The 69710-nt window shown below is 41.0% G+C and overlaps 1 protein-coding gene across 1 annotated transcript; it reads right to left on the bottom strand.

Annotated features, from left to right (window-relative positions):
- Positions 1-13657: 13657 nt before the first annotated feature.
- On the bottom strand, positions 13658-16955 carry LOC147424270 (COBRA-like protein 7). Its single transcript, XM_086501641.1, has 2 exons — positions 15894-16955; positions 13658-15089 (listed from the first exon to the last, which is right to left on the bottom strand). The coding sequence occupies exons 1-2, from the start codon at positions 16405-16407 to the stop codon at positions 13702-13704; spliced, it is 1902 nt and encodes a 633-aa protein (XP_086357767.1). The 5' UTR covers positions 16408-16955; the 3' UTR covers positions 13658-13701.
- Positions 16956-69710: the final 52755 nt, after the last annotated feature.

Raw genomic sequence — 69710 nt, 5'->3', positions numbered from 1 at the left:
GTTTCTACATACAAGAGCAGGACAATTGGAGCTTTTATCCAGCCCTACTATAAACCAGTCCTTTGAAAGCTTTTGAAAATTGGTAGCCAGTTGTGGTGTGATCCAAGAACTTTCCGTAGAAAACCATTTACATGGTATGAGTGAGATTTTATGGAAAAAACATTATTCATCCAATTTTGCTAAGTCCATTAAGACTATCTTCTCCGGTCGGAGAGTACTAACAAGGTCAGTTAAACAATTAAGTAAAGATTATAAAGCAAGATATGGGTTTTTAGGAAAAATTGGTATGTGATTAAGTCCTTTAGCAAGGACTTTCCGGATTGTGGTATTTTTAATTACATCAAGATTACAAGTGCAGACATGCATTCCATAGGTATCAAAATCTTTACAAAACGGGACAAATTTGTCACATGCACAATCAAGAACGGTGTTGTGTCGTAAAAAATCATTACTATAGACCAAATTCTTAATAGGTTGTTGATACTTCCAACCAATAAGTACTTTATCAAGTATTTCATGGTTTTCAAACAATAAGTCAAAACACTCACAAAAAAGTGTCTTTGGGTGTATCCAATCCAAGACTTTATTCTGAAAATGACAATGTTCGTAAAAATAATCTTTGCAAGAAATATTTTGGCGAGATGCATCCTTCCACATGGGCCCACAGCAACCTGTATATTCATAAGTTATCATAAGTCAAGAAGGTGATGGATGGGGGTGTCTCTTCCTCTTCCTCTAGTGAAGCTACAAGATTTTCCTTTATTAAAATTAGAGGAAGAGCTAGGTGTCAGAAATGAAGTGAATGAATTGGGGGTTGCAAGAGAGTTAGGTCTTTTTAGTGAGGGGGAGTCATCATCCTCAATACATGGCTTGAGTAAACCGGTGATAATCTTAACACCTTTGTAGTTTGCATAAGTAGTCAAATATGTCCTACGTTCATCAGATTTCAGTTCTTTGAGGATATCCAGCATAAGCTCACAAAAAATGTTGAAAGCATTTTGAGCAATTACTATTTGTTTAGCTTGGCCACCTAACCAAGAATAGATAAGGGATAGATGGAAGTCCACAGGCTTTTCGGGGAAGAGTTGGTCCAGATCGTTGAGGATAAACGAGATAGCATGGTCAAACCACATAATGCTGGATTCGCACGATGCTTTAGGGTCAAGAAATTTACAAGCATATTTAACATATGGTCAAAAAACATTCCAAATGGACTCTAAGTAGAAATCCGCATTTCTTTTAGCAAACTCCATGTTCCCTTTTGTTCGAATGTATAGTTCCGTAATGGAAGAGCATTTGGAGTGGTCAATAAGGTTAAGGTTGAAGGGGGCTTTAATGAGTTCCCCTTTGTCTAAGAATTGTCCTCCTTTTAGAATCGAGAGTCTACAGTCCTCAACTGTGGAGGTAGGAAGATTAGCGAGATATACCCAGGTTTCACTAAGAATTGGGGCCAGAAAGGCTTTGTTAGGTAGAACCCATACAAGATGGTCCACACCAAAGGATTCAATTTCAATTTGTCTAACTAGTAGGAAAGCAAAAACCTTGGATACTTTGGGTACCATTCCTAAGAGATTAGAGTCACTAAGGGAGCAAAGATTACTCTGAAATTCCTTGACATCTTCGAGTGTCTCACTATCTCTACAAAAGATACCACTAGTTTGAGGGACAGTTGGAGCAGCAGGGATATTGATAAAAGATGGATTGAGGCCACATAATTTTTTCAAAAAGTTAGATAATTCAATCCCAGAAGAAGAAAATAGGGCTAGCTCTTGCTGATATTGTACAGAAAGTATAGGTAACTGGGCTATGTAATGGGAAATCATATTAACCCCATCTTTGGAGTCCTTGTCCAGGGTAGCTAGAATCTTGACCCAATCATTAAAAGACAACATGTGTAAGATAGATAGCTTTTTATCTACGGTAAGAGCCGAATCATATATTAATTGAGAAGCATCCAAACTGCCAATACATTTGAGGACAAGAGAGGTTGCCATAGAGAGGGGCTCAGACGATAGTTCTAGGCCTTACCAAAGAGCAAGGGTCTGCAATAGACAAGATTGTTTGTAAGCCATGGATTACGTATGGTAGTATGTAACACAACATTTGGCCCATCTAACAACTTAGGATTTTTTTGGAGGATGGTCCTTTAGGTAAAACCTAATCTGTTCTAAAATGCTTGTATGCTTCTCTGGGTCGTAGTTTACTCTCATGCGAGCTGTCATTTTAAAATGTTTTTGATCTTGACAGAAAATATATATAATTAGTCTGAAGGATCACCTAACACTAGCCAACCAATCAAGGAATTATAGACTGTGGGTCCAGCTTAGAACTAAGATTCAATCTTGTTTCTAAAGGCAGCATCCTACTTTATCCAAAAAGTATGGAAACCCCTTATCTATAGGACATGTGTGTAGCTGTTTTTACTTAAATAATAAGACAAAATTTGAACTTTAACATTCAAAAGATAGCTAACTTTAGAGAAAAGGCAATGAATAGTACCAAAACAACTTAGTCTTAGAATTATCTTTGTACATGGCTTATGAGAATGAAGCCTCATTCTAGTATAAACTGATAATAGAGTACTTCCCAAGAAGTAGGAGCAAGTGTAATCATGGACAGACATTTGCTTTAAGCCAAAAAAATTCCAAGAAAGGATACAGTCCTCACCTGCATCCATCCAAACAAGATAACAAATACGTTAGCCTTGGATGTGTTTTACAAGTATCAATGGACTATATCATCCATGTCCAACATACAGATTCTTTCACTTTAAAAAAACCCCTGTCCATAGTGTTCATGTAATCCAGTTCCTTGGGGTTTTTTATAAACACGGTTTATTTTCCCAAAGTTTTATAAAAGTATTTATATGTATGGTTTATATCTATCCCCCTCTTTTTTTTTTAACCTTAAATAGATAATAGCATACATATCACTCTGATCACAAGGCCACCACCCCTTCTGATCCAAGTGTACTAATTCCCCAATTTTTAGCATTTTTGTAACTTACAAACAATCCTTTAGATCTGAGTAAAATCTTCCGATGTAGTAGCCAAAGTAAGAGAATTTTTTTTATTAAGACCAGGTGCATGTGGTTATTCCAAAAAAAACCCTTCCTTCTGTTTGAAACTTTGCCAACCAAAGGCATAGGTATCAGACACAGACATGAAAATCAAACGATTTAATATGGTTGATCAAAGGAAGCGTTTTCAAACAAAACCCCTCTTTTTAAAAAAACCTACAAAAATATGAGCCTTAGCAGGCTAAAAACCCACTATTTGTATAGATACCATATATCTTTGGTAAGATGTAAATATTAAGTTCACGGTTCACTCAGTCAAAGAAAATAAATCTAAAACACCCTGGTATGCACAAAACGGCGACGCCATGCGTTTTCTGCATGAACTCATTTAGTTTTCTAGGAAATTTATGCAAGTGATGTGAGAACATACACTAAGTGCAAAACCTGATCAACCACAAAATCAAATACCATAGTGCACAGTACTGTAAAACAGCAGGGTAATCAATCCCTCCAAGTGTCATCATACATACACAGAGCCAAAGAAAGCCATCAAAAGATGGTGGTATTTACCTTTATACCATCATTAACACCGTCCAAAATTACTGTCAACAGCCTTATTAAGGTGATGTTATGAACATTCTCATGCTATTCTAACTAGTATATGGGCCTTATCAAGCCTACTTTACCAGACCGCCAGGCAGTTACCACGAATCATCCTTCAGTGTGTCTTACTGAAGTTCAAGGAAAAACAGAGGTGCTTACATCACTACAGAACAACCCTTCCGATAGAGGACCATAGAGAGATTAACGTATTACAGTACAAGAATGAATTTAAGCCAGGTACAAACCTGCATGGGTTGCAATGTAAGCTCCATATCACCCCAGCAAGGAGGAATGCACACAACCCTCTCTTTCAAAATCACACACTATCAAACACATTCCAGGCTAAGTGAGAGGCAAAAAGCACCCTCACCTATTTAAATAGAAGCAGGTCAAGCTTGAACAATCATGGTGTATTATGAGCAGTAACTCCCATTATGCTATGCCCGATTTGGCAGGATTCCATTCTCATCAAGGTTACAAATGTAGCCGCCTCCGAGTGGGCTAGGTCACGATGTGCATAGCTGCCTATGAGCCAGTATTACAGTAGGGGAGAGAGACAGAGGCCAATAGTCAGGGCGTGAAGCCGGCATCATTAGACAAGAGAAGTTATTTCCCATGTTTTTTACAATTATTAGGTTTTCTCCTCAATGCATCCTCTATAAGGATAGCCTCACACGGTGGGAGTATCTAAGGGTATCCAAGAGGGAAACATGCAAGAAATCCCTCCATCTTGAGTGGCTAGTTTTCCACATGTAAGATGCATGAATGTCACTTTCTTCGGGCTTAGTATAATCGGTGGGTTCCCATAGGGGGAAGAAAAAAAGGATTTTTTTTGTTTTTTTTATTAATGCCAAGCTATATGATTATGAACATTGATAGGTATCTCAAAGAAAAATGCTAGCTATATAAGTACTCGTGTGTGTGTGTGTGTGTGTGTGTGTGTGTGTGCGTGCGTGCGTGCGTGCGTGCGTGTGTGTGTGTGTGTGTGTGTGTGTGTGTGTGTGTGTGTACCCGCCCTGTCACAGGCACCAAACACAATGGGTCGATAGTAGGCCTATTGTGAATGGGCCTACTACCTAATTAAAGAAATAAGGTTAGTGTGGTTGAAATGTAAGCCAAGCCAGTCATTTTGAGAAAGAGACTGTGTGATTTTGTTAATTATGTCACTTCTCATTAAGGCAAAATTTGTGTATAAGTATCTTGATATCTTCTCATGCTAAGAAGCAGTTAGAAGAGTAGTATACTATCAAGTAAAGGAGACTGATGCAAGCACTAAGAGCAGCGTTATGTGGTCGATTATTGCTCTTTTTTATGAATTCAATAGGTGGATATCTAATAGGTCTCTCTTCCAAGAAAACCTTTGCTCATAGTCTCGTACACATGGTTTATGAAGTGTAATTGTAAAGTTAGGAATTGTACCGAAGTGGTAAAGAAGCCTTTTGATGTAGTAAACCTTTGTCCATAGGTTGGTTCAATTTTTAGGCACTCAGGATAGATATGATTGGTTTCTTCCAAGAATGTTCTATTGTTGAGGCTTAATATGTCATCCATATATCTATTATTATGTTTGAATAGTGAAAGTTTATGATAGTTACTTTTGTCACCCATGGTTTTGAGAAACCATTTGTATTCAAAGAAGGCTAAGTATAAATTACACATAAGAGGCGAGCAGCAAAAGCCCATGGGAATGCCCAGGCTTTGGTTAAAGCACTATCCTTCGAAGAGAATAGTGTAATTATCAAGGACCCACGATATATTTATACATAATTTCTCCTCATTGAAGTGTAAGGGATGAGAGGATTGTGTTTTTTTAATCCATCTAGGTTTTTTAGAAAGAGAAATGTATAAGAAACCCTTCTTCTTAGCATGTTTAAAGGCAAGCTTAATCATCCGAGACAAAACATCTTTCAGTCTTAATTCTCCTTCTAGGGGTATATTCTCATAGCATTGAGTAATATCTGTTGTGAAGAGATGGAAAATCTGTTTACGGAGGTTAAGAGTAACTTATGTGGAGTTTTTTACTAACCAAAAAGAGTTATAGTGTACTTGAAGAAAGTTATAGCATATCTTTTGCTTGGAAGCACAAAAAATTTCAAATTTTGAAATTACAAGGTCAAGGCAAAGGGTGATATCTTTGGTAATTTTAGTAAAAATACCATTCGAGGCATTAGATATCCATGTGAATTTATGCTTATGAAGTTTATAGGTGGCGAAAATTACTAGAAATTTAGTATCTTGAAGAAAATAGCCCATTTTTCCTAGATGTTTTGAGATAATATTAGTGACCTCACACAGAGAGGTGTTAAGTGGTGTGAATTCCTTCCCAGAAACCCGAGAGTGAGTTGCTTTCCAAGCCAAGTTTTTATATAAAAGAGTGGGACAATTGGAGCTTTTATCCAGCCCTACTATAAACCAGTCCTTAGCTTTTCAAAATTAATAGCCACTTGTGATCCAAGAACTTTCCGTAGACAACCATTTATATGGTATGAATGAGATTTTATGGAAAAAACATTGTTCATCCAATTTTGCTAAGTCTAGTAAGACTGTCTTCTCGAGTTGGACAGTACTGACAAGGTCAATTAATAAGCTAAGTAAAGTTGGTAAACCAAGATATGGGTTTTTAGGACAAATGGGTATGTGGTTAGTCCTTTAGCAAGGACTTTCCGGACTGTGGTATTTTCAATTAGATCAAGATCACAAGTGCAGACATGCATGCCATAGGTATCAAAATCTTTACAAAACGGGACAAATTTGTCTCAACCAGAATCAAGAACGGTGTAGCTAAAAGATTTTCCTCTATTAAAATTAGAGGAAGAGCTAGGTGTCAGAATTGAAGTGAATGAATCAAGAACGGTGTAGCTACAAGATTTTCCTCTATTAAAATTAGAGGAAGAGCTAGGTGTCAGAACTGAAGTGAATGAATTGGGGGTGGCAAGAGAGTTAGGTCTTTTTAGTGAGGGGGAGTCATCATCCTCAATACTTGGCTCGAGTAAATCGGTGATAATCTTAACACCTTTGTAGTTTGCATAAGTAGTCAAATATGTCCCAGGTTCATCAGATTTCAGTTCTTTGAGGATAAGCTCACCAAAGATGTTGACAGCAATTTGAGCAATTACTATTTTTTTAACTTTGCCACCTAACCAAGAATAGATAAGGGATAAATGAAAGTCCAACGGCTTTTTGGGGAAGAGCTGGTCTAGATGGTTGAGGATAAACTAGATAGCATGGTCAAACCACATAATGTTGGATTTGCACGATGCTTTAGGGTCAATAAATTTACGAGCACATTCAATATATGGTCGAAAACCATTTCAACAAATGGATTCTGTGTAGAAATTCGCATTTCTTTTAGCAAACTCCATGTTCCCTTTTGTTCAAATGTATAGACATGTATTGGAAGAGCATTTGGAGTGGTCAATAAGCTTAAGGTTGAAGGGGGCTTTAATGAGTTTCCCGTTGTCTAAGAACTGTCCTCCTTTCAGAATCTTGAGTCTACAATCTTCAACAGTGGAGGCAGGAAGATTAGCCAGATATACCCAGGTTTCACTAAGAATTGGTGCCAAAAAGGCTTTGTTAGGTAGAACCCAGACAACATGGTCCACACCAAAGGATTCAATTTCAATTTGTATAACTGGTAGGAAAGGAAAAACCTTGGATACTTTGGGTACCATTTCTAAGAGGTTAGAGTCAGTAAGGGAGCAAAGATTACTCTGAAATTCCTTGATAGCTTCGAGTGTCGCACTATATCTACAAAAGATACCACCAATTTGAGAGATAGTTGGAGCAGTAGGGATACTAATGAAAGATGGATTGAGGCCACATAAGGTTTTCAAAAAGTTAGATAGTTCAGTCCCAGAAGAAGAAAATAGGGCTAGCTCTTGCTGATATTGTACAGGAAGTATAGGTAGCTAGGCTATGTAATGGGACATCATACTAACCCCATCTTTGGAGTCCTTGTCCAGGGTAGCTAGAATCTTGACCCAATCATTAAAAGACAACATGTGTAAGATAGATAGCTTTTTATGTGTGGTAAGATCTAAATCATATATTAATTGAGAAGCATCCAAACTGCCAATACATCTAAGGACAAGAGAGGTTGCCACAGAGAGGGGCTCAGAAGATAGTTCTAGGCCTTGCGAGAGAACAAGGGTCTACAATAGACAAAGTTTTTAGTAAGCCATGGATTACTTATGGTAGTATGTAACACAACATTTGGCCTGTCTAGCTAGAAAAGGTCTATTTCTAACAGCTAAGGCTTTTTTTGGAGAATGGTCCTTTAGGTAAAACCTTATCTGTCTTAAAATCCTTGTATGCTTCTTTGGGTCGTAGTTTACTCTCATGCGAGCTGTTATTTTAAAATGTTTGTGATCGTGAAAGAAAATATATATAATTAGTCTTGTAGGTTGGGCCTGCAATCCTTAAACCTGCAAAGTGAGAGACTATAACAGCCATGAACAGGTATCCAAAACATTAGCCTATGAAGGACCAGCGAACACCAGCCAACCAATCAAGGAATTATAGAGGGTCCAACTTAGAACTAAGATTCAATTTAGTTTCTAAAGATAGCGTCCTAGTTTATCCAAAAAGTATGGAAAAACCTTATGTATAGGACATGTGTGTAGTTGTTTTTACTTAAATAATAAGACATAATTGAACTTTAACATTCAAAAGATAGTTGGCTTTAGAGAAAAGGCAATGAATAGTACAAAAACAACTGAGTCTTAGAATTATCTTTGTACTTGGCTTATAAGAATGAAGCCTCATTCTAGTATAAATTGATAATAAAAGTACTTCCCAAGTAGTAGAAGCAAGTGTAATCATGGCAGACATTTGCTTTAAGCCAAAAAAATTCCAAGAAAGGATAGAGTCCTCACGTGCATCCATCCAAAAAAGATAACAAATAGTTAGCATTGGATGTGTTTTACAGGTGTCAATGGACTATTTCAATTGTTATCCATGTTCAACTTACAAATTTTTTCACTTTAGAAAAACCCCTGTCCATAATGTTTATGTAATCCAGTTCTTTGGGTTTTTTATAAAAAAAGGTTTATTTTTCCAATGTTTTATAAAAAAAATTTAAGTATGGTTTCTATCTAGAGCCCCCTTTTAAAAAAAAACCTTAAAAAGATAATAGCATACATATCATTCTGATCGAAAGGCCACCACCCCTTCTAATCCAAGTGTACTAATTCCCCAATTTTTAGCGTTTTTGTAACTTACCAACAATCCTTTAGATTTGAGTAAAATCTTCCGATGTAGTAGACAAAGGAAGAGTTTTTTTAATTAAGACCAAGTGCATGTGGTTATTTTAAAAAAAAAACCCTTCCATCCGTTTGAAATTTCACCCAAGAAAGGCATAGGTATCAGTCACAAACATGGAAACCGAACGATTTAATATGGTTGATCAGAGGGCGAGGTTTCAAACAAAACCCCTCTTTTTTAAAAACCTACAAAAATATCAACCTTAGTAGCCTAAAAAACCACTATTTGTATAGATGTCGTATATCTTTGGTAAGATGTAAATATTAAGTTCACGGTTCGCTCAATCAGAGAAAATAGATCTAAAACACCCTGGTATGCACAAAACGACGACGCCGGGCGTTTTTTATATGAACTCATTTAGTTTTCTAGAAAATTTAGCAAGTGATGTGAGAACATACACTAAGTGCAAAACCCGATCGACCACAAAATCAAATACCATAGTGCACAGTACTGTAAAAAAGCAGGGTAGGTATAGAACAACCCTACACCCAGTTTGTCATCATACCCAACGCCTTTCTTGGCAGGGAACTACCCGTTGTGGTGTTGTATCCACAAATATTTCCTAACAATCAATCCCTCCAAGTGTCATCATACATACACAGAGCCAAAGAAAGCCATCAAAAGACGGTGCTATTGACCTTTATACCATCATTAACACTGTCCAAAATTACTGTCATCAGTCTTATTGAGGTGATGTCATGAACATTCTCAGACTATTCTAACTAGTATATGGGCCTTATCAAGCCTACTTTACCAAACCGCCAGGCAGTTACCACAAATCATCCTTCAGTGTGTCTTACCGAAGTTCAAAAAAAAGCAGAGGTGCTTACATCACTACAGAACAACCCTTCTGATAGAGGACCATAGAGAGATTAACATATTATAGTACAAGAATGAATTTAAGTCAGGTACAAACCTGCGTGGGCTGCATTGTGAACTCCATATCACCATAGCAAGCAGGAATGCACATAACCCTCTCTTTCAAAATCACACACTATCAAACACATTCAAAGCTAAGTTAGAGGCAAAAAGCGCCCTCACCTGTTTAAATAGAAGCAGATCGAGCTTGAACAATCATGGCGTATTGCGAGTAGTAACTCCCATCATGCTATGCCCGATTTGGCAGGGTGCCATTCTCATCAAGCTTACAAATGTAGCCACCTCCGAGAGGGGGCTAGGTCACGGTGTACAAAGTTGCCTATGAGCCAGTAATACGGCAGGGGGGAGAGAGACAGAGGCCAATAGTCTGGGCGTGAAGCCGGCCTCGTTAAACAAAAGAAGTTATTTCCCATGTTTTTTACAATTATTAGGTTTTCTCCTCAATGCATCCTCTATAAGGATAGCCTCACACGATGGAGTATCTAAGGGTAGCCAAGAGGGAAACATGCAAGAAATCCCTCCATCTTGAGTGGCTAGTTGTCCACATGTAAGATGCATGAATGTCACCTTCTTCGGGCTTAGTATAATGGGTGGGTGCCCATAGGGGGAAGAAAAGAAGGATTTTTTCTGGTTTTTTTTTATAATGCCAAGCTATATGAGAGTGAACCTAGGGTTTTGATCATAATTGATAGGTATCCGAGAGAAAAATGCTAGCTATATAAGTACTTGTGTGTGTGTGTGTGTGTGTGTGTGTGTGTGTGTGTGTGTACATACATACATACATACATACATACATATATATATATATATATATATATATATATATATATATATATACATACATACATATATACATATATATATATATATATATATATATATATATATATATATATATATATACATGTATACATACATGTACATATATGGTGTATACATATATGTACACACACATACTAGTCTAAATTTTACCTAGAATCTTCAACCTTATAAACTTTACAGTGCAAGTTTTTTGTCCCCTTTGTAGTCTGTTTAGAGGTTTATTGGCCTTGACTAGGTGAGCTTTAGGTATCCCATTCTTATCCTAAACTACTAGTTCTTGTCTAAAGATATTTCTAAAAGTAAGTTTACTTCTTTTACAACACATATTAGTGCATGGAACCACTCCTTCCCATAAGCATGTAGAGACTGAGCAAAACCTTTTTCATAGAGGCAATCATGTAAGGGAAGCATATCCACTTTGGTGGGTGTGTGTGTGTGTGTGTGTGTGTGTGTGTGTGTGTTTATTCATATATGTTTGTATATATAGTTGTATCAAGAACCATTGGGATGTTTGTATTTATAGTTGTATCAGGAACCATTGGGATGGTGATGTGTTGTTGCTATTGTTATTGCTGCCACTACAAGCTGACGCGGATACACTATGGGATTCTATTATTGGTCTTCTTTCTCTAAGCCCAAGCCTTGGGTTACCTTACCCTTTAGCCATCTTTGCACTACAAGTTTTGCTCTCAAAAAAGCATATTGTAGAGGCACTAGTTTCATCCCTTCAAGGCACATGTCCAAGGGTTTGATTTGTCCTTTGCAAAACCTGTCATTTGTTGTTAAGTCAAATAACTAGAGTGTATATGTAAATAGTCCATTAGTGACATAGAAAACGTTTGCAACGTAAAGAATTGATTTATCTTGATTGCATGATATGCTAAGGGTGAGTATCTCGTGATTTTGTACAAACACGCACGTTTTTTGTTGCACCTTTGCACAAAACTGATGTGATTTTAAGAACGTATATGGGCAGCCCTTCTATGCCCTTTGAATTAAGTTTTTGTTCTTTCACAAGCCTTACTCGCCCCCCATCTTTGTAGATCTCGAGTCACCTTTCTCATACCCAAGATGCCATGTAAGTATAGCTCTATTTTGCCCGCTTTGCACCTCCAACATTGGCCTTAAGGTTATGTCTAAGGAAGGGAGTTGATTTTGGATGAGACTTTTGCACCCATTATTGTATGACTACCGTCCATAGAATCTATAGAGAAATGGTGTATGTTTGGGTCTTTCAGGCTACGTTGCTATATTGTTAATCTCTGTAGTTGCAAATTGTTCAGTCTTCAAGTAGACTTGGGCTTCATCTAAATTGGAAGGTCATTGTAAATGCTTGGCCTTGTATGGGGTTTTTGAAACTGGTACGTGTGGCTTGGTGTAGGATGATGTTGATTGATGAATCTACATAATTGTTTGATTGGGAGTGATATGTGGTGCTAATGAAAATGTGTTGACTAGAGTATTATATTTATTATTTTCTTTTGGCATTGTTCAAAAATCTTTCTTTTTTTTTTTTGTTTTAAGTGGTGCAAATACCACCAGGGATGCCTAGTTGCAAGGCCTGTGCTTGTGGGAGGGGAACTCCTTGCCTCTAGCTACAAGATAGATGCCTTGGACTTTTCCAAACTTCATGATGATAGAATTTGCTTCCAATGCGACCAAGAACCTCTATTCCAAAAAGAAAAAAAATGCTGCATGGGATGGCACAAGTTTTTAACCATTGGAGTCCTTGATTGTTTTTGTCCATTGAAAAAGTTGCCATGCAAAGTCTCTTTTCTTGTAAGCATGTGTAAAAGAAAAAAATTGAGGCTTTGCCCACCATCATCCCTCTTGGTTCTCATTGATGGTCGGAAGTTTGCATTCTTCCATTGCTTTGGCCACAGTAAAAATGGAAGAAAATCTACTATTAGTTGATTGACCGTTGGCCCAAATGCAGGACATCTTATGCCTTGATTGGGGTTGCCACATTACCCATGGCAGGTGATTCTTTTCTATTTGAAATGCATAAGGCTTTTGCTTTTTCCATTAGCATCGCTTACTAATGGGAATGAGAAGCACAGATCAATCGTCATTCCTTGTTTGCACAGCTTCACTTTATCCTAATGCCATTTCATTAAGAGTGCTTCCAGAGCCTTATAAAAAAAGGTCTGAATGAAAGGATGAGCAAGATTGTCATGGGCTTGCAAATATACCAAGCCAATCTCTCCTGTACAGAGTTTTTTTTGGTTTATGCATTTCAATAAGCTTGGTGCAAGCACGTAACATTAGGTTCCTTGCAAATGCTAATACTCTTTGATTGGTTTGGTGGTTGACCATTAGTGCATTCACCGTAGATGTCAAATATGTCCTATACTTAGCTTTGTCAAAATGCACAAAGTGTGCCTGGATAACGACGCAAAAGACACAAATCTAACATCTCAAAAGATAAAATTAACTCCTAGGTAAGTAACATGTTATTCACATAAGCAGACAAACATGAGAGAGACATCATTTGCATGTTCTCCATACAAAATAAGTCTTGTTAAATTCTATGCGTAGAGTTCGTCAATCTACGTTTGCCCTAAAAACTGGTATATTGCATCCCGACAATTCACTTTCCTTTGATAAACTTCCCATACCAGAGGTTCTGTACAATTGAAGTGACCATAGCAAGCTTCATCTGCATACTTTGTTTGTATAGGTCAGAAAAGGATTTGCTGTCACCAAAGGCACAATCTCAAACCTCTAAAGCACCATGAAAATCAAAACCGACATTGACTCACAAATTTTAGAACAGTACAAGGTGAGATTACAAAGGCAGCATTCCAATGCTGAGCTATTTCATTATCGAATCTCGGTTACAAGCATAATCCTGCACAAATTTGAAGCTCCAGGTTAATTCAAGTGCAAGCACGCTCATGAATAAAACCCATATCTGGGTGGGCATGCTGACCCTTCCTGTATGTTGAAGAAGTAACAGAACTTTGAACTGCAATAAGCTGCAGGCTTAAACAAGATCCACAAAGCAAGGCACATTCGCATCAGCAGCAGATTAGGCAGCTCTAATACTGCTCCAGAGCAGGAAGAAGGATCCAAGTATAATGACCAGAAAAATAACAAATAATTCCACTAATTGTTTACAAAATTCCTGAAGGCCCAAAGCACAGGAGTAGAAGAGGAAGAACAAAGACCATGAGCACTGTAGAAGCAAGTCTACCAACATTACTCGATGGCAAAATGTTGGGCAAAGCACACTCATTCCCATCAAAGAACACCTTCTTGGGATAGAAGTCCTGTAAACTCACATTGTTGGTTTGACTGTCCAAGGTGAAGGATAAAACTGACTGTTGGATGCCTGGGTAGTTGTCGTATATACCATTAAGATAGTTGAGCCCCTCAAGTCCGAACAAGAAAACGGTATTATTCCCTGGCTTGGAGTAGTTGAAACTGTAAGCCTTCTGAAATCCAGAGTAGACCGAGCTACCAAGCTCAACAGCAGCCGACCAATCTGCAAATTGGAGCCCTTGCCAGTTGAAAATGGTCACTCGAGCACTCCATCCATTGGTAAAGTCAGAGACGAGATGCCAGTTGATGCTTACTCCACAGTTATCTGGGCATGGAAGAACCCTAGGGATAGTCCATTTGTTGAGTTGAGCCCACGCGAGAGTCTTTGCGGTACGATTAACTGACGGCACAGTTGCAAGCTCCACCGGTATCAACAAAGCCTCTGCACTGCTATTGCAAGAACCCCCTGATGGACAGCCACACGCACATGTCCTGCAAGGAACAACTGATTGATTGTTGTAAGCAGAGAATGATACGCAGCACTTGGGTGTGACTTTCACTTTGGTCACATTGCATGTGACTTGCCAGCTTAAAACCGCAGCTTCTATGCGTTGAGCAACAGAGTCATCAGTATAGTTGGTTGGCGCCACTAGACGAGGCTGGTCGCATGTAAAATCTGAATTGAAGGTTCCTGACAATTTCCAGTCAATCGGAGGCGATATTAAAGTGCTGTTTTGATTTTGAGGGGGGAGCTTAAAGACTGTCAACTGAAAAACAGACTTTGACTTTGTCGAATCTTGTAGGACTGGAAGTAATGTACCATTGCGACAACAGTTCTCAAGCATGCCAACCACACTATCATTAGCTTTATATTGATCAAGATCTATGATAGTAGGCCGGGCTTGACAGCTTGTGACCTGAGAGAAATCCACACCTGCATAATTTACCCCTGCCTTCCCAAAAATACAAGCATTTTGATCTTGTTCTAAGGTTACAGCACCCCTCATCGAATTTATAAATTCCTCATTCTGCCAAGACCATTGCAGATTCCAGTAGTCCAAGCGTCCTGTCGGGCTGTCATTGGACAGTGTAACTTGTGCCACGTACTGATTCGGGGAAGCCTTCAGCACATCATATGCAATTGTAATGTCACCAGTGTAGCGAGGCAAGTAATTATTGTCAGTTAATACAATAGTTGAGTTTATCTTTGCACAACACGTCCGAATTGTCTTAGCAGTGACTGCACAGAAAATATGCAAAGCAGATTAGATATGGATATGCAGATTACATGTGATTAAGCAGAGAAATGACCAATTTATCAAAGGTTTCTTGAAAAATTTCCTGTAACAGTACTTTAGTTTTAGTTGTAAAGCACAAAACGCAGTTACTTGTGGTCATACGAGCATTTGAAAGGAAATTTTGTGGTAAATGAGCAATGCCAGAATTCAGCATTGCAGGTTTGATAGTCTTGACTTGAATCTTATTCAAGGCTTGCCCTCACAATAAGGAGATGGAGACTAAATGTACTCACTTCAAGAACACCGTAATGCTTATAAAACCCCCTTCATCCACTTTATCTACTTTCCAAAATTAAACACCCATGCAAGGTATTTTAGTCATCTCCTGTTTTTCAAAAAAGCATAAACCAAATTACAGTTTAAGGGGTAAAAGACATTTGCGAACGAAGGCTTTTTAATCAGAATGGGTAGACAAGTTGCTACCCCCAACCTTCGGCAGGAATACTTCCAAACCTCACATCCATCCATTATATTTCTATATGACAATGCAGTGACACCCATGGTTGCTAACTCCAGCACACCACAAATATTCCCCACAGAATTCATCACTTCAAGCTCTAAACCCCTGATATGATAAACAAAAACCTTTTAAGGGCATGTCTGTCGACAAAAGGGATAAAATTGGACACAAAAGTATAGCAACAAAACAAACACCTAAAAAAATCTCACTGCAATATCAAACATCTAAGAAATAATCCTTTCTAGCTTCCTGTCACAAGTTTGAAAGCAAAGTAGGGCATGATTACCATTCGTGATCGGGTTGCTACAGTTGTAATTGGGGTCCAAAAGTGTGATATTGTTGGGCAGCGAGGTCTCATTTTGTCCAAACTCGGTTCCTTTCAGGATAAAAGTTGCACCCATTTGAGCAGTGTCCATTGCTGTTTCAATTCCTGTCTTGAGTATTCCAGAACTTGTCAAAGTGATGCCCTGGCTAGCATTGACAGGAAACGTTGAGCCATCAGCTACGAGAGCTCCCCCTGCATCCACCAGAACCTCCTTGTTCATATAACCAATGAACATGTTCCATCCCTCTAGATCCTCTTCTCCTGCATTGAAGATCTGCAAATTTGCTGTGAATGCATATGCTTGATCTGCACGGGTCTCCACAAAGGGGGTAGATCTCTCAACGTTTTGGAGAGCATAAAGGATTCCAACCCCACTTTCGCATGTCTCCAATACAGAAGCAAACGGATTGCTTTGAGCAGATGCTAACGATGGAAGCAAACGTAGCAGAAGAAACAGGAATGGGAAAGGATTCATAGCAATCAGCGAAGATGCAGATAGGAGTTAGCCACTGTGGGACGGTAAAAACCCTAACTACGTCTGAAGACAATCAAAACAGGACGCTGCCCTTCACAAAACCTTTTCACCAGGCCAGCTGTAAGTGCTAACAGCAGCTATGGAAGAACGCTTACAATGGAAGGTCCGGCAGAGAGGAAGAAGCGAAACTATAACCGGGAGAATAGAATGGAGAAGTTGAGAGAGGAGCTAATCAAGCTGTGATCGCCAGAGCCGGCTTCTGCCGATCATCACCAGGATACGTTTATTAATTGGAGGTAAGTGAGGAAGAATACCTGGAAGAGAAGAAAGCCGTCAAGGCCCCATGGCCGAGGACTGCTTCAAAAAATACAAAGCGCAAACACGCTTTGCAAATGACGACCTCTTCCGCCTTCCTGCCCGCAATCCACTCGCCCTAGGCGCGAACCAGTACGAGGGTTTGTGTGTGTAGAGAGAGAGAGAGAGAGAGAGAGAGAGAGAGAGAGAGAGAGAGAGTGTGTGTGCGCGCGCGTATGTGTAGAGAGAGAGAGGGCATGTGTGCGATGAGAGGGGGTCTAGCTTTCCCGCGTGTGCGTGTGGAAAACCCCATCTTAGCCGGCTTCCATGTTCACACATGGACTGTAGTGCTAGGTCCGCGGCATTTCAAAAAGCGTGTCCGTTTTGGGCTCTTTGGGCTTCCCGCTCACCTTTTCTTTCAAATTTCTCACTATTTGAAGGTCTTATGGGGGCAAGTGCACTCCTATTGTCAATTAGGCCGGGTTCAGAGTAGGCGGCGGCAAGGAAAGCTCACTTTGTGCCAGCGAATCACATTCGTGCACGTCAGATAGGAGGTTCACATAGCACGGCGGCAGTGTTGCAAGAAAGGTGCCAACGCACGGCAATGATTTGCTTTTCAATTCCGACACACCCCCCCGCCCCCCATCTTCTCTTCCACCCTCCACGTGTGCTGGCAATGCCTCGTTGGCATCGCTTTTTTATTTTGTAAGCTTCTTCTCAAATAAAAGAAAAACCATCTTTTGTGTAATGGAATTGGCCTATTAACTTGAGAGTAGCAAAAATTAATGAGAATACTTTTAAGAAATTACTTTGTGAGCATAGCATGTGGACATAGTTGAACATAGAATTAGTTAACTTGGCATGAACAATACTTTTGCAAGAGAGAGAATTTAGAGAACATGATAACAATTGAGGACCGGATTTATGTGGAGGCGGTCCCCCCTCCAATAGACATTTGTATTATGATTTCTCCCATTAAGAGAGACTTGTTACAATACAATCTTTGTGTTCCTTGTGACCTAGGTGATGCAATGAAGAAGGAAACCTTCGTGCATCACAAGCATAACATAAACTTTGAAGAAAGCTTTTAACTATCCCAAGCCTCAGTCCCAAGACCTCAAACACCTTCGAAGGTGGAGAGAGCTAGGAGGGAATGAGGGTAGGGAAGAGGAAGAAGAAACATTACATAGGAGAAAGAATTAGTTCCTCACTTATCATAACTCTTCTTGCTAGCATACATAATAGTATAGTAATGAAGATGGAGAAGATGACAAGCTTAAGCATTGAAGCATGCCTCTTGGTTGGATTTGCACTCCATAGCCAAGAGTGTAGGTGTAGGCTCTGAACTTCTCAAGGAGCTTGGAGAAGGAGATGGAGCTCTTGCACTTTGCATAGCACATAATGATAGTGTGTGTGGGTGAGTATACCCTGCAAGCAAGGCCCCTTCTTGCTTTGGTCGACCCCCTCTTCTAGCTCATGCTTAAAGCTCATTGGCTCATGCCAAGCCTAGCCAATCACAAGCTTGGGTCATTCTAGCAATAGGAGTAGTCTTGGGACAAGTGTCCCCCTTTCCCCTTTGAGAGAGAGGACTTGATAAAATGCAAAAACAATTAGTTAATTCAAGTAATTTATCATTGAACCCCTTTTAAGCCTGGCCAATAGGATTCAAGCACCTCATGAAGGTAACATGGGTAGGAGCTTGTGTTACCATATACATGTGGTAGTGATGTGTGTAAACACACTAGGACCGTCGGGGCATTTTTTCCCTCTTTAGGAGGTTTTTCCCCCGAGCATTGTATATGCGCCCATCACTCTAGGGCTATCTATCTTTCCATTGCATACTAAGTAACACACTCTCTATTGTGTGCCTTGAGCTTCCTTCGTCTTCTCCAAGCTGTGTGCGTTTCTCTGCAACCCTAATTCCAACAATTGGTATCAGAGCAGGTTGCGTCCTCCCGGGCTTAGTCGCCAGCTACTCCAGCATACGCCTGCTCACTTTCTCCGATTCCAGTGAGCTTTGGCAAGCGTTCTCGCAGGTCGACAAATATTTCAAGCAAGCTCGTAGAGCTTAATATGCTCAAATTTTTTATTCAGACTCATTTCGGCCTCCGTTTCCACTACAAGCAGGTCTGCACAGGCAATTTCTTCATTTTGTGCAGAATTTCTATTAGTGCCGTTTTCTGCATAACAGGTGCCTTATAGTCTTCTACGGTTTGTGTTATATAGCACGTGTTGTTCCCGCTCCGTTTCTCCTATTTTCGGGCAGTTTTCACATCAGGTGCAACATTTACCATGGCTGACAACAACAACACAGATGTGTTCAAGATGTTTGTTGCTGAGGACAGGTTGGATGGGGACAATTACCCTATGTGGGCTTATATGATGCAACACGTTCTTGTATCAAAGGGCGTCTGGAATATTGTGCAGGGCATTGATGTACGTCCTGGTTCTGAGGATGTCGGCGATGTTGAGAATGTTGCAGGTATTGTTGCAAGGATTGCTGCTATTAGAGTTGTTTTGCCTATGGCAGAACAAGCTCATTGGGATGTAAAGGATGCGCAGGCTCATGCATTGATTGTGTTGTCTATAAAGCGCACCATTGTTCCTCACATCCGTTTAGCAAAATCATCAAAACAGGCTTGGGATATTTTGGCTAGCCTTTATGCAAGTCGCAATGAGGCTAAAATTGCTTTGCTGCGTAAAGAGCTGGAGTCAAAGATTATGCATGAGGAAGATGATATGGACACTTTCCTTGCTAGTTGTTACGAGCTTGGGCACCCTCATGTCGTAGTGGTTAGCTGCAATTGGGATAGTTGGCGTAATGGTTAATTATGTGTTGTCTATTTATTTTCTAATTGAGTTGATGTTGATTTTGTAGAGTGGAATGCGGGGAGTTGATGAAGAGGCACCGGCAATTACTCTTGGCCATTTTATAATTGCATAGTATTTTAGAATCTCATATCAATAAGCCAATATGGCTCTGTAAATATTTGTAGTGGGAACTCTCCTTATGAGTCATGCAAGAACTAATGAGCTTCACTCATTTACAAAAGTGAAGTGGTTGTAAAAAGAGGGGCCTAAATTTTTGGCACCTTAAACTCAAAAATAATATATTAAATACCAACTCCACAAGAGAGGTGCCGTGGAGTTTGGGGCTAGATTTAGGCCTTTCTCTTGCAGATTCTCCTCTCTACTCTCTTATGCTATGGTTATTTTGCTGTGTACTTTCTAATCTAGTTTCCATCCCTTACACATCTCTTACACTCTCTTACAAGCATGTCTATGTCAATTCTATGTTCACTGTGTGTGTGTGTGTGTGTGTGTCATAGTCTAGGTGTAACATTTAATGGCCTAAATACTTGTGTGTAGCGGAAATTAGCATGAACATAGTGGGCATTTCATTAGAATAGATTCCTAATGAGAATTACAAGATTGCTTGGGTGGAGAGAGCAACAAAAAGCATAACACCTAGTTAGATAGCATGAACAATACTTTCAAAAGAGAGAGAAATTAAGCTATTGACAACAATTCAGGACCGGATTTACATGGAGCCGGTCCCCCCTCCAAAAGGCTTCAAGACTAGCTAGTGCAATGAAGATGAAAGCTTCAAGCACTAAGCAAAACGCTTCTCAAACACAACGTCAATTATCTCCGGTCTCAGACCCAAGACCTCACACGCCTTCGAAGATGGTGAGAGCTAGCGGGGTATGAGAGTAGATTGAGAGGAAGAAGGAGTATTCTTACAAGAAAGATGTACATCTCCTCACATAATCACTCATATTAGCATAGCTTAGCTTAGTAATTAGCATGGTAGAGGAGATGAGCATGCATTGAAGCTTAGCTCTTGGTTGGATTTGCATCACAAAGCCAAGAGTAGTTGGTGTAGGCCTCCCTTCTCACAAGCTTGGAGTAGGTGATAAGCTTTCCATTAAAGCTTGAGAAGGAGAGTGAGTCTTCTTTTCTTCACACATGAGATTGTGTGAGTGTGTGTGTGTCAATAATACCTTGCAAAAATCAGCCCCCTCTCTCTCTCTTGGTCCACCCCTCTTGCTATTTGCTCATGCTACTGTCTCATTGGACCTCCCTAGGGCTAGCCAATGACAATTAAGCAGCATAAGTGATAGCCTTCTGACATGTGTCCCCCTTTCCCCTTTTGTGAGAGCTTTAGGTAATTTAATAATTCAACTAAACTCTCATTGGACCCCTTTGCCTCCTGGCCAATAGGAATCAGGCAAGCCATTGGGCTGCTGAATGCTCATTGGACCCCTTGGGAGACTGTCCAATAGTCTTCTAGAGAGCTTAATTCTCATTGGTTCTTTTATTAAATGTTTTTAAATTAATTAAACTAGATTTACTCTAGCCTAATTCTCATTGGTCCACCTCCAAGGCCATCCAATAGGAATTGGGTACACCTTGTGGGCATCTGGGCTAGGGAGCTGACATGTGTCCCTCATTCCCTTTGTGTAAAGGGAGCTTGTGTGTGTGTGTGTGTGTGAGTTTCTCTCTCATTCCCTACTCCCAAGGCTCCCCCCCTCCTATGTAGGGATTGATAAAGACTTTTGGGTCACACACAAAGCATCCAATTCCCCCCATGGTTGACCTTTGGACACAACCTTTGAATTTTGGAACCTTAGCATTTTGGAAGTTTTAATGGGCTGAACCTTAGGGTCTTTTTAGCCCATTGTTGCACATGGCTCTTTTGCAGATGCCCCCCCCTTTGGATCCCTACTGTGGCCGGTCTGCTAGCTTAACCAATATTCTAGCTTTTTCTCCCCTGGCACTTCCCCATATTAAATGATCAGTTTAACATGAGAAAATCATTTAGGAGAATTAGATATTGATTATTATGACATTACCTCTCTCTTGAAATCATAGTCGTCCTCGACTATGGGGTAGAGAAGATAAAGCATATTCATTAGTCCTTTTCTTAGCGGGTAGAGGATCCCTATGTTACCCTACGACATCATTCCACAATGGATGACTAGTCCATTTGGCGCTTGAGAGCCTGAGGCTGCCGCAAGCATGTCTACACATTAGTCCTATCAATCTTCCATAGTAGAGTGACAAACTCTACTTGGTGTTTGGGAGACTTCGTCTCCGCAAACTTGATCTAAGCATGCATACTACTTCATTTTTGTGCACAATAAAGAAAAAGAGAGTCTTATAAGAAAAAAACTTTGTTCATTTTTAACATTTTGTACATTTTCTTACTCTTGGGAAGCATTGTAAGCATTGACAAGGTTTAGGTTATCCTTTAATTGTATGCCTTGCATCCATCTAGCATCTTCAAAAGGATAATTGTTAAACTTAATAAGATATCGTCGGATAGTCTTACCGCCTCTTAGTACCTTGTCTTCATGTCGGAGAATGGACTCGGGCTGCAGTACCTCTTCTTGGTCCTCGATCTTTGGTGGGTCTTCAATAGTTGGTTCTTGAGGTGGCTCTCCTTTGTAAGGCTTTAATAGGCTCACATGGAAAGCATTGTGTATGAGCCAATGATTGGGCAACTTGAGTTGATAGGCCATCTCATTGATTGGCCTAAGAATCTGGAAGGGACCATAGTACCTTTTTGCTAGTTTAGCATAGTACTTTTGGTGTCCCGTAGGATTCTTTCCCGTCGTGTGCCTTAATCGAGCCTTGGGAAATTTCAATAAGACCCAATCATTTTCTTTAAAGGCTTGGGCTCTTATGTGCTTGTCAACAGCAGCAGCCTTTTGCCTTTGTTGTGAGATAGAGATAGCATCCTTAATCTTTTGAAAAGATTCTTGTAGGTCTCGGCTATACTCATCTGCAGCGAAGATCTTCCCATGTACCTTAAGTAGCAAGGGACTTTTTTATCTTCCCTCAATTACCTCGAAAGGTGCTTTTCCCGTGGAAGTATGTACAGTGTTATTGTAAGCATACTCCACTAAGGGTAAGTACTTCTCCCATTGGGATCTTTGATCTACTTCCGTTACATAGGCTTTTAGTAGATCGAGAATTGTTAGATTAGCTATTTCACTTTGGCCATCCGTTTGTGGATGATAGGCCGAAGAGAAGTTTAGCCTTGTCCCTAAATTCTCAAAGAGACCCTTCCAGAAATTATTGGTCATTCTAGGATCTCTATCCGACACTATGGACATTGGAAAGCCATGGTACTTGAAAATTTGTGAAATGAAGAGGGTTGCCATTTGATGGGCTTTGATAGTCTTTTTGACAAGTATAAAATGAGCTTGTTTACTGAACCTATCAACTATCGTCCATATTCCTGTATTCCCATGGATAGACTTAGGCAATCGAAAGATAAAATCATGGATATGCTCTCCCATGGTGAATTAGGGATTGGCAAGGGTTGAAGCAATCCAGGTTGCTTCCCTCTATCAAATTTTGTCTTTTGGCATACCACACATTTAGAAACATACTCTTGTACATTCACTTTCATGGTAGGCCAATAGAAATATGTTTCAATTCCCTTTAAGGTAGACTGAATCCCTCTATGCCCTGCATAAGGAGGAGCATGAGATTCATACATTACTTTCTCACATAGTGAGTCAGTAATGCATAGTCTATTTCCATAGAGAAGATAACCATCTTGTAAAGTAAATGGTTCTTCTTTCTTCCCTAATGCAAGGGCTGAAATCACATCTCTAAAATCGGGATCAATAGCATACTCATCTATCATTGAAGATAGATCATTGTGAGTTGCTATGGAAACCGCATTTATTCTCGGTCGTCTTGAGAGTGCATCTGCTACTTGATTATGCTTGCCAGCAATGTGAGCAATATGAAAATGAAATTGTGAAAGGAAATTTGCCCACCTCATTTGTTTGTCGGAGAGCTTGGTCTGCGTCATGAAGTACTTAAAAGTTAAGACTTTGGTGATCCGTTCGCAGAATGAAAGGAGTCCCTAATAAATAGTGCTTCCATGAGTCTAAGGCATGTAGAACTGCAAGGAGTTCCTTTTCATATACGCCTAGAGCTTGCTCAACAGGGTCGAGCCTTCGACTTTCATAGCCTATGGCATGCCCTTCTTGAAGCAAAACAGCTCCAAGGCAATCACCACAAGCATCACATTGGACCTCAAATGGTTTTGAGAGATCCGGTAGTGTAAGCACAGGTTGAGAGATAAGCTTTTCTTTAAGATTTTCAAAAGCATTGTTCTCCTTAGCAGACCATGTATACCTAACGCTTTTCTTTGTTAGGTCATGTAATGGTCCCGCAATTTGTGAGAACTTTTCTATGAAGCGTCTATAGTATGCACACATACCTATAAAGCTTCTTAGTTCATGAAGATTCCTTGGTTTTGGCCATCCTTTTATTATCTCTAACGTTGATGGATCCATTTGGATGCCATCTTGAGTGATAATGTGACCTAAATACTGAATCTCTTGCAAGAAAAATTCACTTTTCTTTCGATTTACATAAAGTTTATTCTCTCTTAAAACTTGAAATATTACTTGGAGATGTTGCTTGTGTTCGTCTAATGAATTAGAGTAGATGATAATATCATCAAAGAACACTCTAGTGAAGGTTCGATGAGGCCTGAATAGCTTCTCCATCAAGCGGCTGAATGTGGCTGGTGCATTGGTCAAGCCAAAAGGCATGACAATGTATTCAATGTCTTGATCAACTATCCTTATTTGATGATAGCCACTTTTTAGGTCAATCCTACTGAAGTAGGTTGATCCTTGTAGCTTATCAATAGGTCTTCTACCCGTGGAACGGGAAACCTATTCTTGATAGTGATCCTATTTAGTGCTCTATAGTCGACACACATGCGATATGTGCCGTCTTTCTTTTGCACTAATAGCATAGGTAAGCAAAATGGAGATGAGATAGGCCTAACCATGCCCTTCTCAACTAACTCATGCACTTGCCGCATAAGCTCCTCTTGTTGAGCTTGAGAAACTCTATAAGGAGGTTTGTTAGGCGGTGAACTTCTTGGAAGAAGTTCAATTGCATGGTCATCATTACCTCGTTTAGGAGGTAGCTCACAAGGGATGTCGTCGATAAAGACATCTTGAAACCCCTTGAGAAAATTGGATAACTCTAATTCCTTTTGGTTGCTTTTATTTTCTTTTGCTAAAGCATTAGGTTCATTTTGAGAATCTTTAACAAAAATCATGTACACGAAAATAGATCTCTTTTATTGACTTGTTGAAAGCTGGTGTATGTACAATGGGGATAGTGTTGCCCATTTCCTTAGCATCTATATACATGTCTTTTTCCCTGAGCTTAAAGGAGATTCTCCTTTCAGGGAATTTAACATTGGCAGCCAGGCGGTCAAACCATGGTGCCCCTAGGATTACATCCTCATGCTTGAGAGGAGGGATAAAGAACTCCTCTTTGTCCACATAGCTTTGGACACGAAGCCTCAATTTCCCGATTAAGGGAGTGACTGAAGCTTCTTGCCCCTTGAAAGCACTGTCTGCGGGTAGGACATCTCCCATCTCGTAGGCTTGTATGCCTAGCTTGATGGCCAACTCTATAGATATAAAATTGTGAGTAGAACTAGGGTTAAAGAGAATAAAAGCATCATGTTCTCTTACCTTTCCCCAAGCATGGCGTAGAGGAGATCCTTTGTGGTGAGCTTGGTGATTCTCCTCCTCTTGGATTTCAACCAAGGTAGCTCTAGGAGGATCATGGCGAGTGTTCTTTTGGGGACAAGCACGGTACGCATGCCCTTGTTCGCCGCACTTGAAACACCGGTTCTCCTTGCGATAACGCTCAAGCTCTTCAGGAGAGAGTTTGTTTTTACCTTTGTAAACTCCCTTCTCTTTAGCTTTGTTGGAGTTACCCTTAGAAGACTTTTGGACATTGTCCTTCCCCTTAGGCTCCGTTGGAACCCTTGTTTTCCGTGGGCTTATTATTTCTTTTAGCCCCCGTTTGGAAATTGATTCGAGAGGCCACCATAGTATGGTGTATTACTGCCAATATGGTACGTGGCCTTTGGGAGTTGACATACTCCGCCATTTCTTCGGTTAAGCCCGAACAAAATTGTCGCTTTTGCTCTCCAAAATCCAACTTTTTGAAGACAGTGGCTTTGAGTTGTAGGTCCCAAAACTTGTCTACATATTTGTGGATGGATTTATAGGGAGAGAGCTTTAAGCTTCGCCATTCGGTGAGTACTTTGTCTTTGGCATCGGTGGCCAAAAACTGCTTCATAATGGAAGCTCTTAAAGCTTTCCATGTTCGTGGAGCTTCACTGTTGGCTCGTAGGCTAGACCACCATTGCCTGGCGGACTTTCAAAAGTGCATAGCTACATGGCGTAGCTTAGAGGACTCCGTGAAGCCCTCATCTCCGAACGCCACATCAAATTGTTGGATAAAGGCCAAGACTTTGTCCGTAGCACCAAGGTGCCATCATAGGTAAGGAAAGAGATGCTCTTCCCTCCCTCTTTGAACTTCTTGAGCTTGGACGACCTCTTCCATGCAACATAGGATTTCCTATGGCCTCTTCTTTTTGCTGGTTCAAAGGTTGCACCATCACTTTCTTCAGAAGGTGAAGAATTTGAGGAAGGTGGAGAAGAGGGTGACCTCTTTCTCGCCTTTTTCTTGTCCTGATCTTCGTCGTCTTCACCATCACTTTCATAAGAGGAAGAGGATGAAGAAGATGGAGAAGAGGGTGTCCTCTTTCTCACCTTTTTCTTCTCTGGCTTTTTATCATCCCTCTTTGAATTATGGTGTGGAGAAGGGTGCGATGGTCTTCTCCGTTTTGGAGGTGATGGAGAGCGTTTAGCCCGCCGTCTTCGTGGAGCCATGTCCGCCGAGGTGGTGGGAGACTCACTTCTTTCTCATTCCTTTGGTGGAGGCTCTTGAGTTCTCCTTTGGGAAGGAGATGCATCATCAAGAAGTAAATTCTTGAGTCCTTCGTATGGATTATCTTCTTCTTCCTGAATCGGAGAGAGACCTCTTTTGGAAGTCTCACAAGGAGGCTTCCTAGGTGTTCTCTCGTCATGGTGGTGAGCTTGGAGAATCCCATGAGCACGGAGCTACCGTTGCACTTCACTTTGGAGAGATGGATTGCCCATGGCTTGTTGAAGCCTAGAAACAAGATAGTTAACAAGCATCGGGGCATCATTAGTAGCTTGCTCATTAGCAAAATCAAAGTTATCAACATTAATTTCACTCTCTTTACTATTGTCAACCATTTTAACAACTTTTAGGTGTAAACTTTTTAGGTGTACTTTGGCACTTCAAGCCCTAGTTGCTACTCCTCTTTACCCCTTTAGAAAAAGCACTCAAGCTACTATACCCGTGGCTCGAATACCATTAATTGCAAGGAATAGAAGAGAGGGTCGTTCAACACCAAAACAGCACCGGCTCCTATCAAGCTTCTAATAGCTCAATAGTGGTTAAGCCGTAGGCAAGCCTCATAGGACTCCACTATTAAGACCATAGCTCTCGACGGTGATGTCCCGTTAGCTGCACGAAGGCAGGCGCACTACAAGGCTGAAAAATCACTATTCTACTTACTCACAGGCAATTAATAATACCAACGATTTATAGCTAGCTTGAGGACCTCCCTTCTTGATCAAGAAAAGAGAAACCTTGTGCTCTGATACCAATGTAACATTTAATGGCCTAAATACTTGTGTGTAGCGGAAATTAGCATGAACATAGTGGGCATTTCATTAGAATAGATTCCTAATGAGAATTACAAGAGTGCTTGGGTGGAGAGAGCAACAAAAAGCATAACACCTAGTTAAATAGCATGAATAATACTTTCAAAAGAGAGAGAAATTAAGCTATTGACAACAGTTGAGGACCGGGTTTACATGGAGCCGGTCCCCCCTCCAAAAGGCTTTGTATTATGGTTTCTCCCATCAAGAGAGACATTGTACAATACAATTCTTTGTGTTCCTTCAAGACTAGCTAGTGCAATGAAGATGAAAGCTTCATGCACTAAGCAAAACACTTCTCAAACACAACATCAATTATCTCCGGTTTCAGACCCAAGACCTCACACACCTTCGAAGATGGTGAGAGTTAGCGGGGTATGAGAGTAGATTGAGAGGAAGAAGGAGTATTCTTACAAGAAAGATGTACATCTCCTCACATAATCACTCATATTAGCATAGCTTAGCTTAGTAATTAGCATGGTAGAGGAGATGAGCATGCATTGAAGCTTGGCTCTTGGTTGGATTTGCATCACAAAGCCAAGAGTTGTTGGTGTAGGCCTCCCTTCTCACAAGCTTGGAGTAGGTGATAAGCTTTCCATTAAAGCTTGAGAAGGAGAGTGAGTCTTCTTTTCTTCACACATGAGATTGTGTGAGTGTGTGTGTGTCAATAATACCTTGCAAAAATCAGCCCCCTCTCTCTCTCTTGGTCCACCCCTCTTGCTATTTGCTCATGCTACTGTCTCATTGGACCTCCCTAGGGCTAGCCAATGACAATTAAGCAGCATAAGTGATAGCCTTCTGACATGTGTCCCCCTTTCCCCTTTTGTGAGAGCTTTAGGTAATTTAATAATTCAACTAAACTCTCATTGGACCCCTTTGCCTCCTGGCCAATAGGAATCAGGCAAGCCATTGGGCTGCTGAATGCTCATTGGACCCCTTGGGAGACTGTCCAATAGTCTTCTAGAGAGCTTAATTCTCATTGGTTCTTTTATTAAATGTTTTTAAATTAATTAAACTAGATTTACTCTAGCCTAATTCTCATTGGTCCACCTCCAAGGCCATCCAATAGGAATTGGGTACACCTTGTGGGCATCTGGGCTAGGGAGCTGACATGTGTCCCTCATTCCCTTTGTGTAAAGGGAGCTTGTGTGTGTGTGTGTGTGAGTTTCTCTCTCATTCCCTACTCCCAAGGCTCCCCCCCTCCTATGTAGGGATTGATAAAGACTTTTGGGTCACACACAAAGCATCCAATTCCCCCCATGGTTGACCTTTGGACACAACCTTTGAATTTTGGAACCTTAGCATTTTGGAAGTCTTAATGGGTTGAACCTTAGGGTGTTTTTAGCCCATTGTTGCACATGGCTCTTTTGCAGATGGCCCCCCCTTTGGATCCCTACTGTGTCCGGTCTGCTAGCTTAACCAATATTCTAGCTTTTTCTCCCCTGGCACTTCCCCATATTAAATGATCAGTTTAACATGAGAAAATCATTTAGGAGAATTAGATATTGATTATTATGACACTAGGTGTGTGTGTGTGCTTGGAAATTGGAAGAAGAGGTGGACAGGTTGATGGTGATGCTTGGGAGTTTGTGCTGAATAGTTTAAGCGATCGATCTCCCCCTCTTCTCCCAACAGTGGTATCAGAGCTAACAGGTTCGAGTTAATTGGCAACACATTTCAACTACAAGAAAGGAGATTCTCGAATCGATGATCTCAAAAATTGCAATACAAAGACTCAAGGAATTGTGGAAATTCAAAGCCAAGTCGGTCAAATTTGCAAAACAAATCTGGCTTGGTCACTAATTGGCGGTGAATAGGGGACTAATTGGCAAGCGGCTTTCAATTGCGGTTGAATTGGCGGCTAATCGGCAAGAGGAAAGCAAAGGCTTGGAGGGTCGGAAGGATTCAATCCAGTAACTGGTTGTTATGGAGCACGGTATTGTAAAGCTTAAATAGGGAGGAAAGAAAGAAGGGCAGTTGAGCAAGCGGGCAAGATTAACTTTCCAACAAAATTTCATTGGCTTCTAGTAACTGCCGAGACTGAGCGGGAAGCAGCACTTGTAGTCGAAAAGATATTCTGTCGACCTGCTCGAAAACGGCCGAAGTTAGCATCAACAGGAACGCCTTGCCCGTGGGAGTGATTTTGCCTCCTGGCACGTGCTCAGTGGAGGACCACATCGGCCTGCAGGTCGCCATCATGTCCAGCACGCTGTTGTCCTCGCTGTCTGCAGCACCAAGTGAAGCTTTTCACACCCTTTTTTTCTCTAAAGTAAAGGCCATGCATGCAATCGATTGACCACTGGATATCTAGAGCCGCCCATTATAGTTACCAATTTTTTAAAAAAAACCAAAAAACCTTCAAAGGCTTTTCACTTGCTACCTCGACCGCCCACTATAGACCTTCAATGCCTTGTTAAATCAAGCTCCAATGCATTTTCCTTGCTGCCTTGGCTGCCCATTGCAGGTTTTGGTTTTACAAAAATAGGAAAAAAAAAGAAACAAAGAAAGGGAGGCAAAACACCCATTTATTTAAGCAGTCGATCACCCCTTTCTCCCAACAGAAAACTGATCAATTATTTTCGAAAAGCCATCAGCCCCACTCTTTGCCCTTTCACCTATCACAATTATAATTTCGAAAGGGCGAACTCTTCAATCGACGTACACATACCAAGCAAAATAACGCTTGATGACCTTTGGCTTTTCCTTTCACCGAAGCCGGTTCTACTCATTCAAGCTACGGTAAACCTTACTTTACATTACCAACTGTGACTGCCATTAATTTTGGGAATACGAGAGATCGGGCGCCACAAAATTCAACCGGCTCGCAGATGCACAATCCGACTGTCCATTTTTCTGGCAATTTCCTAGCACATCAGCATTCCTGGCTGGACGCCACCGCTATTTCTCAGCTAAGTACATTACATTTCTGTTATTTATTTTACTCTTTTATTCTGCATATTGCATCTGTGAATATCACCAAATAGCCTTTTTAAGCATTACCATTTAAATATTTATTAAAATATATAATAATTTTTAAAAAAGAGAGAGAGAGAGAGAGAAAAAAAAAATTAAAAAAAAATATATATATATATAAACCACACGATCATGGCACACCTTCCTCAGGCACCACGATTGCGGAACAACTTCAAAATCTGCAACAGTCACTCACATATGAACGCATGCGAAGGCAAGAACTTGAAGATAAATTATTGCATTCTGCACGCACCGAATCTGCACCGGCACCCAAGAAAAACAAAATTAGCAGAAAAGCCTTCACTTTCAAGGATTTTGATGGCAGTAAAGATGCTAGCACGATTCTAGCATGGGGTAGTCAACTAGATGACTATTTTCATGATGAAGACTTTCCCGAGCATGAAATGGTAAAATGTGCATCAAATCATCTCACTAGCAGCGCTGCATTGTGGTGGAACTCCACCAAACAACATGGAAGAAGACCACGCACCTGGCATGCATTTAAAAAAGTGTTTTTATCCCAATTTTTGCCCACACGGTACAAAGCTAAGGCACGACGTCAATGGGATTTAATTCGACAGGGTCGAAATGAAGATGTACAGGGTTACACTGATCGTTTTTGGAATTGTTTAATTCAATTGCAAGCTATTGAACATGTTAGTCGCAGGAAATTGAAGCGAAAGTACATATCAGGCTTGGCACTACAAATTGGTGTTGAGGTCAATATGTTCTAACCAGATTCTCTGTCAAAGGCTATTAATTTGGCTCTCAACGCAGAAAAGAAGAAAGGTGGCTCTCACACTGATCAACCTGCTAACACTAACCGCAACAAGAGACCTCCTTTCTCTACTAACTTTGACAAAAACAAACACCAAAGCTGTACTTTTTTCAAGAGACGTAGATTCGACAATTCTCCTACAACTGCTCAACCTCCTACAAGCAACAACAACACCAACACCCAACAACGAGGCAACCAAAATTATTTCAACCAACGTTCTCCTCCAACTTCTAATGGTAACAAAAAGGTGAAATTTTTTGAATGCTTTCAATATGGTCACTATGCAGATAAGTGCCCAACGGGTCATGCTAAGGGCAATGGTCAATCCAGTGGCCATTCCAATGGAGTCAACAGAAATTTAAGTCAAAAAACCTTCAACAACAACCGTCCCAATGGACCTATTCTTAACCTCATCGAAGATGCTACTCCCGACGACAATAAAGTGGAAGCTCATTATGGTGAGGGATATGATCCTGATTATGATAACGATGACAACCCATTCTCAGGTACTCTTATATCTCCTCACACTTTGTTTAAAGTGCAAGGCAGCGTTAAGGGTGAAAGTGTCACCATTCTGTTAGATGATGGTAGTAGCCATGATTTCATTTCCACACGATTGGCACAACAACTATCTCTCTCTGAAATCTCATCACCTCACAAGGTCAAAACTATTTTTAATAATCAACGTTTTAATTGTAAAACCCAAGTCACTGTTGAAGTTTGCATTGGTGAATTCACACAAGCACGTACATTTTTGGTAGCACCATTGCATGGTCTTGATATGATTTTGGGAATGCCATTTTGTCATGATTTTGACCCGTTGATTAATTATAAAACACGTACAATGTCTCTCACTTATAATAATAAAAATTTCTCCATCCAAGCAACACTGGCGCATCAAAAATTTCCACTCCTCTCTCACACTCAAGCAAAAAGAGCAATTCGAAAACAGGGGAAAACATATCTAGTATTGGTAAATCAAATCTCTGCTGAAACTGAAACTTCACGTAACTCAACACGATGAATTTCTCTCACAATTTAAAGATTGTTTCATGCATGATCTGCCGCCTGGAATTCCACCATCACGCCCATAATACCACGGGTAGTGAACCTCCTTGTAGAGCACCTTATCGTGTAAATCCAACCGCACACAGGGAGATACAAACTCAAATTACTGATTTACTTGACCGAAGTCTAATCCAACCTAGTAGTTCACCATACGGAGCTCCATTACTTCTTGTCAAGAAGAAAAATGGAACCTTTCGTATGTGTATCGACTACAGGGCTTTAAACAAGATCACCATTAAAAATAGGTTTCCTATTCCTAGAGTGGATGATCTATTAGACAAACTGAAAGGGGCAAACATCTTTATCAAAATTGACCTCAAATCAGGGTACCATCAAGTTAAAATGTTTGAACATGATGTCTACAAAACTGCTTTTAGAACACAAACTGGACACTATGAATTCCTTGCCATGCCATTTGGTTTGACAAATACACCAGCCACCTTCACACGCATGATGAATAGAATTTTCATTGACCATCAAGATTTTGTGATTGTATTTTTTGATGACATTTTGGTATTTAGTAAATCTGAAGAAGAGCATAATCAACATTTAACACGTGTATTTGATCTGCTTGCACAAAATCACTTGTATTTGAATCCTGAAAAGAGTTCATTTTTCCAATCTGAAATTGAATATTTGGGACATATTGTATCGGGTAAAGGAATACATGTCGATCCAAAGAAAATTGAAGCCATTCAGTCATGGCCTAGCCCCAAAAACTTGCATGAGCTACGTTCTTTTATCGGTCTTTGTAGCTATTACGGGAAATTTGTTCGTAATTTTGCTTACAAATCACATTATTTGACTCTCCTGTTGAAGAAAAACACACCTTATGAATGGACTGATTTACAAGAAAGCACATTTAATGCACTTGAACATGCTTTGACTAATGCACCTGTATTGCAATTGCCTGGTTTTGAAAGACCATTCTTTGTGGTAGTCACTGATGCTAGTGGAAAAGGTATCGGTGCATCCTTATGCAAGATAACCATCCTATTGCTTTTGAAAGTCATAAATTCAAACCATCTGAAACAAAGTTCAATACTTATGATAAAGAGTCGACTGCTGTGGTACATATTGAAAATTTGGAAACACTATGTAATGGGTACTGACTTGATCATTAAAACTGATCAACAAAGTATCAAATATTTACTTTCTCAGCCCTTAATAGATGATAGACATATTAAGTGGGCCGCTTTTATTCAAAGTTTTCAGCCCAACATTCAATACCAACCTGGTAAAGAAAACGTTGTAGCTGATTCTTTGAGTAGAAGACTCTCACTTAATCATTTATCAACCATTACGGGAACTTCATTTGATATTATGCCTGATACTTATGCACATGATGATGGCTTCAAAACGACATGGTTGCATATGCTTGATAATTTTGTGCATACATTCCTTGAATACACTATTCAAGAAAACTTCCTTTATTTCAAACAAAAATTGTGTGTAACTAAACCTTTTCGTACATTAATTATTGAAGAGTTGTACAAACCACCTTATGCTGGACATAGAGGATTTGCTGCAACTTTTCAAAATTTATGTCGTGATTTCTATTGGCCTACTATGAGAATGGATGTTAAACAGTATGTTTCAACTTGTTTGATTTGTCAAAAAATAAGAAATTGGGACTTTTACACCCACTCCCTATTCCTGAAAGGCCTTGGGAACACATTTCAATGGATTTTGTTACTGGTTTCCCACTCACAATGCACAAACATGACATGATATGGACTATTATTGACCGTTTCTCTAAACAAGCATATTTCATTCCTTGTAAGAAAACACTCACAACACATCAAGCTGCACTTTTGTTTCTTAAGATTGTTTTCCCACATCATGGTTTGCCTAAAGTGATTATTTCTGATCGAGATTCAAAATGTTGTAGTGCTTTTTGGACTACTATGTTTGAAAATCTTGGCACTACACTTGACTTCACTTATGCATTTCATCCTGAATCTAATGGTCAAACCGAAGTCAACAACCGCACTGTTATTGACTTCTTAAAGGTTTATGTTTCTTCTCAACCTAAGAAATGGGATGATAACCTGTATATTTTACAATTTGCATACAACAACACCACTCACACTGCCACAGGTAAATCTCCATTTGAAAGTGCATATGGTCACTCTCTTCCTACTCCTGCTTCCGGTCTTTCTAATCTTGTGCTTGCAGCTGATAATTTCACTACTGACTTTCATGACATTTATGCAAGTGTGCATTCTGCCATTAAACACTCACAAGAACTTTACACCAAGCATGCTAACAAACACCGCAAAGCGTACAGAGGGTGATCATGTTTTACTTCGCATCAAAAAACGAAGGATCAAAAGTGTTGATACCAATGTCTTTGTTAAGCTTGCTCCTCATTTTTATGGACCTTTTAAAATTTCAATTGTCATTAATGATGTTTCTTTCCGTTTAGAACTACCTGCACATTGGCACATTCACAATGCCTTTCACATTAGTCTTTTACGCCCATTCCGAGGACCCCTACCTACACACCACATTTATGAAGACCCACCTTCACTTGTAGACCAAGAAGAGCAACTCATCCCTGACAAAATAGTTGACCAGGAGACCACCACTACACGCACTGGCATGGTTTATAACCGTTACCTTTTGACTTTCAAGGGCCACCCTAGAGAGGATGCCAAATGGATGCCTGAAAAGTTTTTTCGCAACTTCCCCAACATTCTCCACAATTTCCATCACTCACGGTCTAGTTGATTTCTCTATTGAGAAACTGAGGACAATTGCTATCCCTGGTGGGAGGGATGTTACGAGACTGGGCACCCTCTTGTTGTAGTGGTTAGCTGCAATTGGGATAGCTGGTGTAATGGTTAATTATGTGCTGTCTATTTGTTTTCTAATTGAGTTGATGATGATTTTGTAGAGTGGAATGCGGGGAGTTGATGAAGAGGCGCCGGCAATTACTCTTGGCCAGTTTATAATTGTACAGTATTTTAGAATCTCATTTCAATAAGCCACTATGGCTCTGTAAATATTTGTAGTGGGAACTCTCCTTATGGGTCATGCAAGAACTAATGAGCTTCACTCATTTACAAAAGTGAAGTGGTTGTAAAAAGAGGGGCCTCAATTTTTGGCACCTTAAACTCAAAAATAATATATTAAATACCAACTCCACAAGAGAGGTGCCATGGAGTTTGGGACTAGATTTAGGCCTTTCTCTTGTAGATTCTCCTCTCTACTCTCTTATGCTATGGTTATTTTGCTGTGTACTCTCTAATCTAGTCTCCATCCCTTACACATCTCTTACACTCTCTTACAAGCATGTCTATGTCAATTCTATGTTCACTGTGTGTGTGTGTGTGTGTGCTTGGAAATTGGAAGCATGTCTATGTCAATTCTATGTTCAGTGTGTGTGTGTGTGTGTGTGTGTGTGTGTGTGTGTGTGTGTGTGTGTGATAGTCTAGGTGTGTGTGTGCTTGGAAATTGGAAGAAGAGGTGGACAGGTTGATGGTGATGCTTGGGAGTTTGTGTTGAATAGTTTAAGAGGTCGATCTCCCCCTCTTCTCCCAACACTAGTGTCAAGGTTATCAATGAGCAACTTATTTTTGCAGCAGGTGAAGTCAATTTAGAGAGTTCCCTTGTGCAGACTGTTCTTGATGCCTTACCAGATTCTTACCAGACTTTTGCTAGTACTTGGAGACTTATGACCCAAGGAAATCCATAAGTTTTCAAGTTTGATGCATTATGCACATTGTTGTTGCAAGAGTCACTTTCCAGAAAAAACAAGACTAGACAGCGTGTAGTTGAACAGGCTTTTATTGCTTCTCAAAGAAAGGGTGGTAACAGCGATGCAGCCACTTCTTATGGTTCTGCTACGAGTGGCAAAACTTCTGTTCCCAATGCTCCTGCTTGTAGCACTTCGTCTGGCAATTCTGGTGATAAGGGCAAAAAGAAGATGCGTTGCCATTATTGTAAAGCTAATGATCACTTGATCAAGTAGTGTCCTAAGTTGAAGGCAAAAGAGGCTAAGAAGAAAGAGGGTGGTTCCACTGCAAATGCTGGTTCCACTACAAATGCAACCATTGTTGAGTCTTCTGTAAAAGGAGACTGTAATGCTGATGTTGATGCAGAATGGGCTTTTAGCGTAGAGTGCACTTACAATCCTGTTGTCCATGATGCATGCTTGTCAGTTGCTGCAGATTCACATGTTGGTATTTCGACAGTGGTGCTACAAAGCACATTACCTCACATCGTGAATTGTCAAATTTGTGGATGACAGATGTACAGTTCATGATCTCAGTTTTGGTGATGAAATTGTTGCATCTGGCTGTTTGTACCCTGGGCTATATAAGCTCACTTTGTATGAAAAGTGTGGACAAAATTTTGCAAATGCTGTTGTAGATTCAAGGGCTGTTTCAGATGCAAAACTTTGGCATGCACGTTTTGGTCATCTGAATTTTGCCAGTTTGCTGCGTTTGCAGAAATCTGATATGGTTGCTTCTTTGCCGCCTCTTGAAGCACCTGTCAAACATGTTTGTGAAGGCTATATTTTGGGTAAGATGCAGCATTCTAAGTTTCCAAAGGATGGTTCAGTTCGGGCCACATGCAGGTTGCAGCTTGTGCATAGTGATCCTTGTGGGCCCATGCAAACTCCGTCCTTGGGCAATTACCTTTACTTCATGACTTTCATTGATGATTACTCTAGGCATGCATGGGTATTTCCGCTTAAAGTGAAGCCCGAAGTTTTTATGTGCTTCAAACAATTTCTTGCTATGGCTAAAAATGTCTCGAAATGTACTATGGGCACCCTCTGTTTCGATCGAGGGGGGGAGTATATGTCTCATGAATTTAATGCATTTCTGGCTAGTCGTGGGATAAAACACCAATGTAAAGTGCCTTATACACCTCAGCAAAATGGTGTTGCTGAGAGGAAAAACAGGTCACTGACGAAAATGGCACAATGTATGGTCAAAAGTCAAGCTTTGCCGCATTCTTTTTGGCTTGAGGCCATCATGTGTGCCACTTATGTACTTAATAGGTGTCCTACGAAAGCTTTGCAGTCTATTACTCCATATGAAGCATGGCATGATAGAAAGCCTTCTATTCAGCACATGCGTGTTTTTGGCTGTTTGGCATATGCTTTGGTGCCACAAACACAGCGCAGAAAATTGGATGATAAGGCTGTCAAATGTATTTTTGTTGGTTATAATGCTGAAAGCAAAGGTTACAGGTTATATCATCCGCAAACAAAGCATATTCTGGTTTCACAAAAAGTAGTGTTTGTGGAAGATTCTGTTCAGCCCTTGCTATCATGTACTAGAGACAGTAATGTAAGCTCACAGGACATTTATGACACTTTGTTGCCTCTTTTCGGTGGTGGAAATACGAACGTAATTTCCAATGAGGCAAATGTACAGCCTATGGGGGTTTCTGAAAATGTTACAGATCAGCCTATTACTGATGCAGATGTACATGATGTACTTGATGAGAAAAGGGCTGAAAATGAGCAGGCTAGAGGTATGCCAAAATGGCTGGTGCACACTTTGCGTGATAGTAAATTGGATGCACCTTTGTCTAGTCGTACTCGTTCAGGCTCTCGCCATGCATCTTATGCATCAGATTGTTATGATTTGGCTGTGTCTAGCTTACATGATGTTGAGGAGCCTCTGTCTTTTGATGAAGCACAAAATTCAAAAAATTGGATGGCTGCCATGCAATTAGAATATGATGCACTTATAGAAAATGACACATGGACTTTATGTGATTTGCCTCCTGGAAAAAAGTCCATTGGTACAAAGTGGGTTTACAAGTTGAAACGCAAGCCGAATGGTGAGATCGATCGCCATGGCTCGACTTGTTGCAAAGGGTTATGCACAACAAAAAGGCATAGATTATGAAGAGACTTTTTCTCCCACTTGTCGTATGACTACTGTGCATTTTCTATGTGCATTGGCAGCTCATTTTGGTTGGGATGTACATCAATCAGACATTGTTACTGCTTTCTTGAATGGTGACATATTTGAGGAAGTTTATGTAACGCAGCCTCGCGGTTTTGTCATAAAAGGACAAGAGGACAAAGTGTGTAGATGTAAGAAGGCTTTGTATGGGTTGAAGCAATCTCGTCGTGCTTGGTATGAGAAAACTGATACTCATTTGGTTAAACGAGGCTTTCGTAATAGTCCAATAGAAAGCACATTGTATGTAAAGCGTGAAGGTGATTTACTTCTCATTGTGGTTCTTTATGTCGATGATTTGCTGATCACTGGAGCAAATGAGAGACATATTGCTGAATTTAAGGCTGATTTGAATGCTACTTTCAAGATGAAAGATTTGGGGCTGTTGCATCATTACTTGGGTATACAGTTTAAGCAGTGTGATGGTGGTATTGCCTTGTGTCAGAAAAGTTACATAGAGACATTGCTATGTAAGTTTGGACTTGAGGATTGCAAACCTATTGCCACTCCCATGGAAACAGGTTTTAAGTTGAGTCTACATGATGCTGGCGATCCTGCTGATGTCACTCTTTACCAAACTGATGTTGGCTGCCTCATTTATGTATGCAATGTTAAGTATGGAGCCTGATTTACCCTTGTAATTTTCTGTGGTAAAAGCGCACATTTGTAAGGCCCCCATTATGAGGAGAAGCCATCGTGCGTGAAGGAAAATCACTCACCGGAAACCAAAATTTTCACGGACAAGAATCAGGGGCAACATTAAAGGCCTCGGGGGCAGAGGTCCTCGAGACTTTTTTTTCGCCGGAATATTCTTTTTCGCCAGAATATTATGGCCGGACGGCGGTCGGAAAGTGGTCGGAAAACAACCTGTCGGTTGGCCGGTGGCCGGTAGTCAATGGCCGATGGCCGGTGGTCGGAAGTCAATGGCCGGTGGCCGGTAGTCAATGGCCGATGGCCGGTGGTCGGAAGTCAATGGCCGGTGGCCGGTGGTCGGAAGTCAATGGCCAGTGGCCGGTGGCCGAATTCAAAAGCGGACTTGTCTTCTCAAGGGCGGCCACACATGGGCGGATTGGAGGGTCCGATTTGGACTTATTCGCACAAGGGCGGCTACACATGGCTGTCTCTCATAAGAGAGGGCAGCCCTTTTGGCCTATAAAAGGAGGCCATTTCTACACACATTTCATAGTGTGAAGTTGATGCAACAAGGTGAGTGTGAGGTGGTGAGAGTGAAGCAAGGCGGGAGCTCCATTAAGGGTATAATCCCTTTGTAAACTACTTCTTGTTTTGAAGTACTAAAGCCATTGAGTGGCTGCTTTCCCGTGGACGTAGCCCACATTGGGTGAACCACGTATATCGTGTGTACTCTCTCTCTCTCTCTCTCTCTACTCTATAATCTCGTGTATATAAATCCGTCTCTCTCCATTAAGTAATCTACTCAATTATCTATTTAACTACGTCTTATTTCCTAACAACTGGTATCAGAGCAAGGTTTGCTCGTAGCTAAATTATCTCAAGGAAAGGATTCCTTGAATTGAGTGGGAGTTATGGCGGAGGAAGGGAAGCTCAAGATTGAGAAGTTCAACGGCAAAAACTACCAACATTGGAAGATGCAGATTGAAGACTATCTCTACCAGAAGGACCTCTATTTGCCACTAGGCGGTCTTGCGAAGAAGCCCGCAACAATGGCAGATGAAGCATGGATTGTCCTTGATCGAAAGGCACTGGGAACAATCTGGTTAAGCTTGGCGTCAACGGTGGCCTTCAATGTTTCGGAGATGAAGACCACGGAGGACTTGATGAAGTCACTTGACGACTTCTACGAGAAACCATCGGCATCCAATAAGGTATTTCTTATGAAGCGCTTGTTCAATCTAAAGATGACAGAGAATGGTTCAGTTGCAGAATACCTAAATGACTTTAACACAAACATAAGTCAACTTCGATCAGTGAAAATCAATTTCGATGACGAAGTGCGAGCTCTCCTTATACTATCATCTCTACCGGATAGTTGGGACAGCCTTGTGATGGCTGTAAGTAATTCTATCTCTGGCACAAATACTCTTAAGTTTGATGATGTTGTGGGTGTTCTCCTAAGCGAGGAAATGCGAAGGAGAAGCACAGGAGAATCATCAAGTGCTGCACTATCAGTGGAAACAAGAGGAAGGCCTAAGGAGAGGTTCAAAAACCAAAAGGGTCGTGATCACTCAAGACGGAGCAAGTCACGCACAAATTCAGTTCTTGAATGTTGGAACTGCGGCAAGAAAGGCCACGTCAAGAAGGATTGCTGGTCCAAGAAGAAGAAGGAGACAGAGTCTCAAAACAACAAGCCAACATCGGAGGCCAATGTGGTAGGTAAAGTAGAGCAAGATGCTCTAATTCTCTCATTAGACAATGTGTCTAATTCCTGGATAGTAGATTCCGGGGCTTCATTCCATGCGACACCACATAAGCAACATTTCCAAGACTACACCAAAGGTAATTTTGGGTATGTATACTTGGGAGATGATGAAGCTTGTGAGATTGTCGGCAAAGGTACAGTTTCTGTCAAAACTGCTAACGGAAATGAATGGAAGCTTAAAGATGTTAGGCATGTTCCTTCTCTTCGCAAAAATTTGATCTCTACATGACAATTGGATGATGAAGGTCACAACATTGCATTCGGAAACAAACGGTGGAAGATCTCGAAGGGATCTTTGGTGGTTGCCAAGGGTGAAAAAGTCGGTACACTTTACTTGTGTACTGTTAGCACACAACCTTTAGCTTGTGCAGCAACTACAGAAGTTGACAGTGCGGTGTGGCACTACCGACTTGGGCATATGAGTGCCAAAGGAATGCAAATCCTTCAAACAAAGAAGCTTCTACCAGGTTTGAAAGAAGTGGACTTAGAGTTCTGTGAAGATTGTGTTTATGGTAAACAAAAGAGGGTAAAATTTCAAAAATCAAGAAATGAAAGAAAAAATAAAAAACTTGAGTTGGTTCATTCTGATGTTTGGGGTCCTGCAAGTACACCATCACTTGGTGGCTCATTGTACTATGTAACATTCATAGACGATGCGACTAGAAAAACATGGGTTTATGTCATGAAGAATAAATCCGATGTATTTTCCATATTTCAAAGGTGGAAAGCCTTTGTGGAGAATGAAATAGGTACCAAGGTTAAATGCCTCAGATCCGACAATGGAGGCGAATATTGCAGCCAAGCTTTTGAAAGCTTTTGTGCTAGCAATGGCATTCGGAGGCAAAGGACAACCCCAAGGACACCTCAACAAAATGGGATTTCGGAAAGGATGAACAGGACAATCATGGAACAAGCACGAAGCATGCGGCTACATGCAGGCCTACCGCTTGAGCTTTGGGCGGAAGCTGTAAGTACGTCTGTGTACTTAATCAATCGGTCACCCTCAACGGCATTGGATGGGGGAGTTCCAGAAGAGGCATGGACAAGTAAACCGGTGAATTATGCATTTCTCAAAGTGTTTGGGTGTGAGGCTTTCATGCACATAGATAGAAGCCTAAGATCAAAGTTAGATGCAAAGTCCAAAAAGTGTTTCTTCATTGGCTATGGAGAAGGAGACTTTGGGTATCGCCTATGGAATCCTGAAGATGGTAAAATCTTAAGGAGTAGGGATGTAATTTTTAACGAACAAAATATGTACAAAGATTACTTGGAAAGAAAACAAACAAAAGAAACAGGTGATGAGTACATGGAGCTTGAGGACGGTGAAGACTCAAGGACTGCAAACGGTGACAATGTGCAACAACGTCAACCAAATGAGGAGCCTCAACCTATTCCCCGAAGATCCACAAGAGCAAGTAGACCTCCAGAAAGGTTTGTTCCTTCCTTCAACCATCTCTTGATCTCAAATTCTGGAGAGCCGGAATCATATGAAGAAGCTATGCAACATGAATCCAAAGAAGAATGGACGAAGAGCATGCAAGTGGAGATGGACTCACTACATCGCAACCAAACATGGGAGTTGGTTGAGTTGCCTAAAGGTAAGCGGGCACTCCAAAAAAAATGGGTGTACAGTTAAAGGAAGAAGAAGGTGGGAAGAAAAGGTACAAGTCTAGGCTTGTGGTAAAAGGTTTTTCTCAAAAGAAAGGTATTGACTTCAATGAAATATTTTCTCCTGTTGTAAAAATGAACTCAATTAGGCTTGTCTTAAGCCTTGTGGCTGCTCATGATCTAAATCTCGAGCAAATGGATGTAAATACGGCATTCCCTCACGGTGACTTAGAGGAGGAAATCTACATGCTTCAACCAAAGGGGTGTGAAGTAAAAGGTAAGGAGAAAATGGTTTGCAGATTAAAGAAGAGCTTGTATGGTTTAAAGCAAGCATCAAGACAATGGTACTTGAAGTTTGATCGATGGATGTTGGATCATGGATTCACAAGATGCAACTCGGATCACTGCGTCTACACGGAGAATTTGGGAGATGGAAAATTCATCATCCTAATGTTGTATGTTGATGACATGTTGATTGCAAGTGCTAACATGCAGGACATCAAAGACCTAAAAGAGGAGCTGTCCAAATCTTTTTCAATGAAAGATTTAGGTGCTGCAAAGAGGATACTTGGTATGAAAATATCAAGGGACACGACGAAGAAGACAATAAAGCTACCTCAAGAAGATTACATCAAGAAGGTACTAGAAAGGTTTGCAATGCAAAATGCAAAACCGGTTTCTACACCTTTGGCTGGTCATTTTAAACTAACGAAGGATATGTGTCCAAAGACATAAGAGGAGATAGCCTATATGTCTAAAGTTCCATATGCTGCAGCGGTAGGTTCTCTAATGTATGCTATGGTCTGGACAAGGCCAGACATTGCACATGCAGTGGGAGTTGTGAGTAGGTTCATGGACAACCCAGGTAAAGAGCATTGGCAAGCTGTGAAGTGGATACTTAGGTATCTAAAAGGGACAACAACAAATGCTTTGTATTTTGGAGGAACTGATATTTTTCTAGAAGGGTATGCTGATGCAGATATGGCAGGTGACAAAGATACTCGAAGGAGCACTACTGGCTATGTGTTCACGGTTGGAGGCACAACAATAAGCTGGGCTTCAAAGCTGCAGAAAGTGGTTTCACTTTCTACCACGGAAGCAGAGTATGTAGCAATGACGAAGGCAAGCAAAGAAATTCTGTGGCTTCACAGATTCTTAGAAGAGCTTGGATTCAAACAAGACAATTGTGTCTTGTACAGTGATAGCCAAAGCGCTATCCATCTTGTGAAGAACTCAGCCTTTCATTCAAGGACAAAGCACATTGAGGTGAGATATCACTTCATACGCACTCTTTTGGAAGAGGGACAACTAAAGCTAGGAAAGGTGCATACAAGTGAAAATCCTGCAGACATGTTTACAAAGGTGGTCAACAAGGAGAAGTTGAGCTTTTGCTCATCTTCAATCGGCATTCAAGGATAAGAAGCCAGAATGGAAAGCAGTCACAGGTTTGGTTTGGAGATCAGTCTCCAAGTGGGAGATTGTTAAGTATGGAGCCTGATTTACCCTTGTAATTTTCTGTGGTAAAAGCGCACATTTGTAAGGCCCCCATTATAAGGAGAAGCCATCGTGCGTGAAGGAAAATCACTCACCGGAAACCAAAATTTTCACGGACAAGAATCAGGGGCAACATTAAAGGCCTTGGGGGCGGAGGTCCCCGAGACTTTTTTTTCGCCGGAATATTCTTTTTCGCCGGAATATTATGGCCGGCCGGCGGCCGGAAAGTGGTCGGAAAACAACCGGTCGCTTGGCTAGTGGTCGGTAGTCAATGGCCGATGGCCGGTGGTCGGAAGTCAATGGCCGGTGGCTGGTGGCCGAATTCAAAAGCGGACTTGTCTTCTCAAGGGCGGCCACACATGGGCAGATTGGAGGGTCCGATTTGGACTTATTCACACAAGGGCGGCTACACATGGCTGTCTCTCATAAGAGAGGGCAGCCCTTTTGGCCTATAAAAGGAGGCCATTTCTACACACATTTCATAGTGTGAAGTTGATGCAACAAGGTGAGTGTGAGGTGGTGAGAGTGAAGCAAGGCGGGAGCTCCATTAAAGGTATAATCCCTTTGTAAACTACTTCTTGTTTTGTAGTACTAAAGCCATTGAGTGGCTGCTTTTCCGTGGACGTAGCCCACATTGGGTGAACCACGTATATCGTGTGTACTCTCTCTCTCTCTCTCTCTCTCTCTCTCTACTCTATAATCTCGTGTATATAAATCTGTCTCTCTCCATTAAGTAATCTACTCAATTATCTATTTAGCTACGTCTTATTTCCTAACATGGAACACGAGGCCAGATATTTAGTTTGCAGTCTCACAGGTCAGCAGATTTATGCATAGCCCAGAGTCTAAGCATTGGCAGGCTGTCAAGAGGATTTTCCGCTACCTTAGTGGCACTTTACATCTTGGCTTGTTTTATCCCAAGAAGGGATCATTGCCGCCAGACTTACATGCTTTTTGGGACTCAGATTGGGCTGGTTGTTTTGACACGCGAGTGTCCACAAGTGGTTTTTGTTTCATGCTTGACAGTTCATGTATATCATGGTTGAGCAAGAAGAAACCTACTGTGGCCACTTCGAGTTGTGAGGCTGAGTACACGGCAGTCTTTACAGCTATGGTTGAGTGTGTATGGCTCAGACGCCTTATTGCTGATTTGGGTGTTGGACAGGACACTGCCAACACTATCTACACTGACAGTCAGAGCGCATTGGCAGTTGCAAGGAACCCAATTTTTCATGCTCGCACAAAGCACATTGAGGTGCATTACCACTATGTCAGGGAGAGGCTTTCAACATGAGAGATGAGCTTGGCTTATGCGTCAACACAGGATAACCTTGCAGATGTTTTCACAAAGGCATTGTCTCGTGAGAAGCTTGAAGCTTTCTGCAAAGCTTTGGGCTTACTCCCCTTTGTGGACTGATCATGTCCTCAGGGAATGGCACTTCCCTTTACTCATGTGCCAGCTCTCGTTCACCGCATCACTCCACGGGGGATTTGTTACCATATACATGTGGTAGTGATGTGTGTGAACACACTAGGACCGCCGGGGGATTTTTTCCCTCTTTAGGAGATTTTCCCCCCCGAGCATTGTATATACGCCCATCACTCTAGGGCTATTTTTCTTTCCATTCAATACTAAGTAACACACTCTCTATTGTGTGCCTTGAGCTTCCTTCGTCTTCTCGAAGCTGTGTGTGTTTCTCTGCAACCCTAATTCCAACAGCTTGACATGTGTCCTTGCTGCCTCTTAATGCTTGGGGTTACCTTGAGTGTGTGTGTGTGTGTGTGTTCTCTCACTAGCCCCTACAATATGGGCTCGCCCCCTCTTATGTAGGGGTCACTTTGACTTTTGATGCTCAAGCACCTTACTCATCAAACATGACAAAGGACTTCTAGCTTGGGGGTGTTCCACAAGCATCTCAAGAAAGCACAACAAAGCACCTCAAGCACCTTAATCATCCAGCAAGACAAGCACCTTAATCAAGCACGACAAGTACCTCAAGCGTGACAAGCACCTCAAGCAGGACAAGCACCTAGATCTTGGGTCGGGTTCCCACCTCAAGCCAAGCCCTAACTTAGGTCAAAGGACTTTAAACACTAACCTTTGGAGGTCTTTAATGAAGCTAACCCTAAGGTCTTCTAAGAACCATTGGTAGCCTTGCTCTTTGATAGACCATCTCTCATTTGTGCCCCTTTACCATTGGCCCCGTGTTGAGATAGATCTATAAGCACATGTCTATATCTTAACCCTTGTTCCCGTTTATTCTCCCACATTAAGTGATCGGTTTAATATGAGAAAATCATTTGGGTTGGTTAGATATTAGATTTTATGACATTACCTCTCTCTTGAAATCATAGTCGTCCTCGACTATAAGGTAGAAAAGATAAAGCCTTAGTCATTAGTCAATCTTACTTAGCGGGTAGAGGATCCCTTTTTACACTACGACATCTTTCCAAGATGGATGACTAATCCATTTGGTGCTTGGCAGACATAGCTACTGCAAGCATGTCTGTTGCTTAGTCCATTTCATTCTCCCAAAGTAGAGTGACAAATTCTACTTAGTGTTTAAGAGACGCCGTCATCACAAACATGATTCTAAGCATGCATACTATTTAAATTTGTGCACAATGAAACAGAGAACTAGTCTTATAAGACAAAAACATGGGTCATTTAAAAGAAATTTGTACATATGCTTACTCTAATGTAGCATTGTAAGCATTGACAAGGTTCATACTATCCTTAAGTTGTATTCCTTGCATCCATCTAACATCTTTAAAAGGATAATTTTTGAACTTAAATAAGATCAATACATTGTCTTCATGCCGAAGGATAGCTTCGGGTTGTAGCACCTCTTCTTGGTCTTCAACTTTGGGAGGGTCTTCAATAATTGGTTCAGTTGGTGGCTCTCCTTTGTAGGGCTTGAGTAGGCTCACATGAAAAGCATTGTGTATGCAACAGCTTTTTGCCTTTGTTGAGAGATAGATATAGCCTCCTTAATCTTTTGAAAGAATTCTTGTAGGTCACGGCTATACTCATCGACAACGGAGATCTTCCCATGTACTTTGAGTAGCAAGGGACTTTTTGGTCTTCCCTCAATGATCTCAAAAGATGCTTTTCCCGTAGAAGTATGTACAGTATTATTGTAGGTATACTCTACAAGAGGTAAGTACTTTTCCCATTGTGAGCGTTGATCTACTTCGGTAACATAAGTCTTGAGTAGATCGAGTATTGTAAGATTGGCTATCTCACTTTGGCCATCTGTTTGTGGGTGATAGGCCGAAGAGAAATTCAATCTTGTTCCTAGATTTTCAAAGAGACCTTTCCGGAAATTACTGGTCATTCTAGGATCTCTGTCTGACACGATGGATGTTGGTAATCCATGGTGTTTGAAAATCTAAGATATGAAGAGAGTTGCCATTTGGTGTGCCTTAATAGTCTTTTTGATAGGGATAAAGTGTGCTTGCTTGCTAAACTTGTCGACTATTGTCCATATTCCCGTATTCCCATGGATAGACTTGGGCAATCCAAAGATGAAATCCTTGGATATACTCTCCCATGGTGAATTTGGAATAGGCAATGGCTAGAGTAATCCAGGTTACTTCCCTCTATCATATTTGGTCTTTTGGCATACTACACATTTTGAAACATACTCTTGTATGTACACTTTCATAGTAGGCCAATAGAAATCATCTCTACTCCTAAAAAAGTAGGTTGTATACCTCTATGCCCCACATAGGGAGGAGCATGGGATTCATACATAACTTTGTCACAAAGGGAATTGGTAATACATAGCCTATTGCCGTGGAGAAGATAACCATCCTGCAAGGTGAATGGTCCCTCTTTCTTCCCCAAAGCAAGGCCTGACATTATGTCTCTAAAGTCAGGGTCAATAGCATACTCATCTATCATAGAGGATAGATCATTGTGAGTAGCTATCGACACCGTATTAACTTTTGGTCGTCGTGAAAGTGCATCGGTCACTTGATTCTGCTTACCAGCAATGTGAGCAATATGAAAATAAAATTCTGAAAGAAAATTTGCCCACCTCATTTGTTTGTCGAAGAGCTTGGTTTGCATCATGAAATACTTGAGACTTTGGTGATCGGTTCGTAGAATGAATGGAGTCCCCAATAAGTAGTCCTTCCATGTGTCTAGGGCATGTAGAACAGCTAAAAGCTCTTTCTCATAGATGCCCAAGACTCGTTCATCAGTATTGAGCCTTCGGCTCTCAGATGCTATGGCATGCCCTTCTTGAAGCAAAACTGCTAAAAGGCAATCACCACAAGCATCACATTGGACCTCAAATGGTTTTGAGAGATCAGGAAGCATGAGGACTGGTTGAGAGGTAAGCTTCTCCTCGAGCTTATCAAAAGCATTTTGCTCCTTAACAGTCTATACATACTTAATGTTCTTCTTAGTTAAGTCATGTAGTGGTCCTTCTACTTGAGAGAATTTTGCTATGAAGCGTTTATAGTATGTGCACATACCAATAAAGCTTCTTAGCTCATGTAGATTCCTTGGATTAGGCCATGCTTTTATTATCTCTAACTTTGATGGATCCATATGGATACCATCTTGAGAGATAATATGACCTAGGTATCGAGTCTCTTGAAGGAAAAATTCGCTTTTCTTTTGGTTGAGAAAAAGATTGTTCTCCCTCAATGCTTGAAAAATCACTTGGAAATGTTGCTTATGTTCCTCCAAAGACTTGGAGTAGATGATGATATCATCAAAGAACACGATTGAACGTAGCTGGTGTATTAGTCAAGCCAAAATGCATGACTAGATATTCATAAAGACCAAACGTTGTGCGAAAAGCGGTCTTTAGAATATCTTCATCCACTATCCTTATTTGATGATAGCCACTTTAAGGTCAATCCTACTGAAGTAGGTACAGTGTAAGGACATGGGTCCTATGGGCAAGGCCACCGGCATGACGGGACATTGTGTACGCTAGGGGGAGGCTATAAAATAACATGGTTGGGTGGAGACTATCACACGCATTACCATCGCTCTTTCACTAGTATCCGAGCTATTTTTGGGAGGAGACGAAAAGCGGGTTGCATGTGCGTGCGACGTTCTCCTTCTCTTCCATGTTTCATAGACAACGCGTCTCCGTTGTGCAGCAAAAGAAGACAAGCACGCTTTCCTGACCGTAGTGCGTGGACAGACAACGACAATCGACCGCAGTCGCCCCATCTACACCCTCCATAGCGGGCGACTAAGGTGGGCGACCAAGGCAAACTTGATCAACAACTCAACGACACCGAGGCTTACGTTGTCACCATTGGCTATGTGCGTAGCAAGGCCCGCTTAACCCTTGCATGAAGGAGGGTTGAACCCACCCCATGAGGGTAAGAGGCCAACACTTTACCATCAAGCTATTGACACTTGTTGTGTATAACGAGGAAAGATAGCATACTTGTGTTGAAAGGAAAACTAGAAGGAAAGGGAAAGCTTCAAACTTCAAGAAAGTAGCTTCATCCTTCCTTTTCACTTCTTGGAGGAAGACAAGTTTTCCTCCAAAAATGCTTTTTTCCTCAAGAAGGTAGCTTCAAAGTGAACAAAATCCTTCACCAAAACAACGGGTTTTTGTGAAGAATCATCAAAGATGTTCTTACAACAAACAACAAGTGGAGCGCTCAAATTTCCACAAGGCGAGGTTCGCATGCAACGCAAATCGCGGAGCATACAAAACACAAAGACTTCAATTTCTCAAGGTATAAGTTGTCGTTTTTTCTCTCTCTTTTTGCATTAGTGTATGTTTACCATGGCCAGTGAAGATATCCCACCTACACACACGTTTGATTTTGAGCACGTAGATCAAAATCAGGGCACCACGCGTGCGACTGACACTAATATGCATGATGACGATGATCTAGGAGATCATGGCCTTGTAGATATGGCTGCTTTCAAGACTTTGGAGAATCGCCAAGCGTACTTGAATGCAACCTCTCTGCACTTAATGCAAATGTTGCCAATCTTACGGAGTTACTTTTGAAATTTATGAATTCACAAACGACTCAAGGAGCCACAAGTGGCACGATTCAATGGAGCCAAGCTCGCACGACTCAAGGAGTCCTAGAGACAAATGTTGCAGAAGATGCAGAAGGTAGCAATGCATTACTTAAGAATATCACCATTCTTGAATTTCACGGGGAAGAGCGTGATCACAACAAGGATGCGGTCAATATGTTCTTACACAAATGGAGTGATATTCATCGATTGAGACACACCCCGGATATAAAGACGGTTGTGGAAACAATCTATCTCTTAAAGGCAAGGCCTATAAGTTGTGGATGACATTTCCAATAGATGCTCGTCCTCCGTCTTGGGCTGCGTTTCAAGCTTCTTTCTCCAAAGAGTTTTTGGACTCCAATGAAGAAGATAAGATTTGGTTAGCATGGGATGCATGCCGCATGTATGGCCTCTCTCTCACACAGTACCTTTCAAAGTATCGGGAAATCATATTAAAACTAGAAGGTGTAGATGAATTCCAAACGATACGGGGTTTTAATAGGGGTCTTGACAAAGACTATCGTCTTCATGTCAAGACCCAACATCCAAAAACTTTGGAAGAAGCCATCAGTCATGCCCAAAGATATGATGATGACCAAGAGAGGAAAGGAAATGTTCCCTACTCTAAGAATACTTTTGCTAAGAGCAATGTGGCTAAGAGCCAATGGCGAGGTAGATCTCCCACACGTTCCAAGACGAATAAGATACAATCTACCTCTCCATGCCCACAAGAGGCTAAGAAGCCTAGGCAATCACGAGATACTCCACGTTGGTCTCTCAGCATTGCTGATTTTGAGAGTGCAAAGAAACACAATTTGTGTTTTAGATGTCTTTCGGACCAACCTAACAAGAAATATTGTCCTCTTTTGCAAGGCAAAGAAAAGGCCATGCACACTGTGCAACGCCTTACATTAGATTCATCTCCTAGATATTGTGTTGTAGAGGTTCTTCATATGGAAGAAAAGCACAAGTGTTGTGTGTCTGCTTCAATGTGGCAGCCCACCTTTGGCCCCCATGATTTGATTCGCATACATGGCACTATTAAGGGACAACGTGTTCGTATTTTAGTGGGTGATGGTGCAACTCATAACTTCTTGAACTATAAGCTAGTCAAGAAATTCAAGCTTACACAGACTCCCTGCTCTCACAAGTATGTGGTGGAGCAGATGTCTGGGAATGATAAAGAAGTATGAGACACGATAGTTCAAGGGGTTGAGCTTATTGTTCAAGATCATATGATGACCCTTGACTTCCAAGTTATGAACATGGACCGTGCTGATGTAGTTTTAGGACTGGAGTGGCTGCATGGTTTAGGAAACACATTGCACACTAGTTATGAACACAACTCCTTAACCTTTATGGCCAATGGTAAACATGTGCTTTTGCTTGGTGAGAAAAATATACCATCTGCACCTCTTATATGTACAGCCGAGCTTTCTATTTTGCAGAAAGCAAATTTAATAGATGAAGTCTTTTTGTGTTATTGCTTGTCTCCAAGTCTTGTGAATTCTCAAGAGCAAAGTGCAGGGAATTCTAGTAATGGTATGCAAAGTGCAATGAATTCTAATGGTATGCAAAGTGCAATGAATTCTACTGATAAACAAAGTGTTAACAAATCTAACGAGCAAAGTTCTCTCAATTTTAATTATATAGAGCAACGTGCAACTGTTGTAAAACAAACATTACAGGAATTACAAGATTCTCCATCCCAGCATAACTCTACTTTACTTTCTCCTTTTGCACGGCAAAAGTTGACTCACTTACTCACGGAGTATAGTGATGTGTTCTCAAGTGATTTACCACCGGGTTTACCCCCTACACGTGATGTGCAACATGGCATAGATGTCTTGTGCAACATGGCATAGATGTCTTGCCAGGCACTAAACCGGTGAGTAAGCCACTTTATCGTATGAGTGCTAAAGAAGCCAAGGGGGTTGAGAGTTAGTTGGCTGACTACCTCGCCCGTGGTTTCATTAGACCTAGCAGTTCGCCTTGGGAATCACAAATTCTAATGTTAAAAAAGAAAGATGGTACTATGCGCATGTGCGTAGATTATCGCGGATTAAATGCCATAACCATCAAGAACAAGTATCCTCTGCCAAGAGTAGATGAGTTGTTTGATCAACTCCATGGGGCAAGATAATATACAAAGATAGATCTTCGTTCAGGATACCACCAAGTGCGTATCCTTTTACAAGATATCTCCAAAAATGCCTTTAGAACACGGTTCGAGCATTTTGAATTTTTGGTTATGCCTTTTGGTCTAACCAATGCTCCAGCTACATTTATGACACTCATGGATAGTGTCTTACGTCCCTAAATTTGTTGTGGTTTTCCTTGATGACATTCTCATTTACAGTAAGACAGAAGATGAACACATAGAACACTTACGATTAGTGTTTGAACAGTTACGAGCTCACGCATTGTATGCTAAGCAAAGCAAGTGCGATTTCTTTAAAATAGAGATGCATTACCTCGGTCATGTGATCTCTTATTCTGGCATCAAGATGGACACTGACAAGGTTGCTGCCATTCTTCAATGGCCACATCCCAACACGGTTGAGGAGCTTAAAATATTTTTAGGCATGGCTGGGTTTTATCGATAGTATATTCGTGACTATGCCAAAATCACTATTCCTATGATGGATCAACTTAAAGAAAAAGGTAAGGCCTTTTCTTGGGAAGAATCCCAAAAACGTAGTTTTGAACAGCTCAAGGTAGCTATAGCCACTGCTCTCATCCTAGCAATCGTCGACCCACTTAAGCCGTTTGTGGTAGAGACTGATGCTAGTGATAAAGCCATTGGTGCGGTACTTCTCGAGGAGGGAAGACCTATAGCCTTTGAAAGTAAAAAGTTAGATAGAGCTCAACAAAATTATTCTGTTTATGAGAGAGAGCTCTATGCCATAATTCACGCTTTACGAAAGTGGTGACACTATTTATATGGTGCCGAGTTTGAAGTAGTTTTTGACCATGAGAGTATCAAATGGTTTACTACTCAAACATACTTGAAGGTCCGTAAAGCTAGATGGGCAGAGATCCTTCAAGATTATGATTTTAAGCTACGATATAGCAAGGGGTGATATAATGTAGTAGCGGATGCACTAGGTCGGACGCCTCAGATTAATTCACTTGCTTTCACAGAACTAAAGAGTGGATTTTTGGAGTCATTACATGGCAAGTGTGCACAAGATCAATCATATGCTAAAGTGTTGAGTGCAGTTTTAAAAAGGGATCCCTCACACTCACATGTCTTTGAACAACCAGATCAACATGTCTCTGCACGCGCAGATAGAAACTCCAACACACAGAGCTCCACCCCTACTCAGGAAGAGCTTAAGCGATATGATGTTCAAGAGTACGTACTAAACTGCCAACAATGCCAAGTTAATAATGCAAAGCGCCTCAAGATAGGTGGCCTTTTACATCCTTCAGAGATTCCACAAGGTAAGTGGGAGAGTATCTCTATGGATTTTGTAGTAGGACTACCTACTACAAATCGTGGCCATGATACCATTTGGGTAATTCTAGACCGTCTCACAAAGATGGGTCGATTCATTCCCACTAAGACTACGGTTAAGATGCCAGAATCAGCACGGCTATTTGTAGAGCATATTTATAAACTCTACGATCTTCCAGCTAGTATCATTAGTGACAGAGATCGGAAGTTTGATAATCACTTCTGGAGAGCTGTGTTCCAAAAGTTGGAAACTAAACTTAATCTAAGTACGACTGATCATCCAGAAACGGATCGTCAAACAGAAAGAGTTAATCAAGTGCTAGAGGATATGCTACGAGCATACGTTAGCAAGAAGCAAAACAATTGGGAAGATTACTTACCAATACCTATATTGGAATTTTCTTATAATAGTTTAAAGCATGTGATTACAGGGTTTCATCCATTTATGCTTTTGTATGGATTTCAACCTAGATCACCGGTTACGGTGGGGTTGGCTAAGGATAAGATACAACAAGCGAAGGATTTTCTCCAAGACCATTTTGACATACTTCGAGTTGCTCGACAGAATGTTAAGCAAGCGCAAGATTGATATAAGAAGTACGCAAATGAGCATCATTGTCTTGCTACTTTCGAAGAAGGAGACAAGGTTTTCCTCAAAGTTCCGTAGCATTCAGAAAGTCTGAAGACGAAAAAAGTTGCTAAACTTTCACCACTCTATTGTGGACCGTTTACCATTCTCAAACATATAGGTCAAGTGGCCTATAAGTTAGCTCTCCCAGAGCACTCATGAGTTTGTCCTGTTTTTCATGTTAGCCATTTACGAAAACAACTAGGACAGAATGATAACGTCATCGACACAGATGTGTTAGTTGAACTTATCAAACCGCCAAGCATTCCTCATGAGCCCAAAAAGATTTTGGATTCTCATGAGCTTCGCATTAGACATCATGTGAGACGACAGGTGTTGGTAAAATGGCTAGATACACTTGAAGAAGGTTCTACATGGGAGAATGTCTCCGCACTTAAGAAACGTTTTCCTACATTCGTTTTCGAGGACTAAAATGATTCTCCAAGGGGGGGATGATGTAAGGACATGGGTCCTATGGGCAAGGCCACCGACACGTCCGGCTACTGTGTACGCTAGGGGGAGGCTATCAGATAGCACGGGTGGGTGGAGATTAGCACACACATTACCACCGCTCTTCCATAGAGGCATGTAGCTTATCAAACAAATCTTCTACCTGAGGCACGGGAAATATGTTTTTGATAGTGATATGGTTTAGTTCTCGATAGTCCACACACATACGGTATGTACCATCTTTCTTTTGCACTAAAAGGACTAGAGAACAAAAGGGAGAGGAACTAGGCCTCACCATCCCTTTGTCTAACAATTCTTGTACTTGCCTCATGATTTCCTCTTGTTGAGCTTGAGAGACTCGATAAGGAGGCTTGCTAGGCGGTGAGCTTCCTGGAAGGAGCTCACCGCCTAGCAATGCGATGGTCATCATCCCCTTGTTTTGGAGGTAAGTCCATAGGGATATCATTGATGAACACATCTTGGAATCCTTTTAGAAAATTAGACAAGTCTAACTCTTCTTGATTCCTACCATTTACATTTGATAAAACATTAGGATCTTTTAGAGACTCTTTGACAAAAATCATGTACGTAGAAACTGAGTTCTTCATTGACTTATCAAAAGCAAGAGGATTTACAAGTGGAATAGTGCGACCACGCTCACTAGCATCTATATACATGTTCTTTCTCCTGTAGGTGAAGTAGATTCTCCTTTCAGGGAACTTCATATTGGCAGCCATGTGATCAAACCATGGTACCCCTAGGATAGCATCCTCATGTTGGAGAGGAGAGATGAAAAGTCTTCTTTGTTGACATAGCTTTGGACATGAAGCCTCAACTTCCCAATCAAGGGAGTAACGGAGGTTTGTTGTCCCTTGAAATCTGTGTCAGCCATTACTATATCTCCCATCTCGAAAGCTTGAATGCCCAACTTGGTGGCCAACTCCGTTGATATGAAGTTGTGAGTAGAGCCAGGGTCAAACAAGATGAAGGCATCATGCTCTCTTACCTTTCCCCAAGCATAGGAAAGTGATGATCCTTTGCAATGAGCATCCTCTTTTGGAGCTTCGATGGTGAAAGCCCTAGGAGTCTCACTGTAAGCATTCTTTTTGGGGCAAAAACGACAACCATGTCCTTGCTCCCCACACTTGAAACACTTATGGTCCTTGCGAAAAGCTTCAAGCTCTTCATGAGAGAGTTTGTTTTTGCCTTTGTAAACTCACTTCTCCTTGGACCGATTGTTGTTGTTGTTGTTGTTGGAAGTGCCTTGGGAAGAATTTTGAGCATTGGTTTTCCCCTTTGCATCATTTATATCTTTGTTTTCCATGGGCTTGACATTCCGTCTAGCCCCTTGATGGAAATTGATGCGTGAAGCAACCACAATATGATGGATTACTTTGTTGATAGAACCAGGCCGTTGAGAGTTGATGTATTTGGCCATCTCTTCAGGCAATCCCGCACAAAATTGCTGCCTTTACTCGGCAAAGTCTATCTTTTGAAAGACAGTAGCCTTGAGATGTAAATCCTAAAATACTTGTGGATAGACTCATGAGAGAGAAGCTTCAAGCTGGGCCGTTCGGTAAGCACTTTGTCCTTTGCATCGCTTGCAAGGAATTGCTTCATGATGGAAACTCGTAGAGTTTTCCATGTCTTTGGGACTTCACCGTTGCCACAAAGGCTAGCCCACCATTGACGAGCTGATTTTTGAAAGTGCATAGCTACATGGTGTAGCTTGGAGGACTCTGTGAAGCCCTTGTCTCCAAAGGCCACATCAAATTGCTGGATGAAGGCCAACACTTTGTTGGTAGCACCAAAGGTGCCATCACAGGTGAGAAAAGAGATACTCTTTCCTCCCTCCTTGAACTTCTTTAGCTTTTGTGACCTTCGCCATGCAGTGTATGATTTACAATGTCCTCCCCTCTTGTATTCTCTAGGAGAATAGCCATAGCTTTCATTGGAAGAGAAGGAAGGTGAAGAAGAAGGAGAAGAGGGTGACCTCTTCCTAGCCTTTTTCTTCCTTTGTTTCCTCTCTTCCTTTTGGAATGACAAGGGGAAGGAGTGTGTGTTGATCTTTTCCTCTTGGGAGGAGTGGGCGATCGTCTAGACCACCGTCTTCATGGAGCCACATCTTCAAAGGAACTTAAACTTTCATTGCTTTCTTGCTCTTTGGATTCCTCCTCTCCTATGGGAGAGAGTTTTCTTTTGGGGGTCTCTTCAAGAGGCCTCCTAAGCTCTCTCCTCTTGGAGAGGAAGGGAAATCCCATAAGCGCGAAGTTGTTGTGTAATTTTGGCTTGCAAGGCAGGGTTGCCCATAGCTTGCTGCAACCTAGTAATGAGATAATTCACAAACATGGGGGCATCATCATTAGCACCTTCATATGAAAAATCAAAGCAATCAATGTTCATTCTATTCTCTTGATTATTATCAGCCATGTTAACAAAATTTGTGTACGTACTTAGTGTATGCTTTGGCAATTCAAAACCTTAGCTGCCACTCTTCTTAACCTTTGAAAATTGGCTCTTAAGTATCTATATCCACGGTGCAAAGTGGTTAATTATAGAGAGTAGTGGAGTAGGTCTAACATAGCAGAGTTGCCAAGGGCTAGCTCCTTTCAGACTTCTTATGGCTCAATAATGGTAAAGCCGTAGGCAAGTGTAAAAAGACTCCATTATTAAGTCCAAAGCTCCCGAAGTGTGCACCATATCCCACATAGTGGGCTCAACAAAACCGATAATAGATCCCAATTCCACTTACCCTAATATAATTAAAAACATCAACCAATTATAGGCTACTGAAGGATCTCTCTTCTTAAGCAAGAAAAGAGAAACCAAATGCTTTGATACCAATGTAATGGAATTGGCCTATTAACTTGAGAGTTGCGGAAATTAATGAGAATACTTTTAAGAAATTACTTTGTGAGCATAGTGGGCGGACATAGTTGAAGATAACAACATAAACTTAGCAATTAGTTAACTTGGCATGAACAATAATTTTGCAAGAGATAGAATTTAGAGAACATGAAAACAGTTGAGGACCAAATTTATGTGGAGCCGGTCCCCCCTCCACTAGGCATTTGTATTATGATTTCTCCCATTAAGAGAGACTTGTTACAATATAATCTTTGTGTTCCTTGTGACCTAGGTGATGCAATGAAGATGGAAAGCTTCATTGATCACAAGCATAACATAAACTTTGAAGAAAGCTTTAACTATCCCAAGCCTCAGTCCGAAGACCTCAAACACCTTCAAAGGTGGAGAGAGCTAGCAGGGAATGAGGGTAGGGAAGAGGAAGAAGAAACATTTCATAGGAGAAAGAATTAATTCCTCACTTATCATAACTCTTCTTGCTAGCATACATAATAGTATAGTAATGAAGATGGAGAAGATGGCAAGCTTAAGCATTGAAGCATGGCTCTTGGTTGGATTTGCACTCCATAGCCAAGAGTGTAGGTGTAGGCTCTCAACTTCTCAAGGAGCTTGGATAAGGAGATGGAGCTCTTGGACTTTGCATAGCACACAATGAGAGTGTGTGTGAGTGAGTATACCCTGCAAGCACGACCCCTTCTTGCTTTGGTCGACCCCTTCTTCTAGCTCATGCTTGAAGCTCATTGGCTCATGCCAAGCCTGGGTCATTTCTAGCAATAGGGGTAGTTTTGGGACAAGTGTCCCCCTTTCCCCTTTGAGAGAGAGGACTTGATAAATGCACAAACAATTAGTTAATTCAAGTAATTTATCATTGGATCCATTTTAAGCCTGGCCAATAGGATTCAAGCACCTCATGAAGGTAACATGGGTAGGAGCTTGACATAGGTTCTTGCTACCTCTTAATGCTTGGGGTTACCTTGAGTGTGTGTGTGTGTGTGTGTTCTCTCACTAGCCCCTACAATATGGGCTCGCACCCTCTTATGTAGGGATCACTTTGACTTTTGATTCTCAAGCACCTTACTCATCAAGCATGACAAAGCACTTCTAGCTTGGGGGTGTTCCACAAGCATCTCAAGCAAGCACAACAAAGCACCTCAAGCACCTTAACCAAGCACGACAAATACCTCAAGCATGACAAGGACCTCAATCAGGACAAGCACCTCGAGCTTGGGTCAGGTTCCCACCTCAAGCTCAGCCCTAACTTAGGTCAAAGGACTTTAAACACTAACCTTTAGAGGTCTTTAATGAAGCTAACCCTAAGGTCTTCTAAGCTCCATCAGTAGCCTTGCTCTTTGATATACCATCTCTCATTTGGGCCCCTTTACCATTGGCCCCGTGTTGAGATAGATCTATAAGCACATGTCTATATCTTAACCCTTGTTCCTGTTTATTCTCCCACATTAAGTGATCATTTTAATATGAGAAAATCATTTGGGTTGGTTAGATATTAGATTTTATGACATCTAGTCTACCTTTCGCCCATCCCCTGAGTTCACATCGGGCGGCAGAAGACTTGACCCCTTCTCTCTTCCACTCTCCCCACTGTGAACATTTAGCCGATGGAAGAGCGGATAATGCGCATCCTCCACCCAGAAGATGGCATTTTAGGTGTTCTCTTCCCCCTTCCAAGTGTGAACCCAGCCTTAGGCTGCATTCAGACTGCACACAAATCCCAAATGCAATCGTTGTTGCTTCCAAAGCCTACAATTCACACAGCGCATAGCTTCCAACAGCTATGGCTTTGTGTGTCAAAGATCCAAGGGCAGCGCGTTCCTGGTGATGCAAAAGTACATGGAAAGAGGTTGTTCTGAGGGTGAGGTGTCGCCCGTTTGATTGGTGGGTCCGGATATGCAGAGCTTCTTCTTTTGCCAATATCTGAATGCCAATGGGAATGCATGCCATTGTACTTTGGGTTGTCTGAAGGCCCCCTTATGCTGGTTTGAGTTAGAGTCAGTTCACGTGGTTGAAAAATTACGTACAAGTGTGTAACCGACAACATTTATGTTCACGTGGAGGCGTGCAAATCCCGAAGCTTTACCTAAAGCAGGCATGCTTTTTGTTTACAAAGCTAAAAAGGAACGTCACGCCAAGGTTTTTTATGTCTTTTTCTGCGGTTCCCTGCCCGCTCCACCTCCTTGAGAAGCCTTGATTGCTCAAAATAATTTGATTCGGTCCATCTTGGTTTTGAAAGTGTAGATTGCATGATTGGTGCGAGGCTCGTGTGCAAGAGAAGTGATGGTTGCTGGATCACATTGTACCATGGGGATTGCGGATTGGATGTGGGCAAATGACTCGTGAAACTTGAGGTTCCCCTCCCCTCTACAATAGCTTGGGAGCCCACCAATGCGAACATTGAGGGCGATATCCTCCTGTCATTGCCGTTCACGCAGCGTGGATGTCACACGATCCTCGGCCCTGCGAGAGATTACCTCTTGTACTTGAGTTTTGACCTCCTTTGTGACGATCGTCTCTACTTCTTTTTGGCCTTCGTGAATTTGATTTCCATCTACTTCAACTCCTCCTCCTTGCGATTCTCCATTGTGGCAAGCCGGGCTTCGAAAGCTGAAAGCTTTTGTTTCAGCTCGTCATTCTCCTTACGGAGGCTTTCGACTTCGATTTGAAGGCGGGTGATGTTGTCTACCTTCGAGGGTGTTGCCACGACTCCGAAAAACTGAGCTTACCTCGGGACGAAGCCCGGGTAGTCATGAATGCTGAGCTGCTTAGGTCGGAAAGGCTGACCTTCCATGTCACAAGGCAAAACCCTTCTTGATAGGGCGAAAACCCTTCTCCAAAAACAGGGCCAGCCTTTTGATAAGGGCAAAACCCTTCTTGAACTTAGGTCAAAGTAACCCCAAGAAAACCTCGGACATGCTGTTGGACTAGAAAATAAGACTGATCTGTCGACCGTTAGCTCGCAGGACAACGGCCGAACCTGTGTCGGGGACGAGCAATGCAGGGTGAGACAACCCTTTGACTAGTTTCCAAATTGATCCAAAATCCAGCGTGTGTACAGAGGCTCCAGAGGCTCGATAGTTAGGCTCGTGGTCAAGGTCGAGGTACAGAGATTAGATTAAACAGTGACCAGTTGAAAGCGAAGGCACAGTCTCACAGGTTGGGTAGTTGATGACCAGTTGAAAGCCGAGGCACAGTCGGGTTGGCCAGTGATGAGCTGGGCCACAATCGGTTTTGTTGGGGCAATCGAAAGCAAAGTTGGGTTAAGGGGGGGGCTAGACTGAGGCCTAACGCCTCCCCATGGGCAGCCCCCTCGCCCAAGGGGGGGCTAAGGAGGACGAGAGAGAGGAAGGGATTTTGCCTGTCTTGCTAGGGTTAAGAGAGAGAGAGAGAGAGAGAGAGAGAGAGAGAGAGAGAGAGAGAGAGAGAGAGAGAGAAAATTAAACAACTACAAGCAACCTAGAGAACTATCCAATTAAATAGAAAGAAGGAGGAGGAGGAGGAGGAGGAGGAGGAGGAGAATATAAATATTAATCTCTCTCTCTCTCTCTCTCTCTCTCTCTCTCTCCCAAAAAAACATTAAATATTAAATACCTTCATATTTTGTAGGTTTTCTTACCTTCTAATTTACAATTTAGAGGTAACATTTCAAAAATTTTAGGTGACATTACACTTTTTTCTCAAGCTTTGCTCCCAAGTCGTGAAGTCTCCAACGTTTATGGTGTTTGTTGTACACTGCACACACACACCCACACACCCACACACACCAAGAGTCTAATCATTTGAGAAAAAAGAGAGCTACATAGTGCCATCTAACTCCATGATGAAGGAGAATTTAACCTTAAATAACTTCTCTAAGGAGCTACTGCACATATTTGGCCAACATGGAAGATGATCATGCCTATGTGTACCACATTTGAGAGCTGCAATCAGCCATGGACGTGCAAAAGATGTGTAGTGCCATCACCACCCAATAAGCCATCTTGTGAGGAGTACCATTGCCACTTGGTTGCACTCACATCGAGTTCGTATTCTAAAAATGGATGATTCCAAGCCTTTAGAAGAGGTGAAAAGAAGCATAGCTCATGTTTTCTCATTGGATGACTTACACATCCGACTTGACATTCTCAAGTCCATCGGATTGGCCCCTAGATTGATGTAGAAAGAGATGAAGAATGGTTTACGTACATCGAAGCATGTTGCTGGGCCACTAGCCTTCAAAGGATCTCTCCATACCCATCTCATATTCAAGCAAACCAATAGTTCAAGAAACCATTAATGTGTTAGCCATCATGCAAGGTCTAGATGAGAGAGAATTTGCCACTTCACCATCATCATTAGATGTTGGATCAATGGCACCTTCAACAAATAATGTGTAAGGCACTTTGACACCTTCCCCTCCCTACTAAAAGTCTCAAATCTTTCATCTTGTGTAACATTTATTGTATGTATTCCAATGCTGGAAAAAGGGCTAGGTTTAGTGCAATCACACCTAGAAATGTATTTGAGTGTACGCTTACTGTAATCATATGTAGATTTTCTAAGTTTTTTGGAGAAAATATTGTATGTTTGAGTGCTAAAAAAAACAGGTTTAGATTGATCCCACCTGCAAGATAAAACCTACAAATATAGTACATTTGCCTTTAAAATTTCTCATACGTAAGTTTTTCATGTTTTTGGGAGAAAGTATTGTGTATTTGAATGCTAAAAGAAAACCTATGTTTACTGTAATCTAGCCTACAAATTTTGAGATTTACCTCTAAATTCTAGATTTGAAGGTAAGAACTCCTACAAAGTTTAGTTAAATTTAGTGTAAAAACCATCAAATACAATAAATTTGCCTCTAAAAATCTCATAGGTAGGTTTTTCAAATTTTTGGAAAAAACATTGTGTACCTGAGTGCTCGAAGAAAATCTAAGTTTAATGTAAATATAGTAAATTTGCCTCCTTGAAAGTGACCCTAAAGAGTAAGAACCCCTAAGAATGTGGGTGCCAAGGGCCACATAAGTGCATTCCAGGAAGCTACATTTAAATATGGTGTACATGTTGACCAAAACATTTTGAAATAGGATGATTTTTTCAAAGAGCCCCTCAGTAGCCATTTTAGTTTGCTTGTCCCAAATACTTGCATGATGCCACATGCCTTTGAGATATAAGGTTACAAAATTGTATCCGGACACGAGCCCTCACCTTGTCTCATGTGAAAACTACTCACAACTTCCTTACCCTCACCCTTCTCCTTCCAGACATATGCGGCATTGTAAACTACAAACATTAATACCATCGAGATCTTGTTGTGTGTTTTTCAGTACATGATCACACTTAGTGTACATGTTGAGTAAAACATTTTCAACCATAATCTGTCTTTTGGGCTTCTCAAAGAGCCCTTGACAGGAATCTCGTTATGAATTATTTCATTCATGTCAACTTCTTAAATGTTGGCATTGGATAATACTAAGATACATTCAAGGTGCAAGCCAATGTTGACATCATTTAGGCCATTTCATAAGCAGTTAAAAAGCTAGTTGTGTTGGCACACAAAGCGGGTGAGTTGGATGTAAGTTTCTAGGAATGGAAATTCTGAGTGATGACTTCTCAAGTTCCTTAATGAAAGCCTGAAGATTGACACCAACAAAACAATCTAGAGGGATCCACAAGGTAGAGAGCTTGAGGAGTTACAAGTTCTGTTGACTTTGGGACCAATTAGTAGGGATGGATTACAAATGAGAGAGGAGGCATTCAATCTTCATCATACATGCAAATTGAGAAAATCAAACTTGAAAACCTTCAAACATAGTAGATTTTCTTCTAAAATTTCTGATATAGAGTAATTTTTTGTAGGATTGGCCCTTGATGAAAACTTCTAAATTTAGTAAAAATCTTCAAATTTTAGATGCAAATCTCCAAACTTTTAGAAAATTTTTTAAGGAAATCTGCAAAAATCTTCAAATATAGTACATTTACCTCTAAAATTTCTCTCTCTCTCTCTCTCTCTCTCTCTCTCTCTCTCTCCTACACGCACGCACACACACACACAAGCTACGGATAGTTGTGATCCCTCTCTCTCTCTCTCTCTCTCCACACACACACACACACACAAGCTACAGACAGTTGTGATCTCTCTCTCTCTCTCTCTCTCTCTCTCTCTCCCCTATACGCACACACACACACACAAGCTACAGACATTTGTGATCTCTCTCTCTCTCTCTCTCTCTCACACACACACACACACACACACACACACACACACACACACACACACACACACACACACACACACACACACACACACACACACACACACACACACACACACACGGCCTTGGGTACGCAAATGATCTCGCTTAGCCAGATTGGACTATCTCACAATTGCATTGTAGGTTAAGATTCGAGTCTCATACACACACATAGGCAGCCTCTCTCTCTCTCTCTCTCTCTCTCACACACACACACACACACACACACACACACACACACGCAAATGATCTCTCTTAGCTAGATTGGACTATCTCACAATTGCATTGTATGTTAAGATTCGAGTCTCATACACACACATAGGCAGCCTCTCTTTCTCTCTCTCTCGCTCTCTCTCTCTCTCTCTCTCTCTCACTCACTCACACACACACACACACACACACACACACACACACACACACACACACACACACACACACACACTATGGTACTATAAGTATTCTGATTACAATATCCCCCCCCCCCCCACATTGATCTTGCCCATAATATTGATGGGACACTTTTTACTGCTTAAATAACATACCATATAATGGGAGCCAGCCCTTGAATAATAAAGCGTGTAAGTCTCTTCTAGAATGTCGAGCGTGAATAACTCTCTGTTCTCATTACGCTGAGAAGGCGGCCTCTTCTTCTCTCTGGCTATGGATCTCCCCTCGCAAGGGTATCTGCGTGCCGTTTGATGTTTTCACACAATGGAGGGCGCCTTGGCTCACTCATTACTCAAGCTCAGAAGACGTGCAACTCACCCTATTTAAACAAGGTGAGGGCGCACCTTGCCCCTCACTTAGACTGTGATTTGTTTTATTGTGTGTTGTTACTGTCTGCTTCACGGACTGAGCTATGGAGCTCACTACTCAAACATCTCAGGTTTTTTTCTCTGGCCTTTACCTGCCTTGCTGCCGGTTCTATTTTAATTTCTAAGCAGTTAAGCAATACCCTGCCTTTTCGTTGATTAGCATAATAAGGAATGGGGTCTTCAAGAAGCATTGTGGGGTTTTTATGCTTGCAGTCGTGTGACTGGTTTTTTTCGACAGTCGTTACACTATGGCTCTTGTACACGATGCTTATTGCTCTTGAACTTTAAGGGTATGATGGTACTTAGCATATGATTTGGTTGTTAAAACTAGTTGTCATCCCCTGGATGATTACATTCAAGGGGTTTTTCTTCCTACTGGTTTTCTGGAAGCAGACCGTGCGCAACATGGGCATTTCTCTAGTTTTGGGCTTATCTCAAGCCGCTGCATGTTATTTTGACTACTGTCTTAATTGGTTTTTCGGCATTAAACTGGTTTTTTTCAAGTAAAGTTATTCTTAGCCTTTGTATCATTCAAATCATTGGGTACCTTGTGCGTACTCACAGTATGAGAAAACTTGACATCGTGGTTGGGCATAACCCTCGGTGTTTTAGGGGAAATGCTAATGGTTGATGTAATAAGATCACTATTTTGCTCTTTTTGAAGGTAAGTATATGGCAGTTTCTTTGGGCTTGGCATGTGGAAAGAAACTGAACAAATGACTCTATATAAGTTGTGCCTCATCTAAAGATGGATTCCTGTCATAATAATCAATATCTAATTCTCCTAAATGATTTTCTCATATTAAACTGATCATTTAATGTGGGGAAGTGCCAAGGGAGAAAAAGCTAGAATATTGGTTAAGTTAGCAGACCGGCCACAGTAGGGATCCAAAGGAGGGAAAATAGGGATCCAAAGGGGGGGCCATCTGCAAAAGAGCCATGTGAAACAATGGGCCAAAAAGACCCTAAGGTTCAGCCCATTAAGACTTCCAAAATGCTAAGGTTCCAAAATTCAAAGGTTGTGTCCAAAGGTTAACCCTAGGGAAAATTGGATGCTTAGTGTGTGCTCAAAAAGTCTTTGCATATCCCTACATGGGAGGGGGCGAGCCCCAAAGCTAGGGGATGAGAGAGAAAGCCACACACACACACACAGGCTCCCTTTACACAAAGGGAATGAGGGACACATGTCAGCTCCTTAGGCCAGATGCCCACAAGGTGTGCCCAATTCCTATTGGAAGACCCTTGAAGTGGACCAATGAGAATTAGGCTAGAGTAAATCTAGTTTAATTAATTTAAAAACATTTAATAAAAGAAACCAATAAGAATTAAGTGTCCTAGAAGACTATTGGGCAGTCTCCCAAGGGGTCCAATGAGCATTCAGGAGCCCCATGGCTTGCCTGATTCCTATTGGCCAGGAGGCAAAGGGGTCCAATGAGAGTTTAGTTTAATTATTTAATTACCTAAAGCTCTCACAAAAGGGGAAAGGGGGACACATGTCAGAAGGCTATCACTTATGCTGCTTAATTCCTATTGGCTTGACCGGGGGAGGTCCAATGAGGCAAAAGCCAGACTTACTTAGCAGCTAGGGCTCGCCCAAGAGAGGGGGGGGGCTGATTTTTGCTTGGCATTGACACACACACTCTCACACTTGACCATGTGTGAAGGGAAAATACTCTATCTCCTCCCAAGCTTTAATGGAGAGCTCATCACCTACTCCAAGCTTGTGAGATAGAAGCCTACATCAACACTCTCTTGGCATGTGGATGCAAATCCAACCAAGAGCCAAGCTTCAATGCATGCTCATCTTCTCTACCAAGCTAATTACTAAGCTAAGCTATGCTAATATGAGTGATTATGTGAGGAGATGTACTTCTTTCTCGTAAGATACTTCTTTTTTTTCTCAATCTACTCTCATACCCTGCTAGCTCTCACCATCTTCGAAGGTGTGTGAGGTCTTGGGTCTGAGAACGGGGATAATTCAAGTTGTGTTTGATTAAGTGTTTTTGCTTGGTGTATGAAGCTTCCATCTTCATTGCACTAGCTAGTCTTGAAGGAACACAAAGAATTGTATTGTACAATGTCTCTCTTGATGGGAGAAACCATAATACAAAGCCTTTTGGAGGGGGGACCGGCTCCATGCAAATCCGGTCCTCAACTGTTGTCAATAGCTTAATTGCTCTCTCTTTTGAAAGTATTGTCGATGCTATCTAACTAGGTGTTATGCTTTTTGTTGCTCTCTCCACCCAAGCACTCTTGTAAATCTCATTAGGAATCAACTCTAATGAAATGCCCACTATGTTCATGCTAAATTCCGCTACACAAAAGATTTTAGGCCATTAAATGTTACAATTCCTACTTCTATTCTAGCCGCTAGTAGTATTGAATGGCATGCTATCTATCGCTTTTTGTCACTTGGAAAAACCTGTTGTATGGAGGTAATGCTAAACTGTTGCATTTTCTAGATTATATACTGGGCTATGTTGCTTTCATGGGTTGGAACATGATTCGTGACATACTTTGAACGACCAGATCATTATGGCATTCATTTTTTTTTTGGACGTGCTAGGCCTCTACCATTTGGCTAGCCATTCGTGTTTAAACTTGAATTACATTGGACTCCATTCAGAAACAGTATAACAACATTGGTTCTATAATTAGAAGGAAATTTCTTTGTTTTAATTACCAAAAGAACCTCACTATTATAAACACTTAAAAAAAAACTCATGAAGTTTGGGTTCTTGGGGGATTGTACCACTTTGATTAGAAGAAGGAATCTGCCACTTAGATTGGAAGTAATAATTAAGATTATAAACATAAAAGTTTTACTAATGACCTAGCTTGTCTTAAGTAAAAAAATTCTTTAAGATTGACATGGATAACAACTGGTATGGTCCATTGATACCTGTAAAACACATCCAAAGCTAACTGAATTGTTGTCTTGTTTGGATGGATGCAAGTAAGGACTCTATCTTATCTTGGAAGGTTTCTTTAATTTGGCAAGCTATCCTACTTTGGATGGAACACTCACTGATGACTTGGGAAGTTCTTTTACTTTCTACATACTGAAAGGGGATCTCTTTCCTACAAACAATGTACTTAAATAATTCTAATACTAAGTTGTTTTTGTACATATCTATTCCTTGATTCCATTGCCAGCTGTCTTTTGAATGTAAAAATTCAATTATGTCTTATTAATTAAGATTTAACAGCTACACACACACACACACACACACACACAAAAACACTAACACATGAACGCACACAACATGGACTTGAACATACACACAAGTAGATGTTGCAGGTCGACATAGGTATGAGACCTTCAAATGTCGAGGCCGTCGAGTTGTAGTTATTTCATGGAGTTCCAAACGTGGATGGTTGTGCAAGTTACCGTGGATGATACGTGGGAGACCTCTCCTTGCTTGGAAAATTTAAGCTCCATTATAAATGTATAGGTTTACTTTAAAATCATTTCGATCAAGAAAAAATGTTTTGGCGCTCTCTTTGAGATCTCTCTCTCTCTCTCTCTCTCTCTCTGTCTCTCTCTCACACACACACACACACACACACACACACTTGTCTTTCCTTTTTGGGGCTATTCGAGACCACTGTTCGATTAAAATCAACGTTAATGTATTAATTCAAAATCTTAGCCAGATTTCAAGATTGTCTCATGAAGTAAATCAATAAAATTTTGGTAGCGTACACACGAACAATTTTTTAAGTTCTAAACTTTTATGGGCATTGGCTTTTAACAAACAAAGTTGCGCTACCCTTCAATTGGCTTTCAATAGAAAAAGCAAAGTTTGAAAAAGTAGAGTTAAGTCTGCTTTTATAACTTCAAAATATAAAAGTTGAAAGGTTGAAAAGATTCACATATTCCAACATTCCAAACTTCAAAAAAATGAGATATTTTATAAGGTTTTCTCATAAGAGAAACACTGAGTGACACATGGAGAGCCTCTCCTTCCTTGAAAAATTTAAGCTGCTTCATATATAGTATAGAAGTGCTCTTTATGAGCTATGATCACTTTATGTCCAGGCAGATGGTTTGTAATCATTTTGAGCATTCAAGAAATCTATAAGTAAATACGTGCAAGAGAAGAATGCTCACTTTTGCACAGGGGAGAGATTTTACCCAGTGCTTTGTGTTCTTCTCCCCTTCTCTCACCTCTCCTCTCTCTTTGCATGTGTAGCACTCCGCTCTAAGAGGTGCACTTGAACGTGTCTCATGCTTTGTCTCGCTCTCTATCTCTCTCCTATGAATTTGGCTTTGGATTTCATGTGTATACGATCTTTCAAGTATGCAGAGTTGTGGTTTTGTTGCTCATCTCATTCTATTTTTTGTAGATGTGCAAGGACGCCTTGCTCTTGAGCGTTACTATAGCAAATACAAGTAAATGCTACAAATTTTAACTTAAAAGCCAGCATAGTTTTAAGTGTGTCATTTTCCCTTGTGGTTAGAAGAAGGTGAGTTACCTTTTATACTTTGAAAAAAGGGCCCAATGAAAGGATGCAGATGAGGTTAATAAATGAATGGACCAATTTTCAACTACCAAATCAATGCTTAAGCTGCAAACTTTACTCTCTTTCTCTCTCTCTCTCTCTCTCTCTCTCTCTCTCTCTAGGTTGGTGTAAATTACCAAAATACCCCTATAATTTGTGTTGAAACTACAATTCACACACTCGACTCCGCAATGTGGAGCATCCCAATCGGATAAGGTTGGTCAATCCATCATATACACTTGGGGAAGAGCCTCGAAGGGCCACATGTCACACAAGCTATCAAAGGGGTGTGAACCCAAGACATGGGACACAAGAATCTCTTGCTCTATCAACAGAGCTAGCACTTCTTTATTGCCCCAATTTTTGCATAGTAGTCTAATTTTTCTCACAATGGAGTTCTTATCTTCAAGTGTCCTAGACAAAACTATTCAGCAATGAGCTCACAAGTAGAGGCATTTGTGTCTAAAACTGATGAACAGTTTATCTTCAAGAGCCCACAATACCATTTAAAATCCTAGTCCTATCATCTTCTATTGAGGGAGAACCAACATTACTATGAAGAGTTGCTAAAAAAATTTGACTCTCCAGATATTTGTGAGGTTACCGAGGGGTATTTTGGTTATCTAGATATTTGCGAGGTTATTGAGGAGTATTTTGACTATCCAAAAATTTATGAGGTTATTGAGGGGTATTTTTCCTAGCTTTAGTATAGGCTAGAGTGTGGACTCTGGAGCTTGAGCACTCGAGACCAAATTCCAAGTCTATGGGGACATGGGAAAGTTGGACACCATTGAGGTGTGGACTCCTAAACCCTTGAGGCTTGGTCACTTGGATCTTTTAATTGGGCAAGGACCAAATCAAGTGGCCTTTCAACTTTCTTGAAAATTGCATGTGATTTCAACAAAAGGGGTTATTTTTTACATGTAGAAGGGTACCAATCAAAGGGACGAAATACAAATTGAATAGGCAAATCATGTTTTATATCCATAAGAAATATACAAATCAAGGGTTTTTAAAATTAAGCCTTGAATGCATGCGATATAGATGTTTTACATCCATAAGAAATCTACAGATTAAGGATTTTTAAAATCAGGCCTTGAATGCATGCGATAAAGAGGGTTTATATGGAGTGAACTCACTAGGCATAATTCACTAATCCTTATGAAGCTATTAG

This window comes from Adiantum capillus-veneris, chromosome 26 (assembly GCF_014529385.1).
Source record: "Adiantum capillus-veneris isolate H3 chromosome 26, ASM1452938v2, whole genome shotgun sequence".
Taxonomy (NCBI): domain Eukaryota; kingdom Viridiplantae; phylum Streptophyta; class Polypodiopsida; order Polypodiales; family Pteridaceae; genus Adiantum; species Adiantum capillus-veneris.
The sequence above is the reverse complement of the archived record's forward strand: the minus strand, read 5'-3'. Positions and strand labels throughout refer to the sequence as shown.

What these genes read in the sequence shown, in the direction of transcription:
- LOC147424270 (XM_086501641.1), bottom strand. Translation starts at nt 16,407, where the DNA reads ATGAATCCTTTCCCATTCCTGTTTCTTCTGCTACGTTTGCTTCCATCG. An exon ending in TAGCAACCCGATCACGAATG is followed by an intron (nt 15,090 to 15,893) that starts GTAATCATGCCC and finishes TTTTCTGTGCAG; the next exon opens with TCACTGCTAAGACAATTCGG.